The sequence below is a fragment of the Oryza brachyantha genome, chromosome 2, assembly GCF_000231095.2.
Source record: "Oryza brachyantha chromosome 2, ObraRS2, whole genome shotgun sequence".
Classification (NCBI taxonomy): domain Eukaryota; kingdom Viridiplantae; phylum Streptophyta; class Magnoliopsida; order Poales; family Poaceae; genus Oryza; species Oryza brachyantha.
In genome coordinates this window covers 18,653,831-18,725,919 of record NC_023164.2, presented here as the reverse complement: position 1 = coordinate 18,725,919, position 72,089 = coordinate 18,653,831, and the positions used below count along the sequence as shown (strand labels likewise).

Genomic DNA, 72,089 nt, shown 5'->3' with positions numbered 1-72,089 from the left:
TCAATAACATACTTGCGCTTAGCAAAAGTACCAAAGAAAATCAATACATATTTTAACTACCATAACCTGAATACTGTAGATACAACAAGGGGGGAAAGGAGAAAGCTATAAATGCACTAATCTTGGAATTTGGACACCACCATGATTATTTACTATGGACATGTAAGTTCTAGCATAGGTAAGTGAAAAGGAACTTAACAGCTCTGATAGGATTGCACACAAATAAACTGCAGGCTGCTATACAGAGGGTCAAACTAGATGGTCTTCATAAAGAAGAACGTAAAAGTATAGACTATTTATGCCAGTGAATTGCATAAATTATCAACAATAGGCTTAGCTTTATGCAAGTAGTTATCAGAATTGAGAAAACTACAGGTTGGGATGTTATATGCTTCAAATTAAGTCATAGATTTGACAACAAAACTGATCCCAAACATCTGGGGATCAGGGTGATATTCTCCCTAACAAGGACATATTGTTAAATGCTAATTGTCAGACTGTAACCAACAGAGCTTATATAGAAGTTCATTAAAGCTCCATTCAATATATAACTGCAGAGAGAGACACGACTCACTAAAAAGTAAAATAAGTAAAATCCCACTGAATAAGTTTGAATATGCAGATTAGTCAATATGAACAGAAACGGTGTCATCCAACGGAACAGTGAGTTACTTACGCATCCTTGTAAATTTTACAACTGTTGAATATATCACAGAAGATACGGCAGGCAAGAGAAACATCGGTAGCACTCGGATCGCCCTCATTTGCCATGTTATATCCTCATTTCTTGTAGTCATAATGGCATAAACAATAGCTGCTACCTGAAAACAGGACCAAATTATCAAACAAGTAGAGATTACCTGTTGGGCATATGAATGCAAAAAAAAGATACCTATATTTTTCTATGACAAAAGAAAATGTAAACCACATAATAGATAGTGCACAAACCAAAACAGGAAATGAACATTACAATGGAAGAAACAAGAGACATATATATATTTTAAGCAGTGAATTGTCAACATTTTCAGAATGGATCACTCATGTTCCATGACGTCCTTTTCACATCATAAACATTCAATTCCTGATGCTTTATATAATCATTAAAAAATACCATGACTTATTCATATCATAAGAGGAACATAGTGAAAGGCAGACATTCACCGCAGCTTGACAGAATAAGCAACTCTGTCCATTTTTTTCAGTTAATTCATAATAAATAAATCACTTGAGTATTCCTACGAATATCGAACACATCAAGAGGAGCGAGCCAACCGATTTTTTAATACTCGTGTAATTCTGATCAGTCCATCGAATTATGTAAGCATGTACAAAATTTCACTTTGAATGAGTAACACATGATGGAACCATTTACAGAACCCCCCTATAAACTTAAAATACCATCAAGGGCGACATACACTCACGAGTAATAAGTTGTTAGTTGTTACATAATGAACTCATGAATAGAACTTGCTTCCTCAATATGATGATCTGACTGAATAACAGTAGAAACCCTTTCAACGTGTACAGAGAGAGAAGCATGCACAACAACAGGAATAGCTAATCTTCATCATGGGATGATTCCTGTGCAATCTATTCTTGGTGAGACTATCATATTCCACCAAAGCAGTTAGCTGCCTCGTAAAAGAGTACGCACCACAACAGGAATAGCTAATCTTCAATACTCGTTTTGCTTGTTGTTTGTGAGAACATCCCATCCTGTATTTACTTTGTTTCAATAAAGCTGTCGCCCTTTTGTCCCTTCAGTAGAAAACATTGACACTGTTTTCACTTGTCCTCATCCCAACAGACTCGTCTCAAGCATCACTGATCACGGCAACAAGCCACGAGAATGCTTACCAGAGAGAAAAACTGCGAAAGTTTGATCAGCTAAACACGCGCAGGTAACGCAACCTCCGCATCGGATCGCCACCAATCCAGATAGCCGGGAAAAAAAAAAGAACCCGCGCCAGCACGAACCATCCGAATCACGCTAACGGCAGAGATTTTTGCTAGGAAAACAAATAAAGTAGGAAGAGAAATTCGCAGACCTCGGTGAGGACGGAGAGGACGATGAGGTTGCGGACGGCGCGGCGAGAGAACTGCGTCCGGCGGCGCATCCGCGCGTGCACGGCGGCCTCCTCCTTGGACAGGTACTGCAGCCGCTTCTCGTAGTCCTCGCGCCCCCCGAACAGCGCGCGCCACATCCTCCCCAGCACCCCGCCGCCGCCCCTCCTCCCCTCCTCCTTCTTCCCCTTCCCCTTCTCCTCCTCTTCCACCGCCGCCGCCGCGGCTGCCTCCGTTTCCGGTGACGACGCCATTCGCCTGGCCCAACCGGATCTGCGCCCCCTCTAGATCCGAGTCGGGACGCCCCCGCTACGGTTGCCTCCCTTCCCCGCTCCCCCTCCTCCTCGGGCAGCTCTCTCTCTCTCTCTCTCTCTCTCGGGAGGCTGGACGCGTCGACGCGAGGAGAAGAGGAGGGGGGGTTTGGTCGATGTAACCTCGGGGATGGGTGACGCGGCGTGTCCAAGTGGGCGGAAATGAATAGAGGCCGGGGGGCAGAATGGGCACGCGTGCAACCACCGGAAAGGACGGGGCCCGTACCTTAACTCCGGGAACCAACGGCTCCGATCTCGCGCTGCCGAGATCGAACGGCCCATCCTGCTCGGAAGTAACTTCCCCATCGTCCCCGACATCCGCAGTAATGTATACTTCTGTAGTACTCGGCTCTTGCACGGCTGATAGCGAAGCTCTCCATTACAGCAACGGAGCGAACGTTTCGGCGGAAAGGCAAGTCAGTCGACACAACACGAAGCGGTAGTCGGTCGGTAGATCGCCTGAAACCCGGCTGCTCCATCCGATCGAAACGGCCCGTGCCGGCACCGTCGATGCGTGCCCCAGCTGCGCGCCCATGTTTTTCGCCCGTCGATGACGCCGCGACGGATTAGAAGAAAGAGGCGGAGAGAAACAGCGACGCACCGGGGGGCGGGGGGGGGGGGGGGGGGGGGGGGGGGGGGGTGGCGTACGTGTACGGTGCGTGCCTGTAGCAAGCCGGAAGAATATTGCATGAGAAGCAGTGGCTGTGTTTCGCTTTCGATTCGCACTCTCCAGCGTGGAAAGTGTTTATAGGTGCTTTTCTTTCGCGCGAAACGGAAGGATACTTTTCTTTCTATTGAGGCGTGTAGTAGTCTCGTCTCTCTCTCTCTTTTTACAGGCACTATATAAAACTTACCGATTACCCCCAGCAGTCCCACCATTTTTTTTCCCTTGTGTCTATACTTATAAGTTAAATTTAAAATTTAAAATTAAAATTTAGAGGTTTTCTCATTCTAATTTATTTTTAGTTTTTGCCTTTAAAAATTTGAAAACATGTATAAAAAATTTGACCCATAAATTATTTTCTAGTCGTTAATAAGTTATTTGTCATGGTCCTTCATCCCGATGGTAGGTGATCTCTAAACCAGAGGTCATCTATAGGGCCAACTCAAATACGGGACGTCCTCGACACTTGATCTTACCAAGTAGAGGGGAATGCGTCTAAGTGGTCAAACCAAGGATAGTATGTCTCTAGTGACCATAAGGGACAAGCACTGTTTTTGGTCTACCAAAACATCAATGTCAGGCTAACCCTTGACAGTGTGCGTCAATCCCTAACTAGACATTTAACAAGTGTGCGTGTTTGATGACCAAGAACAATCCAGAGCAAACACACACGTATTTAATGGTTCTCCAACCCATCATAAGGGCATTAGTGGTCTCATTATAGCTATCACATCCATTAGCACTTTGCTTGTTGCTTTGTAAATACCTTCATCCTGAGAATTTTGGTAACCCATAAGAGTATAAAAGGAGTACCAAGCCCAGAAAAAAGTAGATAGACAAGACAAACATTTAGTCATTCACATAACAAGAGTAAGATATTATGCTCCCTAGCAGTCCAAACTTATATACTTGCTCTGTTAACTCTGCCCACTCTAAGATGTTGCTCACTTTTCATTGATATCCGCTCACGCTCTCCCATGACTGACTCCTTTAGGCCAAACCCTAAGAAGGCTATGTCATAACACCTTGCTCGAGGAGTAACCCTCCAACACACCTGTGCTTTATTTCAGTGAAACAATAACACACCGTACATAATAGCACGGCACGAAGAGTGGTAGGCAAGCTTTTTTTTTAAAAACAATAGACCCGTATATTTGAATCAGCTGTAGATTTTTATTTTACCCATGTGAGAACTCAACACTAGCCTAGCAAGTGATAATCCTCCACTTGCTGCTCAACCACAACTCGTGAGAATTAAATCAGCTGCCGTACGTTTGAAAAGAAGTGAATGAGCATGGGCCGAGCCCAATACACTACATGGGTCTAACCTGGAGGAATTAATAGTGGGCTCTCAGGTAAGCCCAGGAAAAAAAATACGGTCTGGAAGCTGTTCACAGCGTTACAGGCCGGGAGCCACCCGGCCACAGGCCCAATATGACGCCTAGAATCAGTCGAATGCTCAGCCCCAACTGTACAAAGCTGTTGCTCGGTTATTAGACATGTTACAATGCAAGATTTTTTTTATTTTTAATTTTATTGAATAAATAATTTATAAAACTATATTTTTATTTTAAAAATTTATAAATCTAACCTCCTCTCGCGCTTTCTAGAGGGCAAACTATATAAAACGTCCTCTAGAAGGACGTGGGAGCTGACGTGGCACACAACACAGAGGTCATGGGGAGACTGTCGTTATCAGCGCGCGGTGCCAGTTTTATAGTTTAGCCCTTATCGTAAAAATATAGTTTTGTAAATTATTTATTAAATAAATTAAAAATAAAAAAATCTGCAGCATGAGCACATCGACCGATGTATACATGCTAACGGACTCACCAATTACGTCTTGCACACGTGCTTATATAGAAAAGAAAAACGAAAAAGAAAAGTTAAGTCCGTGTGCCCACGTAATTTTGTCGTCTATAATGTGTGGTTGCGGGGTTTTATACGATGAAAGTCCGCCAATACCCCGATCCATATCGCAGAGCAAACCAAAACAATAACGATTTCATACTATCCAGATCTTACTATTTATTTCCACATGATCCTACCAAGTTTTATATAAGGATCCTGTTTCTATAATATGGATTCTTTGAAAATACTGTATAAGATAAGGCAGACTAAAAATACAGTAAATAAGTTAACCCAAGCTTTTTTTTAAAAAATAATTTTATCAAAATGTATATTATAGGCTTTAATGTATACGGCGCATTGCATAATTTATATAGAAATATGTACTTTGTAAAATCCTACAGAGTCATTCTTCGGTTTCTTTAAAGAAAAAACGAAACAACATATTTATAAAAGAAAAATAATTTATAAATAAAATATTTGTATATATGTTCTTATATACTACCTCGGCAAGGGCTAAAATAAATCCTAAAAACAAACTTTAAATTTAACGTTAAAATTTAAATTTTAGGGGGTGTTTGTTTCTAGGGGAGCCCCTAGTCACATCAGATGTTTAGACACTTATTATAAATAGAAAACGTAGACTATTAATAAAACACATCCATAATCTTGGATTAATTCGTGAGACGAATCTAATGAGCCTAATTAATCCATAATTAGCCTATGTGATGCTACAGTAAATAATTGCTAAATATGGATGAATTAGGCTCAAAAAATCCGTCTGGTGGCTTAGCTCTCATTTATGAAATTAATTTTTTATTAATTTATGTTTAATACTTTAAATTAGTGTCAAATATCCGATGTGACATGAGGCTAAACCCTAGTATAAGCATAATAAGCAGCTAGAAGACAAAAATAAAATGAGTTCCCTAATATGTTGTATAAGACGACAACACAACGCTACACGACAGTCACGCAAAATGTTTCTTCGTCGGAGATATCATATCAGTCGATATTATGCCCTTTGGCACAGCGATGAGCCAGCGTATTTCACGGTAAGATGCACGACCACATCCATATATTCTCGATCTCATCATTGATCGGAAGATATATTTATATTCCTTCCGTCGGGCGGGCAGGATCGGAGGAATTCATATCGAAAAGTTTTGAAACCGAATAAATCTCACGGACCGATCGACGTGTGATTTGAATAGGCCATGCATATATATATATGCTCCCTGCATTGAGCTTTTGCATTATGTGAGAACTTGATTTGGAAGAAATGTCAAGGGAACACGCGCGCGTGACGGAGAACGATCGATCTTGCATGCCCGGCCTGCCTATGACTGATCAGTTTACTGCAGCCAAGTGCCAACGGAGGATATTATGTCACGTGTGCACATATTCCAGACTTATATTGTATAAGCTAGCGGTTTAAATCAGGGACTTTTTTTAAGTCTCTTGTTACATTGGATGTTTGAACGTTAATTAGGAGTATTAAATATAGACCGATAACAAAACTAATTGTATAAATAAATGCTATTTCATTAGAAATTTTTTTAAGCCTAATTAAACTACGATTAGCAAATATTTACTGTAGTATCATATTCGCTAATCATGGACTAATTAGGCTCAATAGATTCGTCTCGCGAAATAGTTTAGAGTATAAGATGACTTTTATTAATAATCTATATTTAATATTTCTAATTAGCGTCCAAACATTCAATATGACAGGGATTAAAAAAGCCGGGAGGAAGCACACATCCCCTAAATCATATGCATCCTGTTAGCTAGCTACGCCCAATTTTTTCGCGTTTGCTTACTGCTTATAAACCAAAATTTAAATTTTTAACCTTAAATTTAAAGTTGATTTTATGGTTTTTTTCTACCGAAGTTTATTTTCTGGCATTAGCTTTTAAATGACTAAGAATACATATATAGAACATTATTCATATTTTTTTTACAAACATACTATTTAGCTTTTACAAATTTAGATCAGATCGATGCTTCTCTAGCTGCTACCTTAACGTCAAAGAGTAAAGAGAGGTGTAGAAGCTAATGCTCAAGTAGGGTTTTTTGTTCGCAGAGCGGACAAATGAGCAGCTAGCTCAGTATTTTCCCGTACGAAAAATGTTCCAGGAATCCAGGGCACGTGGATCGATATTACAAAAAGGAGCAGTATATATACCTGCATGCATCTGATGCGTGGTTGGTTGAATTGGCACCTGATTTTGGAGAAGTTGGGAAAAAATACTCATCCGTTTCTTATTATAAGATTTTTTAAATTTATCTACATTTATTCATGTATAAATGTATATATTTTGTATACATATCTAGATTCATTAGTATATAAATTAATTTTGGCAAAATCAGAAAATCTTATAATATAGAACATGTCGAAGATATAGGCACAGGATATCTCCTATATATGTGAGGCATGTGGTGACCGTGGACCCACGGATCAAAATAATTGGAAATGGAGGCTGGCCCTTGGAAAGCCACGTGCCCCAGGGGACAAAAGCCTGAAAAAGTTGCCACGCAGCCCAGCACCAGAGCGGTTAGGCCGCCCTTGGTCCCCTCGGTCGAGGGGCTGCGCGTCGTGGGACCCACTCTATGCCTGTGTCGGCCACAGTGCCCAACCACCGCATTCATGGCGATGGGATGACGCTTGACGCGTCGCGGCGTCCTCATGATGGGTTCAAGCATACGCCTGGCTGCATTAAATGCGGCCGCATGCGCACGTCTTCGTCTACGCTCCCTTCCGAGAAAAAGCGGCGGAGTCGAGACATCCCTGACAACACAACACAGTGACATCGCTGGTACCGTAGGGATAACCTGTCCCCCTCGCGTTGCTATCGCATAAAATGCGACGGACGATCGTGTGAGAGGGGTGGCGGTTCTTCGTTCGGACCGCTGAGTCGAGCGAGGAGTGCTGCCTACTCCCTGCTCGCTGACCTATGGGACCGGACGAAAGGGGCATGGCTGCCCCCTCCGCCAACCTTCTGACCGATAGGACCGAACAAAAGCAGCGTGACGCCAGCAGGCCTCCGCAGCGATTCTAGGATGATGACCTACGCGTCATAGCTGGATGATGACCTATGCATCAGTAGTTGGTAAAATCATGGCTGTGGTGGTGTTCGCTTGTCAATATAAAAGAAGGTCATGGCCAACAGATAAAAAAAAAGGGGAACATTTCCACATAAACTTGTAACACATTTACTCTCATAGTGCTTCACAATAGAAGTAGGGCATTACGTCTCACGGCGGTCTACACCTGTATAACTCCTCCGTGTTTACCGAGGGAGCCAACCCTCCGGGGAGATCCTCACTGCATTTACTTTTTACCTTCGCTAAGGCTTCCAGGCCCCAACTTTGCACCCCTAGGCCAAACTCACAAACGGGGTCTCACAGACTTCTGCTTTGAGGAGCTCACGCTACGACATAACATAATGAATATTTAAATTTAAAAAATAAATTCCAAGTCAGAGTTCAAATTTTATCTCTCCTACGACCCTGTTCTTTAGTTGGTTAAGTAACCGACGTGAAAACCTTTAAAAGCGGATTAATATGATTTTTCAAATCAACTTTACAATATAATTTTTTTTATAAAATGTTTGTCGTTTAGCAATTTAGAAAATATTCACATGAAAAATAAGAAAATATGTTTAAGCTAACCGACAGCTGTGTAGGCGCTACCGACCGACCGATCACACGAATCTAGAGGCAGCTGCACCATCAAAAAAAAAAAAAAAAAAAGGCAGAGCCGTGATTTCTGCTTCGTCCACGGGTGTTTGTCCGGCTGTTTGATAAAAAAAATCAAACATATATTTATAAATTAAAATAACTTGTGAATAAAATATTTATATATATATTAATTCTTAGTAATCTAAAAATAAATCTAAAAAATAAATTTTGGTGAAAAAATCCTAAAATTAATTTCAATTTTAAGATAGAAAATTAAAGTTTTGTCTTGTAAGCACGAGTATAAGAAAAAGATAGCAAAGCGCCGGCAATGTGCACGAGAGCATTCATATTCATAGTGCTCCATGGTAACAAGTGACCTCTGTTGCTCCACGTAGGACGCAAGCTAAGGTATGTTATGTAGAAGAGAGATGCATGCCAGCGTACGTCATCCAAAAGGACTAGTCATGGATTATCCATGAGCTGAACCATCTCAATTCAGAAGAGAGAAAACTACATCTAAGGTTTTCACCATGCATATGTCAAACCACACACCACCTTGGGTTGCTCCGGCCCTAGCTTCGGTTGCGCCGCTGTCATGGCCTTCTCGCTCACATCTTGGGCTCGCCGACCCGAGCGGCTATTGACCCATGCATGCAGTCATGGAGCTATGTGGCAACTGGAGACGAGAGTCGAGGACAGAGGGGACGACAACCATAAATGGGGGATAAAAGATTTGCGACGGTTTGAGACGGGGGAGGTAAGGGTAGAGGCATCGATCGACAACGTTGGACTGGATGGCAGTGGCAATGACGAATGGGGTGTAGATGGAGAGAAGTAAGGGACTGAAAATAGTTGCCGATCGAGAAAGGAAAAGTGATTTAGGGTATTTTGTAATTTTCTTTGAGGGTGCTAGGACATAATTTTAGATAAAGGTGTAACAGAATAAATTTAAGATAGGAAAAAGTACGAATTACCCCTTAAGTATCGCGGTCGACCGTACCCCCTAAACCCGAAAATCAAACATCGTTTACCCTGAACTTTTAAAATTGGGCAAATTACCCCCCTCGATACAATTCAAAGCGGTTGTCATACGTGGCGTGCACGTGGCAGTCCGATCAGCATTTTCTTTTTTTATGGTGGGGCCCACATGTCAAAATCCGCTGCCGCCGCCGCCCCAATGACCACGATACATCCATTTTGATTATTTTTGCCGTGTCACCTGATAATACAGACTTCTAACTCTATTTTGATTGGAATTTTTATTAAAATAAATAAATGATAAATATTTTCTTATATTAAACTACTATTATAACTTATCTATACACGTTCCCGTGTTTCAAAACTAAATTTGTGTTATAAAGTCAAAGTTTTAAACATTTTAGCATATCTTATACAAAATGATAAAAATTACAGCAAGTTTAGGAAAAACCCAATTATTAATACCTTATATGCTGCATTTCAACTTGCAGCTTTGATGGCTGCCACCCTAGCAGGCTTATCGTATAACTTTTAAAAAATAACATATTTAAAACAAAAAATAGTTTATAAATAAATATTTATATACATGCTCTTGGTGATACAAATAAAGGATCAAAAATAAATCATGATAATAAAATCATAAAGCCAACGTTAAGTATTTAAATTTTAGCTTATAAATATTTTAAAAACAGGAAGATAAGACCCTAAGCTTTCTTTCGCAATTCCGGTTGTTGAATGTGGGTGCATGCCACCGCGTTATCCCGGGAGCGGACAACTTGTTAGTTTTAAAATTAAAGCTTACAACTTGTCAGCGCCTCACTCGTAATGGGATAACAACACAAATCTTTAACGAGCCATAAGGCAACTAACAAAAAGATGATATTTCCAAGTCGGGAAAGGTAGGAGTGCCTGAAAAAAGAAATCACGTAGCGCCAAACGTTAAGTACACCATTAAAAGACTTCTAAATTTTTCGCACGTACCACTCGACTGTACAGATGGGATACATCAACAACCGTCAGCAAAATGTTTATTCTTCCGTAGAGTGTCATATTAAGACTATTAGATACATCTATTTTTATTATACTCGTATTAGAAACTCATCACCATTTAGAAACATAAACTGATGTGATATTTTTACATACGGAGAGCAACGAAGGATCACGTGGCTACCCTAAAAGCAACACGTGGCAGAAACTAAGTTGGCAGCGAGAGGCTACACCAAGACTAGTATAGCAATCTTTTTATTTTAAAATATAAGTATTTTGTATGATGTAAAACTTATTTTAAAATATAAGTATCTTGTATGATGTAAAACTTATTTTAAAATATAAGTATTTATAATATTATTTATAGTTATACTTATTATCAATCATTTTTCATTTAAAATTCTCCCTATTTCATCTTCACCTATACTCACACACCCATCCATTCTTCATTTATTAAAGGGCACCTGGTTTTGTTTCCTCTATCTTAATCCTTGCTAAATAAACTAAAATTACTTATATTTAGAATAGAACTAGTAGTTAACTATTAACTATGTTTCATATTATAAGATGTTTTAGTTCTTTTTATATTTATATGGATACTATAAATCTAGACATGCATATAAAATGTGGTCATGATTCAGTGATGAATCTAGATATAACAAGACATCTTATAACATGAAATGAGTTGAGTAATTAGTATTAGTAGTATGTGTAAACAATCAACAGATGAAGTAGTTAATTACTTTTGAAATGTATAATAGCTTAATTTTCAATGGCAGTCACCTTAAGAGCCATATATTGAAATTTACTACCTTTGTTCCCAAATTTAACAACCTAGTATTAAATTAGACATAACCTATTATTACAAATCTAGATAGGGATATATAGCTTGTATCTAATCTAGGATGCTATATTTTGGAATGCATGGAGTACTTTATTAAACTATCGGTGGTGGCATGTAGCTCCTTACTCCCTCTTTGCTCTCTGTACTCACGGTTTTTTTTCTCACTCTATCACCCTTTAGTAATGGCCTCATGGCGGTGACTACATTTAACCACAACTAGGCCTGCTAATGGTTTAGATGAAAATAGATTAAATAGGTTAGATTTTAATTTGGATTGTCTTTGGTTGGATGCAAATAGATTGTTACTTCAAATGGATTCGATTGGGTTGGGTTATAGAGACAGATGTATTGGTATCGACTGGGTTTGGTTAGGTGATTTTAGGTTTTAAATGGATTTAACCCGTTGAAGATAAATGGATCCTTTAATTGGGTAGCTAATAGATAAGATAATAGACATACATGGGACCCATATGTAGAAATTGATCAAAATTTGCACAAAGTTGCTCTTACACATAATAAATCATCCCACCAAATGTCAGTCAAATTTGATAAATTTTTATAGTGTGAACGCAAGTTTTAAAATTTTAGGTTCGAGTTTATACATACCAAATGGACGTATCCATTCTAGTTGAGTGGGTTGGATCCATTTTAATGGTTTGGTGCGGGTTGGACTAAAATTGAAGTTGAATTGATTTGGATTAGATCTTAATGAAAAAGGAATAAGTCCACTAGAGGTCCCTAAACTTGAATGCAAGTTTGTTTTTTATCTCTTAACCGCAATACCAGAAATGTGTACCCCTAAACTTTGAGAATCCGTTCAAAAAAGGTACCTTGGCAGGATTGACCTATTTTTTGACCGGTTTTGCTGACGTGGCGGCCGATGGGTCCCACATGTCAGAATTTTTTATTTTTACTCCTTCCTTCTCTCCTTTCCTCTCCTCTCAATTCCTCTCCTCTCTTCTTCCTCCAGAGCGCGTTGGCAGGGGTGGAGGCGGTCAGGTTGGCGATGACGGCGGGCAGCGGCCAGCGCGGGTGGGCAGGGCAGTGACGGCCGGGCTGGCAGCGCAGGAAGGCGGCGGCCGATACGCGCGTCGTCCTCTCTGCGGTGGCGAGCGTCGGCCGACGCGGGAGGACGGAGGCGGTGGCAGCCGGGCGGCGGCCGACACGGGAGGGTGGGGGCGGTGGCGGCCGGGCTGGCCACGAGCGCAACCCTGTACCGCGGCATGACGAGCAGGCTCCCCGCCGCGACCTTCCCGTCCAGCTACGTCGACGCGCCGCCGGCACCGACGATCTGGATGCGCCCACTTCCCCGGGCGACGTACACCGCCTGCGCCGCGGCGACGTACATGTCACCGGGCTGACGGCGCCCGCCGTGTCACCCTCGAACACGATGGTGACATCCTCACCACCGTCATCCGCGTCGTTGTACCACCACATGACATCCCCGACGCGCACGGCGATGACATCGCTGGCCTCGAGCCGCACCACCCTCTCCCTGGCGTCTACCCCCACGGGAGAACCCCGACCACCGTGCTGCAGCCAAGAACGTAGCCGAACTTGCCGGAGTCAGCGTAGTGTGGCAGCGCGAAGCCGAGGGGTTTCAAGACAAGCAGCATGCACCCGAGCTTCTCCCCGACGACGGTCAGCTGGTCCTTGCCAGACCAGGCGAGGTACGACCTGGCCTCATTCTCGACGAGCGGCTTGCTGGCCTTGACGAACACATCAGTCACCGCCATATCTCGAATCAAACTTCAAAAGCAATCATAGCAAGAAAAATCTTAACTCGTTCTTGGCTGATCAGCGCTACATACGTCCGCTATGACCAACGCGAGGAGGAGAGGTAGCGATTTTTTATTTTATTATTAGGCTGACAGGTGGGCCCCATATTTTATTGGGTATTTTTTATGACTTGGCAACTGACAAGTAGGTCCCATAAATTTTTTAATATATTTTTTTGCTGACTGGGATGCCACGTCAGCAAAACCACCCTCCAATACTGCTAAGGGACCTGATTTGAACGGTTTTATAACTTCGAGGGCCCAACATTTCTGGTATTGCGGTTGAGGGACGATTTTTTGATACTTCGTGACAACTTGAGGAACCTAATGTGAACTTATTCCAATAAAAAATAATTAGGATGGGTTGGTTTGGTTTGATAGAGTAGCTAGTAAAGAGATGGATTGGAGTGGATTTGAATTGGATCCAAATCCATTGGCAGGCCTAGCCACAACATGGCCAAACCCGGTAGTGGGGAGGAAATTGGTCGCTTGTGCGCCACCATGGGGCTAGATCATGGCGTGTGGAGGGAGATAGGTGAAATAGCGATGGCGGCCAGAACACATGTAGAGAGTGGGAGTTAAGCCATGGAGAACGAAGCGAGAGACAAGTACAAGAGCGACAAAGCTTGCGTGAATTATTCTGGCTCTGTATTTCGGAATGTGTTTTGTATGTGAGTAAATATGGACTATATATGCAAAATACTGAGTACTTTACGCAATTCTTGTTGTCATATTTTGTATTATGTATGTGAATAATTATGTATTGTTAATTCTGAATGGAAATGTATATTTTTCGTGAACAACTTATTTCCGCATATGGTCCTTTTATGGATCCGTCTACACACTCCGCACGAGCGGCCTAGCGTTGCCTGTGAAAATCTTTTTGCACATGCAAGCCTCTTAATACGCCCGCCTATGAAAATAATATTTCAAATAAGGTTGGGAGTCCGCATATGGAAAGGCAACACTTTTACAGGCGTTTTGTTATAGGCAATTTGGCTAAACCACACGTGGAAATTGATTTTTTAATCCCTTACCTTTTAATTGTCCAAACAAACCTTCAAACTTTATCACGTAGCCATACATACTCGTGCACCGAAAATTCTTGAGAAAGTACCGGATGAAACATATCTTACTTTAGTATCTCTGATACATTTGTATCTCGAGGTACTAAAATTTTGTAAATTTTAATAATTATAGTTAATTTTTTAATGATGGTTAAATTGTCCAATCAGCTATATATGACCTATCTATGTCATATATCCCAGGCTCATTCACGCAGCTATAGATCGACATGAATTGAATAGTTGATGCGTCGTAATATCTTTGGAAACTTATGGATATAGGTTTCATGCAAGAACATCGGTGAGAAAGACCGGCCGACATGGAGCGATGCAACCAAGTCGGCACAAGGATAGCTTATTAATTCCTCTATCACGTCTGATCTGACATACATACTCGATCCCTTCCTCGATCACAGAGACTTGATCTCATATATGTACGGTCATATATTTATCTATTTATCGCATTGAAGAAAATGGTCAAACAATTCATTCGTAACATCAAGAACGTTATATTATTAGAGAGATACTTTATTAAATAAATCTAATAGCCAGCTAGAACATACAGAAGAGAAGGCTTTGATTAGCGTAAGTTGTTCATATATGTTTATCGGTATCGGTTTGCGCCGTAAATTGTTCGTCATCACAATATGCGTGATAGTATAGGTTTGTCATGTAAATCTGTCGGATTCACCCACAAGATTTGGTTTTATCGCCAAATCAATCTAAATCGGCATAGGCAGGGGCGGGGGGCTGGCGGGGCTTCAGCCCCCCTACATACCGGATCTCCCGTGTAAAATAGAGGAGAGAGGAGGTGGAAGAAGAGGTGTGAGGACGTCCCAAAGCCTAAGTGGTGCAATGCTCTGAGACATGTCAGCGCGAAATATCTGGATGGATGGGGCCTCAAATTAAACCCAAATAATTACGGTAACCATCCAACCTCATCGCAGACCCCGACATGTCTTGAAGAGGGCACTACAAAGGCTCTAAGCCATCGGATATGAAATAGAAGACATAACCATTGGAATAGCCACGCCAGTCATCTACGTCATACGCCCGTCAATCACTCGATGGTCGCAACCAAAAGCGTACCCCAGAGACTCGATCTCAACAAAGGCATATTCTCCGGTTATCTCAACCATTTCAAACCCATCCTCATGTGGGACTAGTTGCCCAGGAATGCAACATAGTCTCACATAACTCATCTCAAGCACGATATTCGAATTATAAGTGGTTCTAAGCATAAAGCATAATAGTCTTAATAAGTTCTAAGTAGTACTTGGCGACAAGCCATACATATTGGTTCATGTGGTAAGCGTGCTACCCAAAAGCCTATAGGCAAACCGGCTAGGGTAAATCCCTAGTTAGAACCATCCTAGAAATCACAAGCTGTATCAAACTACTCATCCAAATAGTCATTGCCTGCAGCAGGGTCTGAGCCAAAAACAAGTAAAAGAAAGCAAGAAATCAGTACATTAATCAAATTAATGTACTGGCAAGTCGGTGACAACCCTAGCATGCTACATGTTGGCCATATTCAAGGATAAGCTGTGTATAGGTTAATTTGCATAAATGCCAGTTTTAGTTCACAACATTTTCTTAATGGAATTTTTTTAACAATAGTATAGAGCAAGTAAAACTTGTAATGTAAATAAATAAATAACACACGTCTACCATTCAGGGTAGATCATCACCACTTACCATCATATCATCACCATTCACCGAACTTTACCCAAGTTCACCAACAAAACATTCCAACCATTTTCCAAGTTCACAAGAGTTTATCAAAATCACAAACTATACTCATGACACTTCACCATGCCGCTCATGACCGTGAGCACGGCTAATCGATTAGTTTTAGACTCTGCAGAGTTTGTACAACTTTTAAGCCCACATGATATGGATCGCTCTAGTTTATCCGATACCCGTCGGTATCACCACACTCTACACATTGAGTGTAACCTAGAGGTCATAACGAAACCGTTACATTGTTTATTGTCTAGCTTTGCACCAGCACGATGTGTGTTTTACCCACGCTACTAGCAAAGTAGCGCCACTAGGTAGCGGGCCCACGCTTTAACCTAGCGCCGTAAGGAACCCTACCCGGAATCCCTCACGAGGCACGGCACCGTTGTATTAGACAGACTGCCCGCTCAAATCATCACATACCACATGTCATTAATCAATTTCAACAAATCACAAACCATAGGAAGTTCCGATAAGTTACCAAAACCCGGTAACTCGTACTCTTCGGCCTACCAAGATGCAAGGCTAAATTCTAAACAACTTAATAGGTTAAGGCCAGCCCATACTTAGCACATGTGGTTTGTACTGTTTTTATTAGTTGGTGACATAGAGTGAGATCCTTAATTGACCCGGCGAACGCTCCCCCTATCGGTGCACATCTACCACCATATGTACACCACTCGCCGCCCAAGTCTAAAAAAAGTTTTCTCCATTTTCTATTCACAATACTCACACATTTAAAATTCTGTCCAGCAGCATCAAAATAACCTTTTTCACATATAACATTTATCAAATTGAGTAATTTGTAAGGCGGTAACCGAATATATAAGCATATAGCGGCAATATAAGCATAGCATAATCCCAAATAACACAATAATTGTATCCAAGAGAACCCTATGGTTACAACCAGCAAGGATTCAATATTTCAAGGTGGGTTATGCAGCAATTAGGTCATATCTACCATTCCCATATTTATATAATTTCTTTTACTAAAATTAATACTAGCTAACGTATGCATGTTTGCAATAGAATCATTTAGCCCAATAAAACATAGGATCAAAATGGTCAAAGGAGGGGCTGACTTGCCTTCGTCCGCAAACACCTGAACCTGGTCTTCAACAAACTCACCCTCTTCTTCTTCGACGTATTCTTCCTCTATTCAAAATACGCGTATACGATAAATACAAAAATGCATAAAAACCAAAAATGCATGAAAATGCATGAGACTTATGCAGTAAGTGTGTGCTGGTCTCAGGTGGCCTCTAGTGAAGGAATTTTTATTTTATCACTTTGTTTTACAGAGATATGCATTTAATAATTAAAAAGGTTTAAAAAGGGCTAAGTTTTATTAAGCAACATTTTTGTACAGAAGTGAAGAAAATTACTTTTACAAAGTTACAGAGCATGATTTTAGAAAATTAACAGAAGTGGTTTCACAATTTTTAGAGCTATTTTCAATTTGTTATGGATTTAACAAGCTCTAGGAGATATTTAGGGAAAAACAAAAATAAAGGAAAAGTTTGTACAAAAAGTACCAAGTTTTATATTTTTATAAAATAGTTCACAGTTCCACGGATCTAACAAAACTGGTTTCACAATTTCTGGAGTTAAAATGAATTTTGTACACAATTTTGAAGTTCTGCTCATTCTCAGGTAAAAAAATAGAAATCAGTTTTCAAAATTTAATTTCAGCCGGGCCCACATGTCAGTGAATGGCGTTTTCTGAAGTGGGGGCGTTTTCCAGAAAGGCTCTCGGAAGATAGGAAATCAACCCGTACTCCCTTGCTACAGTAATATGTGTCTAGATAGTTTTCGGATAGAACCCTGGCTTTAGTCGAATTCTCCGAAGGAGGTCCCTGGTCGGGCTCACAGGAGGGGCAGCCATGCCTGGCTTGATCTAGGGGTCGCCGGCGGCGAACCGAAGCTCGGATGGGGTCGTGATCAACAGAGAAAATGGAGAGGAGGTCAAGGCGAATCTAATAGTGGTCGTGGCGACGACGACGGTGGCCTGTGCAGCTCCGACGACGATGGCGAGCGGCGGCCTTCGGTTGGGCGACGGTGCATGTTGCTATTCTTGATTGATCTAGCTAGAATGAGGCATGAAATGAGTACCTAGAGGTTCCAGGGAGCTTACAACACGGCCGGCCGGGGAGGAAAAGCGTCGACAATGGTGAGGGCAGCGGCGACGGTGTTGTGCTCGACGCGAAGGATGTCGGAGAGGCGGCGTTGCTCGGTGGTGTTTCGTCTGAGCACAAGGGTAAAATGGGTTCACTGAGGGATGCTAAGAAGGATGACGCGGACGGTTTCTCGTGAGACTCACCAGGGAGAGATTAATGGCGACGTGGGCTCGCCGGCGCCGACATGTGCGCTCGCGTTCCGGCCATCCCAAGGGGTTTCCTTCCCGGAGTTCACTTGGAACGTGAAGAGGCGAGGTAGGAGAGCCTGCTGGCGCGAGGGCTGGTTTAAAGGTGGAGTTTGGACGCGGTGCCCGTGAGCTCGGTCCATGGCCTAAGCTCTGTCCCTGCGTTCTCGAGCCGTGCGACGATGGAACAGGGCGGCTAGGCGCGTCAGGACGTGTGCAGCGTGCCGTGGAAGAGTAGTGGAGGAGGAGATTTGGTCTGGGCGCGATGATTTGGTCTGGGCGCGATGATTTGGTCGGAACGGCCTCGTCTACCTTCAATGGAGTCGTACCCGGGTGGTGATTGGGGAGAATGGCGCGAGGTGGACGATGGGTATGGAGACACGGTGTCTAGACCCACCAGCAGCATCGGCTAACATCTTAGCTTCGTGGAGAAGGCCCGACATGGCATGGTGGGAAGCTAGGGGTGCTGTTTTCTCCACTCCAAGGAAGACGTCCGCCAGGTGTTCGACGAAATGCTTACAAAGACTGAGAGAGGGAGAGAAGGTGGCTGGTGCTATGATGGGGTTTCTTGGGCTTCCATTGGCCATGGGGGGTGGTGGAGGCTGTGAGGAGAGAGTGGGAGGCTGCCATGTGGGTCCTAGGGGTGTGGAGCCCACTTGTCATTGAAAGAAATTTAAAATCTGGCTTGGAGGCTAAGTCAAGTAGAGTTGGCTGTAAAGGATTTTTGGAGGGTGAGAAGAAATGGTTAGATAGCGATCCAGCGTGTGCCACTCCTCTTGGTGTTAGAAGAAAGTTAGTAGAAGACTTTGGCTGAAACAAAAATTTTAAAAGAGGTTTTTAAATAAATGTTTTGAAGGGAGCAAGTTTGAATCTACTAACAGTTTTTCAGGATTTTGGAGAGATTAAAATAGATCAAAGAGATAGCAAACCTTAAAGAAAAATTTTGAAAATTTAAGGGTTGATTTCTGACATATCAAGGTATTTTTTCAGAATTTTTATAGAATTTTTGGATGCATACAAGTACCATATTAATTGTTTTTTGACTCTAGGTCTATTATTGCATGTGATGATGAGATGATTAAGATCAAAAAACAATTAAAATCACTTCCAACCACATGATGCATTTAAGTTAAATTTAGTTCTCGGGTTTATAGGCTTGGGTATGTTACAAGAGGGGACGAAGAAGAATAGGGGGCTGAAGCAGGAAGAAGTTAACTAGTCCCCAATCTTCGAATCCTGGATCCGCCACTGGGCATAGGAGCTGGATTTTGGTCTCTCTATCAGCTTCGCTAGCCGGTTTTGATATTCTTCTCATCATCTTGGTCGAGAGCTTATCAAAATTAAAGTGGTGTGTGAATTCACACCTATATAACATAAACAGTGGTGGGGTCTAGCTAAAAGTATTAAATGCCTCTGAGCAAATTATACTAAGCGGATTTTTAACATAAAATTTCAGGAGGATTTCAGTGATGATTTTTATGGTTTTAATGGAGTCGGTGAGGCTCGAGTCCTCACCACCCATGCTAAATCTGCTCCTGAAAAGTCGTTGACACTTATATGTGAATATTAGTTTAGTATATATCCAATCTAAATGAGACATATATGTACATGAAACTCAAAGATTTTAGTGAATGTATATGCTTAAGTCGCTTATATATGAACACATGCAGGGAAATGTATGTTGCCGCTCGATGCACCAACAGGGCTTTTAAGAGTTCCTAGGCTAGTTAATGCTGTGGCTTGAACCTTCGAAAAGATGTCAGCTTCAATGAGAGAGACAGCTCGTGATCGACACATCAATTTTTAGCCCCAGATTTAATATCGTGGAAGGCTAGAGCTTACTGATGAATATATGTATCGGAAAAGCTAAGCAGATCTAGCATGAGTCACGGTCGGAGTTGTGGTTATCATGTGGGTATCTTGCCCCAACTAATTTAGAGGTTTGCAGCTGTTGATCAGTTTCGTGGTAACACGGAATCCATGGCGACTCATGCCGACACTCTGAGCAAGTGTTTCGTTACTCCCACGTGTAGGAATTAACGCAACCAAATTAGATCGTAACCAACCTTATATAGACTATATTATACTAGTATATAGCAAATTAGTGGGTTCTTACTAGTATACTAGTTATATAGAAAAACCGAAAGTGGTCACCTTTATGTAATTCAACAAGTTCAATAAATCTTCCACTTAAAAAATGTCAACATGTTTAACTAAAATGGCATATATGCGGTTTCTATGCTGATCCGCTTGCGTCGTCAATTATCATTGGAATATTTCGATATTGGTTTGTTATAAGTTGTGGATTAGCTGGCGCCACACCCAATAACATACTCCCTCTGTTTTATAATCTGTTTTATAATGTAAGATGTTCGACTAAATCCTATCTAAACAACATATATTTTTGACCAAGTGGAGCAATGAAAAAAAAATCAAACAGGGTAACTCCTAATGTGCAGTAGCTAGGGGCAGCAAAAGGGAACGTACATCGGGCTTTTGGCCCTGGTCACTCCTTCCTTAGGGTTGACCCATACGGCGACCAAGCCTTGTCGTCGGTACCCCTTGTGCCTCTTTCCTGCCTTGCCACCGTCAGAGCGAGACAAGCGATAAAGTTAGTTAGCTGCAAGGATGGGAGCAGTGAGGCTCTACCTCTCCTCTCAAAGGTGCCATAGTAGTTGGGGGACATGCATCAACCAAAAGGCGAAAGGCATCGATATTGTTCACATCTAGTCAGAGTTGATGAGGAAGGGTAGGAAACGCCGACGAGGTGGTGGCGGCGGGGGGAGGGGGGAAGAGGTACGGTAGTGGTGAGCTAAATATGCCCTTCACCCCTCCTCCATCTAGCTCTGGCTCGGGGCATATCGAGACCGCCACCAATGCTAGGGCAGAGCCACAACAATGGCAGGTTGATCTCCTCGTCGCGGCGAAGAAGAGGTGAATGGCATCAAGTGAGGAGGAGGTGACTGCAGTGACGTATGTGCTTCACTGGGTGCGCCGTGACAAGGTGGGCAATGAGGAGGCGGGTGATGGGAATCTCATGTTTGGGACTAGAAGGTCGCAACTGCGTGTTGTGGTAGAGTTGCTTGCATGCTCGGTGTGAGCGTCGCCCTAATGAGGATGTGGAGGTGGCCTACGTGGCAGCGGGACAGAGGTGGCCTGAGTTAGCATGCACGGGTGTGCTGATGACGTGATGATGCTAGCGACAAGGTGCTCCGCCATCCTTGATGTCAACCATGCATGCACCCTCTTCTTTGTGGAGCCCTCGCCCTTTTTCGAGGAGGAGCAATACATGGTGGAGGCAGCTCGGGATCTTTAGGGGAAGGCTTGGGTGGCTTAAGCAACACTGTCAACTTTGAGATTTCCTTTGTCGGATTCTGCAAGTAGCTTGGCGGGCGGCAGGGCGGAGGAGGCCAACACTATCGTGTGAGGTGGTGATGGGGTAGGCGCTATCGACTTGGTGCAATGATGGTCTTGTTGTTGGCAGGACTGTTCAGTGAAGGTGCCGATTCGGAGTGGTGCAGGTCAGGTATTGCCAATGTTTAGACAGCGGTATCTAAGCTGGGCGACGAACCGTGGACATGCTATAAGGAGTTCCAGTTGCATTTTGCTAAGCCGACAACGGCTATGCCTTCCGGCGTTGTAACCATCTTGGATGTAACCTTCTCCCTCTCTTAACGAGTTTCTCCGGGTAAAAACCACATTCTTTTTTGGATGGGCAGCGGTGGCGTCCTTACATGGTTACCTTCTTGGATGTGTCGTTTTAGGTGTCCTTGCTATGGTGTTGTTTTTAACCGACGACAATTGATCACACATAGAGACGGTCAGTTTGACGCTAAGCTCCACTCTAACTCTCTAAATAGCTTGTGTTAGTGTGGTTGGTACGTAGGTCATGTTTGTACACTTCGGTGCACAACCAATCAAGATAGACTTCTGTCCTATTTTTATAATATTTTATTATATAATCTTAATACTGGATGGCCTCCATCGGCCATCCGAAAGAAAGGGTACGTACCGGCCGGCAGCCGTGTTGAGAACGGAACCAAAAATCCACACGGCCTCGCCAGTGCGTACGGCATCGGATGATTAGATAAGTCACACCCTGGGACACCTTATCGCCCCCCTTACTTTATAAAGCATACATATGCGTGGTTGACGCTAAGACCGTCCACAGTGACATGTCGAGCTCCGAGCTGAGGGCACGCTAGCCAAGATCAGTGGTCCAGCCGCAAGCATGCAAAGAATGCTAAGAAAACACGCACGCACGTCTCCGTCGCTTATCATCCAAGAATCCTGCATCTATGGCCTCCTGCGACAACCCCCTTGCCCCCACTGGCCTCTGGCTCTCCCTATTATTGGAACCAACAGGCCGGGACGGACGTCGGTCGATCGCGAGGCGAGCGAGCAGGGGATCTCGAAGAAAAAGCAGAGAGATTGTTAAGACGCCGCGGTTTGCCGCAACCATGCACATGCATCCGCGGCCGGCCCGCCCGCCGGCTTGCGGCGGAATGCTCCGCTGGATCGCGAAAGGGGAGCGGAAAAGGAGCTTTGGGAAAGAAGAAGCATCCATCATATCGTCCATCGTTCCTTAATTCCTCCCTGGATCCATATCTATCTGTCTTGTCGTGCATGCGGCCATGTTGTGCCAACCCAAGAGCATCACAATGTAATGTTGATCGGCAGGGCTTGCCGACCTAGCTAGCTCGATCGACAAGGCACTAACACCCCCCCGGCCCCTGGCTAGCTGCCGGTATCATCGATCGCGCGCGTTGCCTTTTGGTCCCAGGGCCTCTCCGAGTGACAGGAGGAAATAGCAAATCGCGGCGGCGTGAACATGGCGGCAGCTAGCGTGCGATCAACAGCGTCATTATATTGCTGATTAATGTGTTTGAGCTAATGTGTTAACTATCTCTAATGAGATTTCTCGACATTGATTAAGTTTTATAATAGAAATAGATGCCCCGTATAATTTATCCATGTAAGCAATTTATTAATTAAAAAGACGACGTATACAACATATCACCTCTGGACTAACTCCAGTGTACTAATTTAAGTGCAACATTACGGTACTTTACACTATTGGAGGTAGCAGTGCAGTGTATTTTTACTAAGTATATTAAATTTTTTATTTAAAACATTGATAATATATATTTACCACTTCATCTATTTTAACATGATATATGACACACAAATTCATCTATAGGTGTAGTAGAAATTTTATAGAGGTAAAATTAAAGCTAAAATATATAACATTGGGATAAATTTGTGTGTCATATATCATGTTAAAATAGATGAATTAGTAAATTGATTTCAATGTGTAACTAAATCTGTGCCGTTGATCGTTGTCTACTTCCAGTATAGATTATACTGGAAACGTTATTACATATTATTTGTATAAGAACTACAGCGGTATTTTCAATCGTAACTACTATATATAGCCCTTTAAATATCAATTGCTAGTACAGTATTACAAATTTGTTTCTGAAGCAAGACTGTGCATTGGAGAGTACGTAGCATGATTGTCCAATTGCACTGAAAATCCAGACACGAATACTTACTTTATTTTCTCTGAGAAGATCAGTGCACAGGAACGTAACATGGCATGTTTGTAACTGGCAAACTAGATTGGAATACTCCTCCAGCTCCTTCTAGCTCCATCTTCTGCGCATGTTTGTTTAAGGAGCTTAAAAAATGAAACTGTGGCAGTAATAACAGTTAGAAAGCAGCTGGCCAGCTGACCAAAGGACCAGAATATGCGTCGCACAGGCGTGATAATATATGCGAACATGTGAAACCGTCAGCAGCTAATTTCAAATATTCTTGTACCCCGTTGTTTACAAATATTTTAAAAAAAACAGCAATAGACAGATTTAGATAGTTAAGAAAAAAAGAATAAGTACCATCTCCAACCAATTCAAAATATAATTAAGTATTCTAGGATTTAAATGTATACTATAATATAAATAATTATATACTGATTTACATTATTCTCATCACGTCAATCATGCCATGGCCAACTAGGTGCTTAGAAAGAGAAGCTAAACAATTCAAGATTCAATCTTTGATAACTAAAGTGACTAAAATAGATTCTTTTGACTAAACCTAAGTATATTTGCTTAATAGCCAAAAAAATTATATTTTAAAATGGAGGTGAACACAATGTTTCTCGTTATTAGTACTATATTCATACATTGCCATAGTCTCATACGAACATATTTATAGATGATTTTAACTAACCATTAATTTATTTTAGTCGGTGATTGCGAGCAAGGGGATGGGAGGCGGTTGCGTAGTGTAATGGTGGATAAGAGCAAAGTTAGGGAAAAAATAAATAAAAGATAATCGATCCCGCAAGTAGTACTTTAAAGTATTTATATTTGTGGATAAAATGTCAGGTCAAAATCACTTATATTGCCGATAAATTAAATAATCTATATATGGCAGTGTGACTGTCATCCGACCAACTCCCATAATAAATTTTACAAATTACTCATTGTACCTCTTATATTTAAAATCAATCAAATTAAAATGAATAGCTAGTATAACATCAGGTGTTTGTAACCTCTTAATATTAAAAATCAACCAAATTTAAATGTACAAATACTAAAATATAATCATTTTTAGATTCAAAATTTATACAGCTTATAAGCATTTTCTGGGACAATTTTGGATGATTCTCATCATGTCATAGGCTCATAGCAAATCAGGTTCTTTGAAAAGAGAATCTAATTAATTTAAAACTAAAACTTTGATCACTAAAAAGACTAAAACTTTGATCACTAAAAAGACTAAGAGAGAATCTTTCGTACAATCTTAATATTTACTAAACAACCTAGTATACGGTGAGAGTACAATGTTTCTCATTATTAGTAAAATGCTCATACATTGCAGCACCATATATTTAAGGACAAATTCATAAGGGATTTTACCCAATAGCTTATTTCTTGATTTTGAAGTCAGTGGTTGTGCTCGAGAGGATGTGAAGCAGTTGGAGGGTGGAATGATGGTTAATATCAAAGTAAGGGGATAATTAAATAAAAGATAATTGGTGATATGGGTAGTACTTTGAATCTTATATATTTTTGGATAAAATGTAAGTTCAAAACCACTTACATTTGTGGATAAAGATAGTATATACATGGAAACAATCCAATTCCTTTTAGAAAAGGTTACGGTGGTGGCAGCGCATTGTCACCCACGTACTCCTATAATAAACTTTTTGAATTATCCTTTGAACCTATTAATATTAAGAATTAAATTTCAATGGATAGCTATCTATAAAATCCAATCAAGGTGAATATTACATAGAGAAGAAATGTGTAACAAATTTCATAGAAAATATTCTTTGTATTTTTTGGAAAAACATATTTCTTTTGTCCATTTGTAAATTACTTTTTCTCCGTTTTATAATGTAATGTATTTTAGATATATCAAGATTTATAATGTATATTATATATATATATATATTAGCATCTATATAAATTTTTTAAGCAGTATCAATTAATCTTACATGTGTATAACGGAGGTAAAGCAACAGGCTTGTTTAGAACAGTATATTATAGGTGGATTCTTGTACTAGTTTGACATCCATGTCGATCGGCTGCATAAACAATACTAGTATTGGAGTACTTCGACATGCATAAAAAATGCATTGCCTATTAGTACTACTACTAGTAATCGTAAAGTAGAGAATTAAAAGTTTGTCTGGTCTTGCAGAGGAGGAACAAACTGCCGCCCTTGCCTGTTCGTTTATTCTTGAGCGTCGAAAAGGCCCGCTACGTACAATGCACCTTAATTATCAAACTTATTTAGGCCAGCAACGGCAGGCTTGTGTGATTGCACTGCCTGCTCAATTTAATTGTCCGGTTATCAATGTTTAAAGTTTATGGCATATTTAGTTAAACTTTAAATTTTAACCACCCTGCGCCTTTTCTATCACATGTTGGAGATCACAAGTCAAGAAGAACCAACCAGGGAGGCCCTACAGGCTGCCAACGGTATTTACCATGTGGGTTGATGGTGTGGCTTATTTAAATAAAAAGCCAAATAATATATTTAGAAATAAGAAATATTTTATAAATAAAAAATTTATACGTGTTCTTAGAGATATAAAAGACAATACTGAAAACTAAACTATAATAAAAAACATATCCAAATTTAAGATTGAAAATTTAAATTTTACTTCATTTGTAGTAGCTTATGTAAACATAAGTAGAAGCGAAAAATATAGTTGTAATACACTAATAATGATCTTTAAATTCTGCACATTATAAAGAAATTGTTATTATATTACCCATCAATACAAATACTATTAATTAAGATTTGAATTCAATTTTATCCCTCTCTCGTTAGGTCTTCGAAGTGTACAGAAATGATGTGTACGTCATAGTGTAAATGTATACCAAAATCTAGCCAGGCCAGCTAAGCTCGAACCGTGTCTCGGTCACGGCCACCGCCTTGGCTCCACAAAGGAAGCGCCGGAGCAGCAAAGCATGGATGTAGAACGAAACGATTTTCCCAACATTAGGACTTCTTTAAAGAGTACTGCAAACGGTATCCCGATGACCAACACGATACTTCATGTGTTGATATCTGATTCGGGATGATTGATCGGATGTTTTATGAAAAAAAATCTAAACGATATATTTGATAAAAAAAATTAAAAATAAAAAAATATATATATGTATTCTTAGCGACCTAAAGGTCAAGGCTAGAAAATAAACTTCGGTGAAAAAACCCTAAAACCAACTTCAAATTTAAGATTAAAAATTTAAATTTTACCTTATACTTATAAAAAAACAAAAGATGAGAGTGTTTGCACCTATAATACCACAGGTATTAGACTCAATACTAGATATAACAGATATGGTATCCACATGTATTAGTTTCTGTTATCTAGGTACCATGCTAACATTATCAACGCAACTTATTCTGTGTTTTAATGAAATCATGTTTTATAGTATTTATTTTGAAACGGAAAAATGCTGTATTGATATTTTTTAAGATGGTTTCAGACATTAAAACAACAGTTATACTGACAAAAAAATATTTGAATATTTTCTTGAATATCATGATTCTTGCTTGTTGTAGTAACTAATATTATGTTAGCATGATTGTACTAAGAGTACGGTGTATATCTTGCACTAATAGACGGATACTTCAAATCTATTGAGAAGTATGCATTAGGTTTACTTTCAAATATGAGAAAATATCACAGGTAATATACTTCGATGAACAAAACCAAAAAATCAACTTCAAATTTAAAGTTGAAAATTCAAATTTTGACTTTTACAAGTATATGCATGAGAAAAGGATGGGTGAAAGACTTAGGGTTAGGGGGTGATTGTTTGATATGAAAAGCCAAACAACATATTTGCAAACAAAAAATAATTTATAAATAAAACTTTGATATACATATTCTTAGCAATTTAAAAGCCAAGGTTAGAAAATAAATTTCAGTGAAAAACGCTAAAATCAACTCTAAATTTAAGGTAAAAATTTAAATTTTGACTGATATGAACATAAGGAGAATCAAAAAGATAGATTGTTCTTCTATGCTTGGTTTTAATGCTAGGTTTTTTCATATCTATACAGTTAACTTCGATGCTAGGGGTAGGGTCCTGGACATTGGCATGTTTTTTAAAACTAATATTGTTGAACATCCATTTAAAATTAAAATAGGTTTAAAAATTCAAATGATAAACAATATGGCCGTTTTGCTGCGCTAAACATTGATCAAATTTAGTTCAATTCCAGCGAGCTAGTGATCAAACAAACTACATCATGTATGCCATGAGATTGACATATATATTATAGGCCCAGTTCGGATGGGGTGGCATAAGTTAACTTATGTCTGGCACGGAAAACGTAGTAATAGATTAGTACATGATTAATTAATTATTAATTATTAAAAAAATATAAAATATATTAATATGATTTTTTTAAAAAATAATTTTCCCATAGAAATTTTTTGCAAAAAGTACCCCGTTTAGTAATTCGGAAAACGTGCGCGCAGAAAACGAGGGTGACTTAGTTAACTTACAAGCATATCCGAACACGGCCTTAATTACTAGCTAGCTACAAAGGTATAAGTAAGACTTAAAAACAAAAAGGACTAAGTACACATATTGATATCAAGGATGCAATTAACTAAATTTATATATATTTTTTTAGAATATATATATAGTTCGGTAGTAAAAATATATACACTCAAAGATCAAGACAAAAAATTAAAAGTAAGGAATTTGGTCTCCGTATGTGCTATATGGAGAATAAGCTTAATTTGTCAGCGACAAGCATCATGCGTATGCTAAATCCGGATCCTATGCCTCGGCCTCCAAAGATAGAGATACACAGTCCAATCTGCGTATGCTAACTATGTGACTTTAGGCTATTTTTAACCGTCCAATCTGAGATGTACAGAAGGGCAAACAGAAATTAAGTTTTGCACTATTGCTACAATAAATAAATAACTGCCGAGTACTGTTCTCCACAGTAACTGTACACAGATTTTACTGTACTTCTCTGCATTATGAACATCCCCAACAGCACATCTATTTTATTCTCTATCCTAAAAATAGAGGACGAAGACTATAAATTGAGCTTTAACAGAACAGTTATCCTATCATCTATTTTTAGATGTCATCTATATTAGAAGAGAACTTTTATATTTGGATGATCTCTCCATCCTCCAAAGAGATATAGATGATGTCATATATGGATAATCTAGTGGAGTACATAGAGATACGAATGATGAAACTAGTTTAAATAATCATCCAAATGAAGATATGGATGACCAAATTTAGATGAGTTGTTGGGATGCTTAAGGCAGCGTTTGAAGTTGACTATGTCACCATGGCTAATGAGCGCACGTAAAACGAAGAAAGTCATTAACACGTGATTAATTGAGTATTAGCTTTTGTAAACTTGAAAAATAGATTAATCTGATTTTTAAACAACTTTCATATAAAACTTTTTTAAAAAAATACACCGTTTAACAACTTGGGAAGCGTGCGCACAGAAAAAGAGAGAAAAGTGTCGCTCGTTGGTCGGTTTCGAACGAGGCCTAAACACTCTTCGAAGGCAATCCGGATCCGCATAAGGCCCTGGTTAGTTTAATTTTTTTTTCAAAAAATCCTATCGAATCTTTGGACATCAAAATGAAACATTAAATATATATGAATATTAAACTAATTATATAGTTATGGGAAAAATCGTAAGATGAATCTTTTGAGCCTAATTAAGATATGATTAGTCATAAGTGCTACAGTAACTAATATGTGCTAATGACGGACTAATTAGACTTAAAAGATTATCTCACGATTTTTAGTCGGAATCTAAAAACCTCTTCTGACGTCCGGTCAAACGTTCGACGTAACCCTTTTGCGGAAAGTTTTTGGCAACTAATCAATGCCTAATCCAGGGTTCCCCGATGGATCTACACGATCTGCGAGTGTCCGGGCCGGCTCTGACCCCGTGGGGGCGATCGAGTAAACAACGATAGATATACACACTTCGAGAAACCTCACTGTTGCATTCGCGCGCCCCGGCACTGTATACTCTGTACGCGCACTGCTCAACTCAACGGATCGCAGATTCACAGCACAAAGAAAAAACTATAAGGTCCTCGTGGTACTCCAGTAAACAAAGAGAGAATTTGAGTGGCTGCATCGCCGCGCGCGGCCGGTGGTGACAGCGCCATGGCGCCGCTCGTGCTATCTCGCGCGCCGGCCCCGGTCAAAAATCAGGGACCACCTCCGCACTGTGCTCACGCGGTCTCCCCGGCCGCCTCCAAGTGTCGCCTTTTGCCGGCCCGCACCGCGCGCTAACCGGGCCCGTACTACGTACATCATGTAACCTCGCTCGCTCGAGCTCGAGCTCCGCTCGCCACAGGACACGCACGGGTGAGCGCGCGCGCGTCATCAAACACCGCGCGCGTTCTATATAAGCCTAGCCTCCGGCGCCCAGCTCAAGCAAACACACAGTTGCTATAGCTCGCCGAGGCCTAGCTATCCGTACTAGCTTGAACACAGCTTAGATAGCTCGGTAGTAACGTCCCAGCCAGCTAGCCATGCCGGCCATGGCGGATTGCGCGGCCGAGCCGCCGTTGGCAGACAGCTACCACGCGCTGCTCCGCCTCGGCGTGGACGGCGACGTCGTCGTAGGCCAGCGCGAGGAGGCGTGCGCAAAAGTGACGACGACGCCGTGCGATGAGGGGCTAACGACGGCGCAGCCCGTGGCGGAGTGCGAGCTCCCGATGATCGACGTCGGCTGCCTGACCGGCGCCGGGGGCAAGCAAGTGAACGCCGAGGAGGAGAGGGCGGCCTGCGCGGCGGCCATCGCGGCGGCGGCGGCGGAGTGGGGGTTCTTCCAGGTGGTCAACCACGGCGTCGGGCAGGAGCTCCTGGAGGCGATGCGCCGGGAGCAGGCGCGGCTGTTCCGCCTCCCGTTCGAGGCCAAGGCCAAGGCCGGCCTGCTCAACGACTCCTACCGCTGGGGCACCCCCACCGCCACGTCGCTCCGCCAGCTCTCCTGGTCGGAGGCCTTCCACGTCCCGCTCGCCGGCATCTCCGGCAAAGGCTGCAACTACGGCGAGCTCACCACCCTCAGGTACGTACGTACGTAAGTACATCTACGTGCTCTCACAGTCACTTCAACCTTATGAGGTAGAGTTTAGCTATAGGGTGCTCGACACTTGGACTTGTTCGCCCACGATTCAGATTCTTCTGTACAGGGAGCTGACTGGTATTTGCAAAGTACAAAGAATAATAATGAAAAGTGTTTCCGGTCTCAAATGGACTAGTAATAACTAAATGAATTTATTCGATCGATCGGGACATCGGGTTATACGATTGCGACATGGTGGATTAGTGCGGCCGATCAATAAGAACCGGTCGAAAAGGAAAAATGGCTTAATTACGGTGTGTTAATTAGCTTGCCTAGCAAAATAATCTTTGGAATAATAATGCATCTTGATCAAGAAGTAGTTCCAAAGCTGCTGGACTCTCAAATTCGCATCTGATGTGAAAAAAAAATGATATATATAGTAGATAGCAAATCCAAAAAAGAAAAGGGTGTACTTCTGCTTAGTTAATTTGGGGGTAAAAAGTGGGGAATGCAAAATAGTCATCCAAGTACCATGAATCTTTTTTTTTTTAAAAAAAAAGCGATGGACAATTGAGGAAGAATTCGGTGTCGAGAATGAAAACGATGACTTTGGTGTTGAATATAATACTTAACCTTTTATACCTTTTGAGAGGTACTATAAGTTACACTTATTTGTTTTCGATTATAAAAAGATGCACAAACACACACGTAACACCGGACGCATGTCACACTTGCACATCTATGAGGTGACTGTATCTATTTAGGCCATCTATTTATGACATGCCTAAATAGACAAAGGCACTAAATAAATGATGAAAAAAACTCGCTTATATGTAATATTGTTTGACATTATGACTTAATATTTGATAGATAGAATCATACATCCACGATTTTGCCACCACACCAGTCATATTTCCTTTGAATTTAAACTTATTTTACACCAATGATTTGTAAATTAAACTCACACTATCTCGATGGTAGAAAGCTATTGTTGATTTTTTTTTAAATCATGTTACCCTCGGCGGTGGAACTAGGCCTGAACCAGTTAGGGCAGTTAGGGCCTGAGGTTTAGGTCTAGGTTTAAAATCTCACTGAATTATTTGAAATTATCATATATTTTAGGAATAATTAAGACAACGTTAGCTCAGCCTTACGCTTAAGTGTTTTCTAGTTCTGCCCTGGTTACACTGGTACCTTAGGCCATGTATAGTTTCCAAAAAGTTAGCCTAAAAACATCACATCGAACCTTTAGACATCTAAATGAGGCATTAAATATATGTGAACCAAAAAACTAATTACACAATTATAGGAGAAATTGTGAGACAAATTTTTGAGACTAATTAGTCCATAATTAGGTATAAGTGTTACAATAACCAATATATGCTAATGATGGCTTAATTAGGCTCAAAAGATTTATCTCGCGGTTTCCAGGTGAGCTGTGAAATTCGTTTTTTCATTCGTACTGAAAACCCCTTTTGACATCCGGTCAAACATTCGATGTGACATTTCTATCAAAAAATTTTGCCATCTAAACAGGACCTTTTTCAGGAGCTAAAAGTTCACCTCAAATATAGATAAACTATTTCGACTGTATGTGATCGTGGAGGACATATATACATATATTCAACCCCTTACAAAATAAAATCATTTGTATAGTCTAACTTTTATCTTACCTTGGTCCAGAAAAAATAATATCGAGGACCTAACATTAGAATGGATAGAAAATAGGTGCTCAGGTCGGCAAAAACAAACAGTACACTGATTTTGCAACATTTGTTGCCGTGTGGGGGCGCCGCAGGGACGTGACGCGGGAGGTGGCGGACGCGATGTCGACGCTGGCCGGGACGCTGGCGCGCGTGCTGGCCGAGAGCCTTCTAGGCCACCCCGCCGGCGAGCGCTTCCCGGAGGGGTGCGACGACGCGACGTGCTTCCTCCGGCTGAACCGCTACCCGCCGTGCCCCTTCTTCCCCGACGACGCCTTCGGCCTGGTCCCGCACACCGACAGCGACTTCCTCACCGTGCTCTGCCAGGACCACGTCGGCGGCCTGCAGCTCATGAAGGGCTCTTGCTGGGTCGCCGTCAAGCCCATCCCCGGCGCCCTCATCGTCAACATCGGCGACCTCTTCCAGGTACTTTTTTATCACGTGCCGCACGTTACGTTACACCCCCATTATGATTAATCCCCAACGTTGTTATGCCTTCTCATGCATACGAGACGTGCTATAATGCTACTGTATATTCTACTCCATACTCTACCTAAGCCTTTGCACGGGAGAGGAGGGGAAAAGAAGTTATCTATCCATCAATTTTTTGGGCGAGTCCAGTAGTACAGTAGTACACTACAGGCTCGTGGCCTGCTGAGGCCGGCATAGAATGCTTTCCAACCTGTAGAGTCAAAGCCTGCATCTGCGTGTGTACTCGGCCCTATGGTAGGTGGTTTGTCTGCCTGCGTGAAAAGTACAGATTCCGTGAACATATTCCGGGGTCCGGGCTCCAGCCTCCAGCTCTCCAAAAGGCGGGGGTTGCAGCGTCACACCCGCGTACGTTAACCTGCGCGCACGTTGTGCCTAGCTATCTATCAGCCTTGCGTGTACCGCTGTACTGCCTCGCTAGCGAGAAAAGGGGTTTAGTCGAGGGAAATAAAATTTTTTCGATGTCATACTATACGTTCGGTTGGATGTCGGAAGGGATTTTTGGACATGAATGAAAAACCGAATTTCATAGCTCGCCTAAAAACCGCAAGACGAATTTTTGAGCCTAATTAATCCATCAGTAGCACATGTAGGTTACTGTAGCATTTATGTCTAATCCTAGACTAATTATACTTAAAGATTCGTCTCACTATTTCTCATATAACTGTGTAATTAGTTTTTCGCTTTATCTATATTTAATGCTTTATTTAGGTGTCCAAAGATTTGATGTGATTTTTTAAGGGGAAATTTTTGATAACTAAACAGGGCGTAAAAGAAAAAAAAAAGCCTTAAGGATTCCTCTATTGTTCAAGGGACAGAAAGACGCCGAGCAAAAGGCTGGTATAGAATGCTAGGATTGACCTGTCAGGCTTATACTCACATGGTACGTTGCGACTTTTGCTAGGGAACTGATCGGTCACGATTACATAGTACTACTACTATTGTACTACTATGCAGTGCTATAACTAGACTCTATAAACACATTCTTTAGAAAAGCTGATTCACATGTTAACTTCCGTTTTCCTTTTGCCCACCCCCCCACAAATCCTACCGTTTCTGAAGGCGTGGAGCAACAACAGATACAGGAGCGTGGAGCACAGGGTGATGACGAACGCGACGACGGAGAGGTACTCCGTCGCCTACTTCCTCTGCCCGTCGTACGACTCGCCCATCGGCACGTGCAGCGACCCTTCCCCGTACAGGGCCTTCACCTTCGGGGAGTACAGGAGAAGGGTGCAGGAGGACGTCAAGAAGACGGGGAAGAAGACCGGCCTCCGCAATTTCCTCGTTTGATAGATTACTTGTGCTTCTGGCCGGTTCATGTTCGTTCTGTGCTCTGTGTACATCAGCAAATGTACGATCGTTAATGATTATTAAGGGGTGTAGTAAATTAGTTAATTATTAGTTTATTTTAGCTTAGTTTGACAGTGTACTAGTACGTAGGAATAGGATAGGGGATCAAATGTACAGTTTGTGTACGTTTGATCCCGTGTCCTTTGGTTGTTTATTTATTTTTGACGTTTTTAAACGTGTTGTATGTATGTTGATGAATAACCTGTATTTCCTGGATGTATGAGAAGTTTTATATATCTTGCATTTTGTGCATGGAGACTTGCTGAAATTTCGATGCCGTCAGGCGGCCACAGGCACTAGAGAAAGCGTTCCAAGTGTAAATCTCAAGTTTGCGGGCTTGCGGCCCAGTTTGCTACGGAGCTCATCGCGCTGGCTCAGCCCGGCTGCGTTCAATCACAACATGGGCCCAAGACTAATGCTTGCTTGAAATACTGAATTCACGTAGGACACCAGGTGAGTATGGATTTTTATTGGCCTTAACGTTTTTCAGCAAATGTGGCAGTGGGCCCAGCTAAAGCTTTTCTCCGTGAGATAACATATATTTTGCCTCCCTCACTAGTTGCCTCGTTTGATTCACAACCCTCCTTGAAACTAGATACAGAGTTTTTCTCTACTATGAAAACCAACTTATTTTGTTTCCTTAATTAGTTTGGAAAGCACTTTCATCCCACATGGGACATTAAACTAGTCTTCATGCGACGTGATAGGGATACGTGACGCTTGTGTGTAATTATAATCAGTAAAATAAACATAAAACTCTCAACGGGCCTATATGTCCAAAACCGTTGTAATTTAAAAAGTGTGGGGCCACGTAAGCTGTCACCTAAAAAAACTACAGTGATACCTACTTGCTCTCTCCCATCCTTCTATTGTTAGTGGCGGCCTCCAAATGGACAGAGCCCCGATCTCGAGTTACACCGTGGCACTGGTACTCCTCATTCCGTGGCTTCTCCTCCTTACTCTTGACACGACTCGACGGCTTATGTGCCTACTATAACTGTGGTCACAAATGAAGCTAGCGCCTAGAATTAAGGTGGTCGATTTGACGTGGCACCCAAGCTCGGCATGCCCTGTGCCTTGGGGAGAGAGGAGTAGAGGAGGAGAAAGGAGTGATGTCACTATATGTGGGTTTCACAAAATCTCTTAAGCATAAAATATATGTCACATAATTAATGAGCTATGTAGGCGTCATGTGGGATCAAACTATGTTCAAACCGTTTAAGGAGGCAAAATGAGTCAGTTTTCATAATCTGGTTTTTCCGGTTCGGAATGTGAATCGGAGTAGAGGGAGGCATATTTGACTTTTTCCTTTGTGTGTCATCACCCACCGTACTTTTTTTTTGCTAATGCTATCGTGCTATGCATTGAACTTGATTTGAGTCCATTTTTCCTATATGATGATTGTTACATTTTTTTCTTATAGGTATGCTCTTATCTCTCCTATCTTCTAAGGAAAATTTTACTAGTACCTCGAGAGGTACCTTCCTAAGAAGTATAAAATTGTCTCTTCTAATATTTTAACCTTTGGCCAGAAAAAAATTTTGGTCGACGAAGAATGCTCACGAAATAATACTTTGGCTATGTTGTTTTGCCAAGTTTGTTTCAGTATGACTCCAATCGTGAAATGTTTTGCTGCCTATACCAACACCGGTGATTGATGTGTGTTTCATAAAAAAAATGATGATGTTTTGTAATCAGAACAAAGTATTTGCCAACGAATAGCGTCGACTTGATTTTGTACCTACGGATTTCAAACACACCTTGAATAAGGCCCATGGTGAATTTTGCAGTAGGCACCAATAAATTCAGCAGGCCGTCTCAAACAGCCCAACATACTAAAGATAGAAATAGAAAAAAAAAAGTTCTCTTATAAGGAATTCTCTAAAAAAAATAGCAATGAAAATTTCACGTGGCAGTTATCCTTAGTTTTGCTGCAGAATATTCTCAAACAGTCAACACGAGGCAACCTAACTAAACCACGCCACAAGCATGGAGATCATGGATGGATTAGTCAGTTTTAGGAGCCTGAAGGCAGAAGCATTCACTAATTTTGATGCAACAAGCAACGAATGGTCGCTTCCCTCTTGGACAACTCATGGGAAGAAGGCAAGCACCGATACCTACCCTTTCTTAGAAGATTGATTCCAGCATTCGATCGCTTGGCTCCATCTCGCTCTTTAAAACCATTTCAAATAGACAGGCTTAGATTGTCCATTTCCCATCACCTCGAATTCTCAGCTTTAGTAGTGATTTGGTTCATACATATGCCATGCGACGCTAGATTAACGTAAGAGAGTCTAGTAAGGGGAGATGTTGCGTGTGCAACGCCCTGATCTGGGCTTGCTACGGCTGCGCAGCTCTGCATTGGCCTGTTGCCTCGGCGGCGACGGTGGCGCAAGGCAGAACCACCGGGTCAACTCATCACTGTCGGCGAGGACATGGAGGAAGCCGGAGACAGGGTGGATGAAGCTCAACTTCGACGGGTCGTGCAAGCACCTGGCCAGGGCCGCGAGCATTGGCGGCGTGTACCGCGACCACGAGGGCGCGTTCGTGCTGGGCTACGCCGAGCGGATCGGCACGGCGACGAGCTCCGCCGCGGAGCTCGCCGCCCTCAGGCGCGGGCTGGAGCTGGCGGCGAGGAACGGGTGGTGGCGCGTCTGGGTGGAAGGCGACTCCAAGGCGGTGATCGACGCGGTGTGCAACCGCGCCAAGGTGCGGCCGAGCGAGGACCTGAGGCAGTACAGGGAGATCGCCGCGCTGCTCCCGCTGTTCGATGGCGTGGCTGCGTCGCACGTGTTCCGCGGCGGGAACAAGGTGGCGCACGGCTTTGCCAAGCTCGGCCACAAGGCGGCGCGCCCGCGGGTGTGGCACGCCACGCCGCCCGAGGAGGTACTCCGGTTCCTGCGACAAGACGCCGATCAACAATGGTAGAAATTTTAATACACTGACCAAATTCCGCCCCGCGAGTTGTTGATAATGGTTCGTTTTGATTTGTGAGATCAATCGTGTAGAGACTAACCACGTGTAACTCGTCATTGATTTGTACATGATTTGTATATGTATATATAATAACGGGTGAAAGTATTTTAAATCAACTCACATGGATTATGGACGGTTAAAAAACATATCTTGATATCATATAAAAATATATGTACTTCCCCCGTTTTACGATATAATTTACGATATAAGATTTTTCATTGCTGCCTCAATTCGTCACCACGCGACCCCTACAGCCGAAGCAAGTTTGGGGCGTAGGTATAAAAGTTGAACCACGTGCAAGACAGGAAGCGACTCGTCGATGTCGCCGGCGTGTCCTCCCAGACCACCGAGACCGCCCGGCTCTCGGCGTCGTAGCACACGATCTTCCCTGGCACGCTGAAGTACAGCACGCCGTACCGTCCCGTCTCCCCGGGCCCCCTCACGACGTGCAGCGGCGCGCCTCCCCACGAGAAGTGCTCCAGCGTCACCCTCGGCACGCGCACGTCGTCGGGGTGGAGCTCCTTCACCCGCGTCAGGTCGACGCGGTACAGCACCGTCCACTCCTCGTCGTCGTCTCGCATCTCCAGCACGTCGAAGCAGGCGGCCCGCCTCTCCTCGTCGGTGTACCCGATCACCTGTAGCCGGCCACCGGACTCGCCGAGGTAGCCGTACACCCAGCCAGCGTGGAACCAGCCCTCCGACCGCAGCCTCGGCGGCAGAGGCATCTGGCACCGCTCCCCGCTGTGAATGTCGAAGCGGAGGAGGCGAGGCGACAGCATCGCCCACACCAGCGAGCCGTTCCAGAAGACGCCCCGCGGGTGACGGAGCCCCGCGAACGGGCTGTGGCGGTGGTCATACCGTACTGCCGTGCGCCATGAACGTGTCCGGGAGGAGTAGACGCGGATGCCGTCGTGCCCGCGCGCGACGATCCTGTAGTGGTGCCGGGACTTCGACGGGTCGTAGCGAGGTTCAGGTACTGGCCGTCGCCGCCGTCGCCGGCCGGAACGTCGACCTCAGCGAAGTCCATGGTTGCCGGGTTGCAGACGTAGTGACGTGCTCTGTACACGCCCAGCTCGCCATCGATCTGTCGACGGCGCCGGCGCCGGCAGAGGAGGAGCCCGTGGCAGGAGCTGGTGACGTAGGTCTTGGAGTCGGCCGTGTCGGCGGTGGTCGGGATAAACGAGAGGTCGGGGCTGGCACAACCTCGGAGGATGGGGTTGTAGCTGAACTTCTCGTGGATCTCGTCGTCGAGGAAGAATCCGGCGACGACGGGGTTGCCGGCGTTGTTGCGCAGGAGGTTTGTGCGCATCAAGAGGCTCTCCGAGGTCAAGGCGTGCCATTGCTTGCACACGACTCGCGCGCGAACGAGCTCCTTGGGAGGCAGCCGTGTCAGGATGTTGGCTATGATCTCATCGGGGAATATTGTCATCGTATCGGTGAAAACGGGAGGAGATCGAACAAAGAATGCTACGATCGAGCTAGTGGGATATGCACTTGAAGCTAGCTACATGCATATAATCCGTATGTGCCCGAGGTACTGTCAACGTGTCAATCCAAAAAAAAGTTTAAACAAGTGCGCATCTGAAGGAGCTGCGGACTAGAATAAATTGAGATGGTCGATCGGGGCTGTCATTGGCGACGTACGTGCGTTCGTCCGTACCTAACGATCACAACGTGTGTTTGAAGTTTTCACCGTTACTATGTGAATTCTTGGCGGTCACGCCGTCGGATAGAGTTAAGTACGGCAAACAGGTTGAGCCATGTTGGCCTATACTGCGATTGGTGGACAAGTTTTACTGACCGATGCTAAATTTTGCCGGTATGTGCTAATTTTGGTGAAACCATATATGTTATATTATTTTTGTTGTGTGGCGACTAAACTAACCTACGGGAGTGGATTTTAAACCCTCGAGGGGATATACCCTCGTTTATTGGATATTATCCAAATAGCCATCAAAAAATTGGAAAAAAATTATGAAGATAGATTAATATATATCACTACGTAAACATGCAAGTTCAAATATGACTTCTACAATCCACAACAAACATAACAAATTGAACTCTGAATAGTATACGTATACTCACAATCATATTTATTATTTTTGTTATGGATCGTAGAAGTCATATTTGAACTTGCATGTTTGTGCAGTGGTTATCTTATATTAATCTATCTTTACATTTTTTTTTAATTTTTTTATGATTATTTGGATAGCATATGCAATAGACGAGAGAATATTCTCTCGAGAGTTTAGAATACTTTCCTACTCACGTATCAGGTTAGTCTTGTGGACTTGTTTGGCCTTACAAATAATAAAATAAGTATCATGATGTGAGTTATATGAAGGAAAATTTTACCCTATGTTTGGTTAGATAGGGAAATGAAGCTTATATACTAATGATCAACGCGGCAAGATAGCCGTTTATTGTAATGGTCGCTCGCGAGTTGGCTATTGACGACCAGATGGTTTTTAGTTCTAAACTAGTCAATTCGTGAGGCCACCAGTAGACTTGCCGCTTACAACACGAAAAGACCAATATGAGATCCTTGTGCTTTTTAATTGAGCTCAACCACACCGAGCTTGTTGCACTAGAGCCCATCAATACAGTGGCAGATCTAGCTTGTGGGCATGTCTGGTAGCCGTCCAGGGTCCACCCCTTCTGCCTTCACTATAAACCGCCGCCGACATCCTATAATACTAGTAGATCACTGAAAAACACTATTAGTCGTCCATGCTCGATAATGTTTTCAACTTTGTCACTACATCAATGGCAATGGAGGGGCCCATACTGTACAATGGAGAAGTTCAAGTTGCGCCGTGTCCAGTGGTGGATCCAGAAAAAATATTATGAGGGATTAGATAAAAGAGAGTAAAGATCCATGAACGTTGATATATACTTTCAGCCCTTATTCTACGTAGTAATACCTAAAATTATGTTAGAATGACTAGAGGGCTTTAATGGCGCCGATCAGGTAAGACCGTAGGAGAGACTGAAGCTCCCTTAACACCGGTAGTAAATCCGCTCCTGGCTGTGTCGATGCCAGCGGAGCTCCGGACCTCCGGTGACCCTCCTTCCACCACCTCCGGCTAAGATCTATACAACAGAATGTACGCAAGAGTTCTTGACACTAATACATGATTAGCAGTTTAGCACCAGTAAGTATCTGCAATATATCCATCAAACTATGTCCAACAACGTTTAGTAACACATTTCCCGTCGTCTTGTCAAATCAGTGGAACTTGTTACACGTCAAACAAGCCTGCGCTGTACGGATAAAAATTGAACCAAGCGTAATGGAAGAACCGAGGCGGTGGTGGTGGCGCTTCCCAGACCACCGAAATCTCCTGGTCCTCCAAGCCGTACGACAAGATCTTGCCCGGAATTCCGAATAGCAGCAAGCCGCGCTGCCCGCTCTCCGACGTCGTCGTCCCTCCGGTGAAGTGCAGGTGCAGCGGCCAGAGAGCCAGCCAGTCAACAAGCCTAGCCCGGCGCGGCCAGATCAGGTGCCTCCGCGTTTTCTGTTGGATGCCCGGGTACAGCTCCTTCACCCGCTTGAGGTCGACGCGGTACAGCACGCGCCACTCGCGGCAGTCTCCCGCCATCTGCAGCACGTCGAAGCAGGCGGCGAGCTTCTCCTCCTCCGTGTGGCCGATCATCCGGAGGTGATGGCCGGAATCGGACACCCCGAGGTAACCGCAGATCCAGCGCTTCTCCGGTTCCCTCGGCAGCGGCATCGGCAGGCTGCTCAGCTCTTCTTCTCCGTCGTCGATGGCGAAGCGGAGTAGGGAGCGCGACCGCGACAGCACCCACACCGGCTAGCGAGCCGTTCCAGAGGACGCACCGGGAGTGGAGGAGCCCCGCGAACGGGCTGCTGCGGCGCACGTAACGGAGCGCCGCGCGCCATGACCGTGTTTGGGAGGAGTACACGTGGACGCCGCCTGCCCCAGCGCGACGATCTTGTACACCGGCGACTTGGACGGGTCGTACGCGAGGTTCAGGTAGTACCTGCGGCCGTCCGGCGGAGTGGGTATCTCGACGAACCTCTTGGTGGCCGGGTTGCAGACGTACGTAGCAGCGCGCCTTCTAGGCAACGCTGCTCTCGGTCGGCCGGCGCGGCAGAGGAGTGGCCCGTTGCAGGAGCTGGTGACGTAGATGTTGCCCGGGTCGAAGGTGTCGCCTCTCGCCGGGATGAACGAGAGGTCAGGAGCAGTGGGGTGCGTGGTGCTGTCACGTAGAGGACTGTAGCTGAGCTTCTTGTGGAGCTCGTTGCTGAGGAAGAAGCCGGCAATGGAGTGGCCTGCTCTGTTTTTGGTGTAGTTCGTGTGCATGAAGTGGTGCTCCGATGTCACAGCAAACCATTGCTTGCACACGAGCCTCATACGAGCGGCTTGCTTTGGAGGAAGCCAGGCGAGGATGTTGGCCACGATATCATCGGAGAATAGTATCGCACCCCCTGCCATTTGAGACGGAGCTGCAAGAACACAAGTGACAGGAAAAGATGAATGGTGCAGCCGTTGGAAATGCATTCTAATAATTCGAGTGAGATGCTCACTCTTTTATTACTACCACCTAAATAGTTAAAAAATAAGATCACTATATAAACATATGAGATTTAAATTGAACCCCTACATGTTGTAGCAAACAAGATGAATTAAAGCAATACTGGAAAAGTATTTTTATTAATCGGTTGGATACTCACTTGTGTCTTGCATTTCCCTTCCCCTAAATAGTTATTAAAAATTAAAAAAAATTGAGAAGATAAATTTATATGAGATATATCTTTTCACAAATATACAAGTCCAAATTTGACTCCATTAGATTATAACAAAAATAACAAATTTAACTGTGTATACTAGTTGTAGGTCAATTTGTTATTTTTGTTAGAGCTTATAGAAGTCACATTTAAATTTACATATTTATCAAGTGATATATCTCATGTCAATTCATCTTATTAGTTTTTTTTTTTAAAAAAATTACAACTATTTTGATAAAAAAGGGGCGGATATCCAACCAATCTGTAAATCCATCTCCACTAAAACTAGTATATGTATTAATGTATATTCAGTCATATTGTCACTTTTTTACTCTATCTGTTACCAGATATAAGAACTTATATTATTCTAATATTAGTTGTAGGATCACAATATAAACTTTTCTAGTGTTATTCACACTATTGCTCTCCCATCAATGATCGTTCAAATTTATTTTCATTGTCTATACTTATTTTCTCACGCTTATCCATTACTTATTTATTGGAGGTGGTAACGTCTTCTCTACTCAATCTCAATATTTATAAAATACTTTAGAGATACTTATGTTTTATAGTGGAGGAGTATAATTTATTAAAAAATAAGAAACTTACGTACTTATATCACATACAGGGGCAGAGCTTACATCCATTAGGGTCAGCCGATACCGACGACTTTTGATGAAATCTATTGTTATAGCTAAGATGATAAGATGATAGTAAAAATTAAGTAAGATTAGTCTATTTTGACCCGATAAATTAATTTTTTTAGCTCCGGCCCCTGATCACATATTAAGATATGTTTTAAAGAAAACATGATTTATTTAAATGATATTTAATAGACAAGTGAATATTCGGTCGAGTGATTAAAAAGTTCCTGCGGCTGTTTTATTGGAAGCAGTTTGTATATATGATTAAGTTAACACTGAGGACGGCAATGCAAAGGCAAGTACAGAACATTTTTATTAGAGGATGTTCTCATCCGGCCGACCGGCTTGCAGAATTCCTTGTTGATATCGGTAACAGATCAGAGCTCGCTCGCACGTGGAATAACCTGACAACGTCTTTGTTTTATTTGTGGCGAATCCAAGACACAAAGTATCGAACTTATGTGAATAACGCTAAATCCTTAAAAAATGGTGAAGATCTCGGTGTTGTCGGAGACGTCTCCGCTGACAGTGGATATACTACTATTCAACTGATGTTTGGTAACTCATTTCATAATTCAGATCAATATTTTAGGGTGCTTGTACAGTTGTTTGGTAGGAAAAGTAGTATATTTATAAAAAAAATAATTTATAAATAAAAATCTATATACGTATCTTTAGCGATCTTAAAGCCAAGGATAAAAAATAAAATTTGATAAAAAAACTCCAAAATTAACTTTAAAATTAAAATTAAAAATTAAAAAAATGGCTTATAAGTTTAAACATAAGCGAAAAGACGTGAATAACGCTAAATCCTTCAAAAATGCTATTTTTTACCAATATTAAGAAGTACCTTAAGATAAAAAAAATTAGTGTAAAATTTTAATATCTAAGGTAAGGTATTAAACTTTACGGCCCTGAAAATACGTTACCTCGAGTATGAAAAAGCTGTTAGAAAATGGTGAAGATCCCCGTGTTGTCGGGGACGTCTCCGCTGACAGTGGCTATACTACTCTTCAACTGATGTCTGGTAAACTCGTTTCAGAATTCAGATCAACATTTTAACACTAAGCAACCCCAAGCGCACAGATTCATTACACATACCAATTATTAATGTTGAAACGCGGACCATACATAACACCATCTTGCACAGTCGCAACGAGAAATTAAACCACCACAAACTCTGACACGCGCTAATTAATCTAGCTAGTAGCTAACTAGCTGGAGAATGTGTGCTAGCGCCAGCACGTACCCAGTTTATTGCTTTATTCTAAAAGCATGGAGGATCGAAACAACTAAACAGAAGCCAAGAACAAAGGCTCGCCATGAACGAAGAACCGATGAAGGAGAGGAACTAACGCGCGCTGGTCACACAGCTAGACACAGCCGACGACGACTAGCTAGCTAGTAAGTAACGTGACCCGCGGAGACCGCGCCGCCGTGGCTAGCAGAGCTTCTTGCAGAAGCACTTGCGCTCGAGGCCGTGCGACTTGCACTCGCCGTCGGGGAAGTTCTCCGTCTTGCACACGTTGGCGCAGTTGTTGCTGCTCACACACATGCCCTTGAACCTGTGGCTCTGCGACAGGCAGTGCCTCGCCTCCGCCACCTGGGTCGTCCCCATCTCTGCACGTACACAAACCACAACCATCAACATTGCATCAGTATTAAGTTATTAGCATTGTTTAACGCAGCCAATGCAATGCTCGGTGAGAAAGCACCTGTGGCGACGAGGATGGCCAGGAGGAGGAAGACGGACGCGACCATACGACGAGAGGGAGCCATCTGCACTGCGACGAGAGACGGACGGTCACCGATGAGTGATGAGGATGCTACTAGCCTACTACTTGCTACTGCCACCGGCGCTGTGCTAGCTTGTGTTGATGGGCACAGGAGTGAGCGATGGATGGGAGAGGGTTTATATAGGGCAGGCCCCGAGCTAATAACCAAGACCAGACAATGTTTAAACTGCTATGTAAAACTAAATAAGGCCTATAACAACTACTGGATTGATTCACATGTTGCTAAGCTGGTAGCTCACCGTCACCGACCCTAATCCGAGATTCTACTGGAGCAACAGTACAAGACGCCACCGGCCCAATGGGCAGCGGCCGGCCACCCAGGCTCTGCCAATCTGACGTGTGACGACCGGATCGAAGTGGGGGTAGCACAGTGCCTACTCGTCATCTCATCTTTTCACGGGCCATGTCTTTCCACTGATGGCAAACCGTGGACGTTAGCGGGTGGTTGCGGGATCAAGAGCAGTGCACGCACGCGCAACATGGTCGCTGAAATGCTGAGCTAGCTAGCAGTTCAGGCCGGGGCCCCTCTAGCTAGCGGGCGAGCATTCAGGGTACGGCGGATTCCAAACTGGTGGCTGGCAAGCAGCGGATCGGAGGAGATAGAAGAGAGCAGCGAGCTAGCGGTGCATAGGTGACAAGATGTAGCCGCTCGTGACGAGGGGGGCACATGACATGAGCGGCCTCACCGATCGACAAGCAGGTGTGCGTGGACCGTCATCTTGGCCACGTTTGGGTGGCAGGTCGATCGATCGCACTTCACGCCTAGTCGCCTGCCCACCCGCTGGGCGGGCTGTTTCTGTGCGCTGTGAGGGGGAAGAGAAGGATCGATCGAGGCGGTAAAAAAAAGGGGGTAAACTGGCTGTAAAACGGAAAAAAAGTGGTGAACTCGGTGTGGCCGTGTACTCGTGTAGTCGTGTTCCATGCAGGCATGCGCACGGTTCGCTTCTCTTATGCCACGCTGCCACCACACTCTCTGCTCATTACGGATGAAATCGAGTTGTATAGTTTGCCGTCCGATCTAATATGACCCGTTCCGAATTTGATAAAACTAAGGATAAGGTATAGGGTTGCTAAAATCCAACGGGCATGGAATAAGGATAGAGAGCGACTATAGTACGAGATACGGGATACTTTGTATGGTTAACACCTCTTTTCTTTGGAATTGCGAGTCAACGTCTTTCCTGCCATGTGCTCATGTAGTATCAGGCAGCAAGACAATTAACTTTAAAAATAGTAGGGGGGAGTTTTAAAGCTAAGGAATACAACATCCATAAAAATAGTAGGGATGTGTTTTTAAGCCGACGAGGAGATAGGGATAAGTGGAGATGAGGCATTGTTGGCAACGGCTTTGTTGGCTAGCCAACTAAGCGGAGACGATACACATCTTCTTCCTCATGCCTTATATTGTTGGCACAAAATTCACACCGATATATCGAAGGCCTAAGATAATTACTTAACTCTACTTCAAGTCCTAGAGTCTTCGGGGTTCGAGGCGTACTAGTCAATTTGTTTTTTAAAGATGGATCAAACATTCTCGTAGATCAAATTAAATCAACCAACAATATAATGAGTCGATGGTCATTGGATACGCTCAAATAATAGCAAGCATCCACCAAACTGATCAATCTAGCTTATTATGAATAATCTTGATAGACCATACCTAACCGAGATAACGTAAGATTATACTTAAAAGGGGATAGATTAAACAGTTAGCAGATTCACCAACTATCAATCTAATAATCCAATGGCTTAAATTTGTATATAATAGCAAGATAACTCATTGGTTAGAGCTTTGGGCAAGGTATGCTGACTTAATATAAATTATTTGATAACTACAATCTAATATATCAGACCTAACCAAGAAAGTACGAGATTAAAAATAGCAAACAGTAAAGTATTAAGCCGATGTAAATTGCTCAAGTTAATTAATCAGGACAAGTCAATAGACAAAAGTATCTTATATTGAACCAATAAGATAATTAGCAGCCATACAAGATTGATGGGAATATTGATTTAACTTCAAAAAAAGGTTCCAATCTAGCCAATACGGTTATCCAGTGACAAGAACTCACTCGTGTGCCTCAAAGCTAATGCAACCAAGCCAAGAGATTGCTTTGTTGAAAACTAATACTTAATGTGGTGATGTGCCGAAGATTGTGTGTGTTAAATTGTTGCTAAGAGACCCATAGGAAAATATATTATACCCTTGGGATTTACTAGAGTTTGATTCAGTTCCTAAAAGAAAAAAAAATAGGGGAAATAAAACGTATAGAAAGAAACTGAAATAGATATGTTTGTAATTTGGCTGGTCTTGCCTTAATCCTTTAGGGCACGTACAAAGGTGTTTATTAGCTGACTCTCTTAATCGCCACGTAAGCAAATTTGGTGACGTGGAGGAAAGAGATGGGAGGAGAGATAAAAGCTGTTGTCATGCATGGCAACGGCTTAGAGTCGACTCTTATCATTTATTAAAGGAAACTTTTTTGCATGAGGGTGTATAAAAAGGAAACTAGTGTAATAAAAAATATTTTATTGCATTAATGAAGAAACCACACCTGACTCTAGCTTTATACGTATCATTTTAAAATAGACTCTTATTGCTGACGTGGCTTAAGATAGAGCCCACAATGGGCTCTACCATTGAACATGCCCTTATAGAAACCTCTTCGAGTTTGGATAGTCTTCCATCGATTTCACCAATTAATCTTTCCATAAGGCCAGTTTCAATGCATGTTTTATGGGGGTGTCATGCATATTAAATAGGGTAACACATCAGCAAAATTGTTAACTTGGCAGGGTCATTAAATAAGGGAGTTTCATGAGGTGAGAGAGGAGTTTCATCCCCATAAAACCCATCTGGCTCGGTTACCTAGTTTAAAATCTTGATAACTATGCCATAAAACCATGCATTGAGACTGGTCTAATGCTTTGTTCTGCCTTAACCACATTGGTTTCGAGCATAACGATCTGTTAATGGTGTGTTAAATATTGTCATTAACACAGAGAGAGAGAGTCTAGCTATAGTGAGAGTCAAAAACAGATCAAATCACCTCTAAATTTTGATTTATATAGCTCAATAAATTCTTTATATCAAAATCGTATATAACACGTAAAAGATTCCATTATTAGAGATTTTTAAGTATTTGGTTTAGATTTTGAAAGTGATCCACAGTTCGGAGATCTCAACCATCACCAAATCAACATACTCCTTTCATCACCGCCGACTTGTTTTGCCTTTCTCGCCGCCCGCCTCCACCTCGGTGTGTTGTGGCTCCCTTCTGCTATACTCTGGGTGGACGCAAGGGAGATGAAAGATTGGAGAGGTTGTCACCAGGAGCCCTTCCGCCAAATCTAGTGCGCTCGTGCCTCCATTGTCCTGAATTGGGTGAACAAAGTCGTTACCACCGATAGATTCATCTCCTTGAGGTCAGGGCAAATGCAATTCTTGATCTTGCCGTGGAGATGGAAAAGGCAACAATGACGACCCTAGTGGATAGCTACAAAGTTGAACCAAATTTTTGTTGGAGGAGCTCTAGCTCTACCCTTATTGCCTACATACTTACTGATAGGTGGCTCCCATCAAACATAAATAAAGAGATGACAAAGAGTCTTGCCAGAATGTGGAATACCCATACATTTCGAGGATGCATAAAGGTTAACCTCCTTATTAGACTCTATGTTTAAGTGTTTCGTATTTAAGCATAGAGTCGGGGGCTACACCTATTAGGTGTATCTCCGATGCACCTAAATTTTCATACCGTCTTTGTTATACTCTATGTTTAAATTTCCAATTTAAGCATAGAGTCGGGGGGCTACACCTAATAGGTGCATCTTTGATGCATCTATCTTCTTTCTTTCTTCGAAGCCCTCGCAACCTCTAAAATTATCATGGAGTACTTGGGATCACTCGAGAAACACTCGAAAAACGTGAAGCATATGTATGAAGCTATATCTGATGATCAACCATCTGCATGGATGATTTGCGTGGCTATGTACAACTCCGAGGACTGCTGGAAAATACCCGTACTAGGGGTATCCATAACCTATATGTATCCATATAGAAAACGGATACTGTATGAAGAAGACAACATTTTCGTGCACTTGTCGGTTAAAGTTTGGCTATATTTAGGAATGTATGCCGATATTGCTGGACTCTACTATATCTAGGCTAGATAGGCTTTGGCCTTATTAGATTAGGTCTCTATCTGTAATCTTGTCCCTCACTATATGAGGGGGGCAGGGGCACCCCCAAGAGTCATATCATATTCAGATTAGCTATTCCCTAGTTTATCTGTACACACACATATTCAATCGAATACAATTGCCAAAAACAGGAGTAGGGTATTATCTCGTCTATCAAGAGCCTAAACTTGGGTAATCCCTTGTCTTCATCTAACTATCGTTTCTCTGCGGTTTGTTAGCCATGCCATATATTATTGTTGATCCAGATCATCGATACAAAATTTTTATTATTTGTGCTAACAAGACAACCACCGTAATACACGGTGCCATGCAAGCATCACGTAGGATAAAGACCAATTCAACGTACATAGGCGCAATGTAGGATGAAACCATTGCCCAAATCGCTAGTGAAGACAAAATAAGTCAATTTTAATAGTTGAGGGAGCCTTCATATTTGGTTTATGGTTGAGAGATGCTAATCAAATTGACGCTATACTCCCTCCGGTTCTAGAATTCTACTCGTCCTGGCCAAACTGTGAATTTCAAAATTCAACACGTTCTAGTATTTTTAGTTCATTTTGGACTTGTATAGCCTTGCATGTGCACGCTGGACGCATTGGCTTCTGGCTTGAGCGCTTGCTCCCGAAGCATGCATGCAGCTGGACGCATGCAAGTTCTAGGCGCTCCCTTCCTATGCATGCATGCAGCTCCCGTGGCACTGCGCTTCCCGTCTCCTACGCTGCTCTTTAAATTGCGTCGCGGCCGTGCTGCCACCCCATCTCTCCTCGCTGCTCCGCCAATGTTGCTTGTTGTGCGCCGTTGCAAGCTGCATGAACATGGCTATCGTACCTGACTCGAAGGAGGAAGACGCGCCGGACAAGTGCAATGGTGACGCACTGGAGGACGGGGTGCCTGAGATGGAGGAGGAGGACAGGGCGCCCGAGATGAAGGAAGACGACGGCGTGCCTGCGTGCGAGCGCTACGGAAGTGTACACGCCATCGACGACTGGAAAGCTTGCTGCAATGCTCACCGCCTTACTCACCGAAAGCCATGTTCACAATGTGGTTTGTTTCACGACGTCTATGCGCTCTCGGCGTAGATTATCTATGGCCTTGATGACTTCGACTGCGAGCTTCTGATTCCTGATGTTAGTGTGCTTCGCATGGACGGCGAGACCATTCTACTACCTGAGCACGTTCTCAAAGTGCTCGACGATATGTATGCAAAGAAACAAGCTGCAAAGGAAGGCGTCAAAAAAAACATCTAGAGCATCAGTAAGTAAAAAGTTGGTTCTAGTTTCAGCAGTTCATACATTTGCTAGTTCTAATCATGATACAATTAGAATTGCCTAGTTCTAATCTTCATCTAATTGTTTGCTGCAGCAAGAATTCCCTTTGCCTCGTCAACTATTGATCTCTCACAAGCAATTTGCAGTGGAAGCTGACCTAGTGTCTCTAGTCTTTTTTTTGTTCATGTGAGGAATTTTGTACTTGTTCGATCCAGCAACCTTCATGGATTCCTTCATGACTAGATGCATAGTGAGCCAAATTCTATTAGCCTTCTCTGGAAAGTACTCATTGAAAGCATGTTTCAGTTATGAAAAAAATGTTAGAATGAGTATGCAACATAATTAACTTACATGAATGTACGAGAAAGTTTACCTCTTGCACAATTGGAACAAGATCCTGAACCGTTCTCGCTGATTTCCTGTATTGAATGGCTTGAATTGCTCGAAAGAATCCCAAATCCAATATATTGAAATCTGGAGAATTTGGAGGTTGATAAACTAGCCTAATATCGAATCCTCCTTGTTTACCAGCTTGGCAAAACAAAGGGTCATTAACGTCCAAATGTGATGGTGCATTGTCTTGAACAATGTAGATAGGATTGTGAATATCCTCTCATGGCCATTTTTCTCTAATAGCCGGCAACACCCTTTCAACCATGAACACCCTAATCACATCTCTTGTGATGTGAGTAATTGGCTTAACTTCCCATGTTCCGGCTTGCCTGTTCACGCTACTCCTCTTAGCACGTTCATAAGTCACAAGAGGGAAGCATCCAATTTTTCCATCAAAAATACAAACTCCATTATGAAACCTTGGCCGAGCTGAGGCAACCAAAAACATTAGACGTGGAATGTAGTTCTTACTTTTACTACAACGATGTGGATCATCTTCCTCGGGCAACAAGTAATATTTTGCATAATTTTGTGTAAGAAAAAACCACTTCTCATCGATGAATACATGATCAAATAAAGCTTTGAACCTTTGATCATTAGGTATGCTATCTGGATCGAGCATATCAACACACCACCGCAACCTAGTGTTCTTGTTTGCCGGTTAGGTAAGGTTTGATGTTGTTTGAATGACGTCTAAGTAGCCCTTTATGCATGTACCGAATCAACTTTGCCTTGCTAACATGGAGGCGCCTGCTCACAGCTTCTAATGTCATTCTTTCATTGAGAGGAATTCATAAAGGTTCTAAATCAATAGGAATTTCCTTATGGCCCGAACGACCTCTCTTTCTACTTGTTACATTGACCACAACACCCTGGGCTAGTGACTCTTTTCCTCTCTTCCAAATATCCTGAACAGTACGAATATGCAAACTAAATTGAGATACAACTTCATGTGTAACCCTCTTCCCTAACCTCCCATTGTTACTTCTAGCCAATAAAGTTTGGTAAGTTAGTTTTCTAACTTCATCAGTGGCATCTTTCCTTCTACTAGGACCTAGAAGTTAAAAGTAAAAATGTGTCGGCATGAAATTCAACACAGGTACAAGTGGACACAAACACAGATAGAACTTCAAGAATCAAAACCTTGCGCAGGTGCCTCCATCTCTAACCCATCACTACCACCACCACCACTTGTTTCCTCAGTAAACCCATCACATCACTGTCATCATCACCTAAGCACAGAAAAAAACATGCCAATCAAACACAAGTAAAAAAAATACAAATCAAAAGCAGAATGGGCAAGTTCAAAATAGAAACCTTGATCCGTTGCCTCAATTTCTAATTCATCAGTCAAGTCCATAGTATCATGTTCAAAGTAAAGGTTAAATCCACCTGCAAGACTGAATATTAGCCGGTTCTACTACCAAAAGTATGATTAAAAAAATTTTAAATAACAAACTGACCATATTGAGGTGCTTCAAAATTGATGGCACCATCATCTAGTGGCAAGTTCAAATCGATGAAATCATCATCTTGTGCCTCCATGTTTAAATCAAATCCTATTAAAGAAAACTAAGAACTGATGACATGCTGAAATGATGGTTGCACCGGAACTAAAGAAAGAAGAAGAAGAAGTAAAGTATTACCGTTGTCTTGTTCCACCTCCAGAGGTTCCAGGTTGAGATCAAAAGCTGGAAAAAACTGCGCCATTTCCAGTCCCTGGAAGATGCACCGGAGGATGCACTGCTGGCCGCCTGCTTTCTGCTTTCACGGCGGGAACGAATAACCAAAAAATATGCAAAGCATGATTCGAACCTACAACCTCAAGAAACCAGACTCACTAGGCTAGCCAATCCGGTGGAGGGCAGTTGTTGAATGAAAACAACCCCGAGATGTATTTAATAAGGGCAAACATGGAAGACTAGACCTAAATTAATCACATCTTGGTATACTAAACTATGTCCTAAACGAGTAGAATTCTAGAACCGGAGGGAGTACTTGAGAAATGTAAAGTAGACTTTTTCCTCAGCGGAACTTCTGGTGCGGCCCATGTGTACTCTATTGGGCTGGATGCTGCTTCAGCCTTAGCGACCACCATCAAGAGCCCATAGCACTGAAAATGGGTCATGCGACATCGTGTTATAAAACAAAAGATGAAAAGATTAAGAAAGGGACAGCTTATCTTGGATAAGTTTTTAAAACATTTGCAGAAATGCAAAGCAGCACCTAGATATATTGTGATGATGCATATTTCATATAGAGTATAAAGGCATCGAGCCTATACGACTCTTTCGCTGTCCGTGTCACCGGGCACTTCAAAGGCTCAAAGTTTGCACTGAAAGTGAATACTGTAAATAGTTTACCATGTATTTACCGGCAAAGTGCCGAACCCAATCTAAGAATGCAAGTAACATGTGAATAGTCTATTGAGTTATTGCTCTGATTGTTTGAAAGGGGCTACTTCAAAAAATGCATCAAGAGAAAAAAAAAATCAAGCGACATTTGATTATGCAAGCCGACCAACCGATAGAAGTAGCTGCTATTTACTGACCGTACGTGTCCAGTGTCCACTAACCCTTTATCGAACTTTTTCCTTCTTTTGGGGTTTTCACGCGTTCGAATATGCGCTCTTTATACTCCTTGACGAGTTAAACACCACCAAAGTCCTAGTTCTTTTCTAGTGTTGCTGGCCACTTTTACCACCACTGATGAAATCTGTAGTGCAAGTATAACTCAACTATGCAAATAGAGGGCCTTTTTTAAGCTAGAATTTCTGCAAGTTGCCATGTTGATCTGCGCTTTTAATTTGTATGTTTATTTCCTCATATGCTTGAGAATTGAAATCATCCAGAAGGCTGGCTAATACCCTTTTCTTTTTCATGGAAGACTTGGTAGTACCTCTACTTTACAGTCATGTCTGTATACTACGGCCACTTAAAATTCATAATCTAAAGGTCGTCAATGAAGGCCGCCTTGCTATATCTAACCGTTCAGTACTAATATGTTAGTATTATTACCAAACCACTCATAATATAAATATAGAACGATCCAGGCGGCACCATGTTATTCTATACGCACACCGGCACACGATTAATTAACCAAAGATTCGATGCACACATGCGGAGGAAGGCCACCGGAGAGATCGATCAATCAGCAAACCGCCCCTGCACTGCAGCCGCTAGCGTTCCACCAAAGGAAGCATGAACCGAAGTCCACTGAAAGCTGGAGTCACGCAACGGCAAATCAGTCTTGAGCCGATGAGTTGCTTTGGTGGATAGTTTCGTTCCGCTATCTATATTAGGCTTCGTCGAGAGCTTCTTTTTTTTTATCTTTTTCTATATTTGGATTTTTACTCCTACTTATTTTAAATCAAATTGACAGTTCTTCTGTCGTTTTTTTTAAAAAAAAAGTCAGAGTGACCCATAATACATAGCAGGGCTAGCAGCGAGCGATAAGGCAGTGGCAATTCCCGTTTGCACCCTGCAGCGCCGCTTTCTTTCAGCGCTGCCTTGGATTGGATGTGCTGGTGCTGCTGCTGCTGCTGCTGCTGCTGCTGCGCCTCTAACGATCCGCGACCGCGACGCGTACCGCCCCCCGCCCGCCTCGGTTGGTTAGGTGTAGTGACGGAGAGATAAAAGCGGTCGCAGCAGGCGATCGACGCCGAGCTGGCGGGTCCGCGCGCGTGGTGGCCGTCGCTCGCGGGTCGTGGCGTGGCACACGTCGCGGTCGCGCGCGCGCGCTGACGCTAAAAGCGCCCGAGCGCGCCCGGCCGTGGATCGATCGATCGGGGAGTTCAGGGCGCACGCACGCACGGGCGCGAGTGGCGGCGGCGGCTGCGTGGCACTGGCACGGCGGGTGATGTCACCGGGGGCAGCGAGCGAGCGGAACGAACACGCGGGGGGAACCGAAGGTTTTGGTGGCCACTCACTACGGGGGTGAGAGGAGAGAAAAACTAGCATTATCTCCGGTCGGGAGGATCGAATCCATCGATCGGGTGGTACACACCACGGGGTTCGTTAGTGGCCAGTGGGCTTGCGTTTACAAGCGAGATAAGGAGCGCCATTAGCCACGGGAATCTGGTTCCGCGTGCAACTTCGATTAAATTTCGCTGGGCAGGCTAGGCTAACCTTGCGCTATGATTGTTAGTCCATCGATCGCGCGGATATGTTCTTAGGTAAAGCGTTTTTGTAAAAGGGATCGAAGGGATACGCACTAAAAACATGAATCATTGATGCAGGTTATACAGGACTGTCCCCTAAAACCATCGGTCAGGCATTTTGTTCCGTAAGGGGGAGATAAGGGTGTGGAGGTTGCGTTTTAAGATGACCGATATTGATTGTACTCAAGTATATGATTTATTTATAATTATTTTAAAATAAAAATAAATAATTAACTACTGCAAAATTAAAATTTTACTCTATAAAGATCAAATGATTAGCTTTTATGAAAAAAAAATTATACAAAACACATCGTTTAGAAACTTAAAAAGTATGACCACGAAAGTCCCTAATAGGAAATGAACGGATCTATACTGCACGGGATGAGCGTCGGATATGGATGGTATGTGAGCACTGGTTAACCACATCCTAAATTACTTATTTTAGTTGGACAATTGTGTGGAAAATATTGAATTAAGAGAGAAGTCATATGATCCGTTATGTATTACACTGACCCTCGTGGGTATATTTATAGCGTACATATGAGATATAAACTTAGAGTATAAGATAAATATTCTATTGTATCTCTTTAGAATTTTATCTTTATCTATAAAGTTTCTATTGAACACTGTTATCTCTAACCGTATATATTTATATCTCTAACAAATCGTAGAAAAGATGTTACATGAACTTATTACTAACTATAGAGATGCACCTCATATTATATCATGTCAAAGCATCTAGCAAAAAAACATAAGGTAGGAAACTCGTTCATTTTTTTCCTTGAATAATTATCCCAAATCATTTCTCTATGTATTTATTCAGTCATTCGGTATAAAAGACACATACTACAACCTCACTTCACTTGTGCAAGAGATGGTTTCCCTCGATCAATCAGACGCTTAATCAAATGAAACAACTGTAGTTGACAATAATCCATACAATTAATGATGGTTATTACTTTATAATGGTGTGAATTAATTGTACCTTGCGTATGGTTGTGCAATGTTAAAATTGCAGAAGTTCCTCGCAAGGTGCACGTGGTTATAAATTGATGGCACTCAGCAAAGACGAGATTTTTCTCCCAAAGGACGGTCAATGGAAAATGGCCGGCATACATGATGTGATTGTTCATTAAAATTAACTCGGATATCGTAGTCCAACAATGGGCACATTGCCCGGCGAAAAAGCAGTGGGGGAAATTTGATGGTTTCATTGCATGCACGCCAGAAACCCTTTTGCAAAATCACGGTATGGAGCGTGCAATGTAGTTCCTTTACTACGAGACCATTTATTTACACACATCGTTACTCTGTACAATTCTTTTTTTTCATTTTAATTTAATTCAGGTGGGAATCTCTCCCCGGTAAAAAGAAAAACATGCACACACATACTACAGCCCTTTTTACGTTGATCCATAAAGTCGTGCGCCATAGTTTTACTGCACCACTAAGGAGTTTCTCCACCAACCTTATTTTGTTTTTAGTGGAACACGACCGTGCAAAATTCTACTCAGTGTGAGAGTCCACCCTTCCGTCTCATGAGCAACACCGGCAATTTGTGGAGAAAAAGGAGGTAAAGGAAAAGTATGAAAGTTACCTTGGATACATAGTTGGATGGTAAGCGGTGGCGTAGCATTTCGGTAACTGACAACGCCTGCCTGAGCGGCCGTAAAAACGAAATGCACGGCGTCAGTAAAGTTGCATCGTATCTGTCCAGTTTTTACTTTGATAGGCCCATCCATGTTTTGTGCAAAGTCTACATACTTTTTAACTGCGCAAATTACTGAAGCCCGCCCGCTGGTAAGTAATTGCGCAAGAAAGCGATCTGTAATCTGTCAGGAGGCGGCGAAATCTGCAATCTAATTGCAGCAACAAGTTAAAGTTCCACAATCTTTTAAAAGAATCACATGCTTGTCGACTTGCTAATGTACCTATCAACCAGTATCACGTCCAATTTCGTCTCTTTTATTTTCCTCAGCATAATCGAAATTTAGGTGGTGGTACATGTAAGGATTTATCCAGAGAAGACCTTTAGCCCGATCAAATTAATGGCCATTGAGACTTTTAAAACGCGATAATTCAAAAGAAGAAAAAAAACTCTTGATTTTATCTAAAATTCCTTTGTTCTAAACTTCGACCTGGACCGCACAAGTACTGCCAAAGGATTGCTTATCTTGCTGGCGTCGTCAACCACAAATCTTGCCGAGTAGTTTCGCCGGTACTTGGCATCGTACAAGTGTTTGGAGCCGTGCACGCCCGTGCACATACTTTTAGCTAACCAACGACAAATATTTCATATAGAGCATAATAATATTTTTTTTCTCCCTGGCGGTCGGGACGAGGCGTTGGCGCTGGCACGGCCGAAAGCGGCTGCACACGTGTCTCTTGGCGCTGGCGGTTGACTTTTCCTGCCAGCCTGCTATACATAATCCGTAACCATGTCGCCTTCGTCCACCAGATTTCCTGCAGAATGTCCAGTGTTTCTTTGCAGGTAAAATTCAGTCTTATGAGCCTGGCGGGTTATGGGTAACTGCTAGGTATCCCCTGGTACTCTTGTAGGCGTTATTCCATGATTTCCATTTTGACATTGTTGTCCATCGCTAGCGTCAACTAAGTGCAGATGTAATGATGTTCGCAGCAATGTGGTTAGCGTTTCTTTTTTTCTTTTCTGATGCCCTCTGTGCAATTTGTTGGGTTATTATCTTCAACGGCCACGCTTTCACGGTTTGTGAGAAGTACTCCTTCCGTCCCAAAATAAACCAATTTTTCACTTTTTATATATAATTTTTGGCTCTTCGTCTTATTAAATTTTTTTTTATTAATATTTTTGTTTTTATTAGATGATAAATTATGAATAGTACTTTACGTGTGACTAATTTTTTCTAATTTTCTGAAAATTTTTCAAATAAGACGGATAGTCAAACGTTGGACATGAAAACAGAAGAATTCATTTTTTTTTGGACAGCGGGAGTATTTTTTGGACAGAGAGAGTAGGACACCAAAGAGAGTAGGACACCAAAGGGACTGCTAACAGTGTAGTTATCTGATTCTATTATATCTATTAATATACTCTGCTATGCAGGTTCTATCCTTAGAATGGCTTGCTATCGTGCTAGTTATAATAATCATTTCAATAAAAACTGCCAAAGGGAAGGAAAGGGAGAAAGAAAAGGATGGTTAGGCCAAATTTGAAAAGAAGTCAAAAGATTTCCGACCATGGATTGTTCGAGCAAGTTGACAGAGACAATCAATTCCCCCGAAGAAAAATCGGGTCTCCCCTCGGCTGAGTGCATACACAATCACAGGTCAAAACCGGAGCACGCCACGCCGCCCCCCTGACCTCCCTACTACTGTCGTATCGTCTCCCACCTCGCCTCTCCTTCCCTTTTCCATCGCTTCACCATTGTTGCTTGGGGTGCAAGCGCCCATCAGAGGCCAGTTTTATGCACCAAAATGGATTACATATCACACATCTCCTGAAAAAGACCAAACGCGGAGGCTTCTTCGTTGCCCAGCACCATCATCAGCATAGCTCTTCTTTCTTCTATGGGGTGTTCTTTGATGCAACTCACCACCACATGCCCATGGCGTTTCTTCTTCTACTTGTCTGTCCAACTGCTGCTCCTCTCTCCAAGCAACTCCTTGAATCAAAGCTACTGCGACCCAGGTGATGCTAGTGCACTGCAGGGCTTCCTGCAAGGTCTCGGGGGGAGTGGCATCAGTGGCTGGATGGTCTCAAATGCCACTTCTGAAACAGCCAATTGTTGTGTTTGGCCTGGAGTCAAGTGCAACGATGGTGGCCGGGTCATTGGGCTGGACCTCCAAAAAATGAAGCTAAGGGGCGAGCTGGCAATCTCGCTCGCGCAGCTGGACCAGCTCCAGTGGCTCAACCTCTCCAACAACAACCTCCATGGTGCCGTCCCGGCAACCCTGGTCCAGCTCCAGAGGCTACAACGTCTCGATCTTAGTGACAATGAGTTCTCTGGTGAATTCCCGACCAACGTGTCTCTCCCAGTGATTGAGGTCTTCAATATATCCTTCAACTCGTTCAACAAACAACATCCCACGCTCCATGGTTCATCACACCTGGCTATGTTTGATGTGGGATTCAACATGTTCACGGGGCACATTGATACCAGCATCTGTGATCCAAATGGAGTGATCAGGGTGCTTCGCTTCACATCGAATCTCTTCTATGGGGACTTCCCAGCAGGGTTTGGGAACTGCACAAAGCTCGAGGAGCTATATGTTGATCTAAATGGAATTACCGGGAGGTTGCCAGATGATCTTTTCAAGCTGTCTTCCCTGAGGAACCTGTCGCTGCAGGAGAATCAGCTGTCTGGTAGGATGACATCAAGGTTTGCTAATCTGTCCAGCCTTTCTAAGCTAGACATATCTTTCAATTCATTCGCAGGGTACCTTCCAAATGTTTTTGGTAGCCTTGCCAAGCTTGAGTATTTCTCTGCACAATCTAACTTATTCAGTGGTCCATTGCCTTTCTCACTGTCTCATTCACCGTCACTGAAGATGTTGTACCTGAGAAACAATACACTCCATGGACAGATCGATCTCAAATGCTCGGCAATGTCAAGTTTGAATTCACTTGACCTTGGCACAAATAAGTTCATCGGCACGATAGATGCTCTGTCAGATTGCCAACATCTGAGAAGCCTGAATCTTGCCACAAACAACCTCACTGGTGAAATTCCCGATGGTTTCAGGAACCTTCGGTCTCTAACTTATATCTCACTTTCCAACAATAGCTTCACCAATGTGTCCTCAGCATTATCTGTCCTTCAAGGTTGTCCAAGCCTAACAAGCCTCGTGCTGACAAAGAATTTCCATGATGGGAAGGCCTTGCCGATGACTGGAATAGATGGTTTTCATAACATCCAAGTGTTTGTCATTGCTAATAGCCATCTTTCAGGATCAGTACCTTCATGGATAGCAAACTTCAAGCAATTGAAGGTGTTGGATTTGTCATGGAATCAATTGACTGGGAATATTCCTGCATGGATTGGCAACCTTGAGCATTTATTTTATTTGGATCTTTCTAATAATACACTATCTGGAGGAATTCCAGACAGTCTAACAAGCATGAAGGGTCTTCTTGCCTGCAACAGCTCACAGCAATCCACAGAAACCGATTATTTTCCTTTCTTCATTAAAAAGAACAGGACCGGCAAAGGACTGCGGTACAATCAGGTTAGCAGCTTCCCGCCCTCACTAATTCTCAGCCACAACAAGCTCATAGGTCCAATATTACCAGGCTTTGGGAGCCTCAAGAACCTGCATGTCTTGGACCTCAGTAACAACCATATTTCTGGTATGATTCCTGATGAGCTATCAGGCATGTCGAGTTTGGAATCCTTGGATTTGTCACATAACAATCTTACTGGGAGCATTCCTTCTTCATTAACCAAGCTGAATTTTCTATCAAGCTTCAGTGTGGCATTCAATAATCTAACTGGTGCAGTTCCATCAGGAGGGCAATTCTCAACATTCACAAGTTCTGCTTATGAGGGGAACTCAAAACTCTGTGGAATCCGCTCTAGCTTGGCACAATGTCAGCCGTCTCACATTCCTACCATGTCTGTAAAGAAGAATGGAAGAAATAAAGGTGTCATATTAGGAATAGCTATTGGCATTGCACTTGGAGCAGCATTTGTGTTGTCTGTTGCTGTTATACTTGTATTGAAGAGTAGCTCCAGAAGACAGGACTATATAGTTAAGGCGGTTGCAGATACAACTGAAGCTCTTGAATTAGCACCAGCCTCACTGGTTCTTTTGTTTCAGAACAAGGATGATAGCAAGGCCATGACTATCGGTGACATATTGAAATCGACAAACAACTTTGATCAGGCAAACATAATTGGTTGTGGTGGCTTTGGGCTAGTGTACAAAGCAACATTGCCAGATGGAGCAACGATTGCCATTAAAAGGCTGTCAGGTGATTTTGGCCAGATGGAGCGTGAGTTCAAAGCCGAGGTGGAGACTTTATCAAAAGCTCAACATCCTAATCTTGTGCTTCTGCAGGGTTATTGCAGGATTGGCAATGATAGACTACTGATCTACTCTTACATGGAGAATGGTAGCCTAGACCATTGGCTTCATGAAAAGCCTGATGGTCCATCTAGATTAAGTTGGCAAACGAGGCTTCAGATAGCAAAAGGAGCGGCAAGAGGTTTAGCATACCTACACTTGTCATGCCAACCCCATATACTCCACCGTGATATCAAGTCAAGCAACATACTTTTAGATGAGGAGTTTGAAGCTCATTTGGCTGATTTTGGGCTTGCTCGGCTTATTTGTCCCTATGACACACATGTGACAACTGATCTAGTTGGCACACTAGGCTACATCCCCCCTGAGTATGGCCAGACTTCAGTAGCCAATTTCAAAGGTGATGTTTATAGTTTCGGCATTGTTCTTTTGGAGTTATTAACTGGAAAGAGGCCTGTAGATATGTGCAAGCCGAAGGGAGCTCGAGAGTTGGTCTCGTGGGTTTTGCGTATGAAAGAAGAAAACCGTGAAGCTGAAGTATTGGACCGTGCAATGTATGACAATAAGTTTGAGATGCAAATGATGCAGATGATCGACATTGCCTGTTTGTGCATAAGTGAGTCACCTAAACTAAGGCCCCTAACCCATGAACTAGTACTATGGCTTGACAACATTGGTGGTAGCACCGAAGAGACAAAGTGAGGCAAATTACATAATAGCAACCATTGTGGAAATCCATGTGATCAAATTCACCCCCACCGCATTTTTCTCTGTGTTGAATTTTCTTCCACAGTGATGTGAGATAATGTGTGATGATTGTATACAAAATAAGAGTTCCAGGGGGTCTAACCTGCTAATTCAATAACAGCAGAAACTTTGTGTACATCATGTGTAGAAATTGCAATTTTCTGATAGATAATGAAATTTGTCTGCTTCTTTTTGCTCTTTGCTCTGAACTTTTGATCTGAGATGCTGTAAGTAAGGACATAATTGAATGGTTATTAGTTCTTCAAATATGTTTGGACACACTGCACAAATCTGTATGTTCCTTACATTTCCCACCATATCGTACTACCTTACATAATTTATAATTGACCGTTACGGTATTTTGGAACTTAAGAAATTAACATAACTGTGAGGACATGTACAAATTATTCCTGTTTGCTGCAAGCTTCAGCATCGTTTACTGGTGTTTCAGATAATAATGTTTTGAGATCAAAACTAGTTGTCCTTGAATACTCCCTTAAGTCCTAGCTTGCCAACCACGCAGTAACGGAAAATTTAGTTCAATATTCCCCATCCCCAGAGAATCTTCTCATGGTTGTGCGACTTGTTTCTGTTACCTATAATCCTATATTACTGCTGAATAAACACCCCCAACAATTTCTAGTTGATATACGTGAAACCTCAGCTATGGAGAAGAACAACAGAGCAAACATGGCTTTCTAAGCATACCTGGCGCTCGGTGGTAGCCCCTTGGCTCAGGCATTCCGTCGAGCAGGTGGCATGCGCCCGAGGCCATGAGTCCCAGCCACCACCCGACCAGCGCACGTCCCCTTCCACTGCGAGTCTGCGACGCCACGCCCAATGGCAGAACTCAGCCACCAGCGGGCCTCGCCGTTCGTCGCCCACCGCGCTCGATGTATCACGGCCGCGCCACGCACGCGACGCGTACTAGAGTGGTGGGGCTCCAGCCTCCAGGAGGAGAGATCAGCAACCCTCAGGACGACATTGCGGGCCCGACGGGACTTGGCGGTCTTCCTCTTCAGTGCATCGCATGGAGAGAGCATGTGGCGAGGGGCATCCGCGCACGTCGCCGATCGATCGCCGGCGGTGCGAACCGGACGAAGGCCGAGGCAGCGGCAGTTCGCCATCGCGCAGCGGCCAAGCCTTCGTCTCGGTGACGGTGAAGCCCCAGCCAGCCTCGCCGGTGCGCAAGACCCAGCAAAAGCGCTTTGCCCTGCCCGGGCCGAGGCTTCCAGATACAAGCCCAAAATCTTGCACTACACGACAAAGCAGCGGTAAGGCCCATGCTAGGCCAGAGAAATTGGCCCATGTACCAACCACCGGCCCGTATAAAATATGGCTCTCTCTTCCCCTTGGAATTCCTTTTGGTCTTCGCATTTTACAAGCAGGTTTCATCGTGAATTCATAGACCTCACTCTCTCACGCAGCCGAGGATTTGGATACATCCCCACGGAAATGCATGCAAGCAAGCACCGGTACATGCACAATAAAATCGAACATAGTAATATAACTATATAAATTTTGAAATCCTCCAGATGCATACATACATACATGAAGAATGTGAAGGAAAACTAGGCAAGCTTGGAAGGACCAGAGGCAAGCAAACAAACATTAGCGTCCGGCCTTCCGCGAACACATGGATATATATCAAAGGAACGGAGACCATATACATGCAACATGAGATAGTTACGTAAAGTAAAACGCAGTAGATAGAACCATCGTATCCACGAGGCGATCGATCGAAATATGCACGATGCGAAGACTGAACCGAAGAACTGGCGATCCGTTTTGTGATCTAGCGCTGGACCGATCGAGGCGGCCGTTTCTTGTACGCGTATCTACACTTCAACGCCACCTCGCGCGCGCGCGCGCCGCCGCCGCACTCAGGCGTTGCTCCGGTAGGACCCGAGCTTGGCGGCGCTGGCCCTCAGCACGTACTGGTGGTAGGCGGCGGCGATGGCGGCGCCGATCAGGGGCCCCACCCAGAAGATCCACTGAACGAACAAGCACAAACGTCATTACCGTCAGAGTTAATTAATTGTAGATAATGCAAGTTATCATTAGCTTTTTTTTAGAGAATAGTCCCTCGGACTCGAAAAGTAATAACGAAAATGGCTAATCCAATAGATATCCACTCAGATATATGCAGCTATTTTTATTTTGAGAACTTAGCCTAAGTAAAGGACTTAGCCTCTCAAATACCTAAATCTGAAATTCATGCTCCTATAGAGATTTGAACCAAAACCTTAGGTGCTACTCAGGTCACTGCAACCATTAGGCTACATGCCCTTTCACTATCATTAGCTAATTAATTGTTAATTAATGCTCACTGATTATCTTCTAATGATTTGGTTAGGCATGGTTTCCAAGAAGCTTATGCAGTTAAATGATCGATCAACAGCCAAGGTCTACAGCAAATGGGTCGTTGTAGGTGTTGGCATCTTCTAGGTGGCTGAAGTTAGTGGGGATGAGGTTGTATATTGTGTTCATGAATGCATATGTCATGCATAAGCTAGACAAATCACACTTAAACAAATCGATCAAATGTCACAAGCCATCTGTTTATACTTTACAGACTTATCCTGAGCCATTCGTTTATATATATTGGGGATTGTTCATGCATTTGTCAGCTAGCTAATACGCATGAGCAAATTAGTCAACACAGTTCCTGTGTGTGTATGCGTATCACTGTCTACTTAGCTTGAATTTGTTGACACGTACTAACAGATGGTTACTTGTGACCAAAGTTTGTGCATCAGTGGACAATCTAGTTCTTGACCATTGGTACTTGATTAAGGTAAATACTTAGTCAGGGGGTACGCACTTGGTCATCCCAGGCTTTGTCATTGTTGTAGATAACTGCGGCGCCCAAGCTCCTCGCCGGGTTAATGCCGGTGCCGGTGATGGGGATGGTGGCGAGGTGGACCATGAACACCGCGAATCCAATGGGGAGAGGAGCCAGCACCTGAACACATTGACAAAAAAAAACGTTAGAAACCAAAATCATCGAGCAAAACTATGCTCGACAGATATTTGCTCCGATCCAATAAAAAGTAACTCGAGGTATCGGTACCTCGAGGTACTAAATCATTTCTTATCATTGGATCTAGCTGAGTATGATGCGTGATGTTAAATTTAACGATCAGAAATGATTTGGTGCCGCGAGGTATCGGTACTTCAAGATACTTTTTGTTGAACCGTAAAATTGCTCTTTTATATATATATATATATATATATATATATATATATATATATATATATATATATATATATATATATATATATATATATATATATATATACACACACACACACACACACACACACACACAATATACTAGCGTCTGGCGATACCAAACAGCAAATGACAAACACAGGGTACAGTTTTTAACTTCGTTCCAAAACCATCTCCAACCCAATAGTGACCAGAAATGGATCATGTTTTTTTTTTGTTAAATACAAAATGTTTTTCGTGGTCCTGGGAATGGATGGCTCACCAAAATCTGGAGGAGAAATATATCTGCAGGATGCTGTTCATTTCATATTGTCAGAAATTTCTCTTGGAATTTTGTTATTTGTTCCTATCCAAAGATCAATATATCTTCATTAAGTACCGACAATTTGCGATTTGCCACCTCACATTTGCTCCGGACGACAGCAGGACAGGGACTACTGACAAAGGCGCCGCCTACGCAATGGAATCGTCCTATCTGTTTATTTGAACATACGCAATGCATATATCCGGCAAGAACAGGTGTCTGATGTTGAGTGGAGTGTAATACAGTTAGGGCCACTGGTATTGCGTGATTAAGTTTGTTCCTTCGTTGTCATTAAAATGCTTAGTTTGTCAGGATTCTTGAACTTGCATGGCTTGTTAACTACTGCACTCTGTATGAACAGGTAATGCTGGCATGCATTAGAAAAATAATACTCGTGCTATCTTCTACTAGTAGAAATTCAGAGTTTTTTTTAATGTAGTTGAATAAAAGATGATCTTCAAATTACTTGTGCGTGTTAAAGCTCACAAGGTCGGGCACACGGTAGCGTCTTTGTGCTAACAAAGATGTTAGCTAGGATTAATTAAGATCAGGAGTTTGTGATCAAAGCCCTGCTACGGTGCTACCATGGTTAATGTGATATTTGTGCAAAATATATTATCAAGAGGTCACCTGTCGTATTCGGGTGAAGGCGTGGGGTGGGATGGTTTAGCGTTGCTATCACAAATGATATGGAGTATTATGTATGTTTAGTCCAGAATAAATCATACCAGACTTTTTGATAACGTAAAAGAATATGTTGACATAAGTTTTGTCAATGATTCATCAAATTTTAGTGTAGTTTTAAGAGCGAGAAATTCTACGGTTATGAAATTTGGTACTCCCTATTGCTTACTAGTAATAATGGTTAGATTATGTTTGAATGCACATGCTCTTCCACCAAGCTATCACAACGATTATTTTGCCGGAAAAAAAACTAAAATTTATTGAAATGTTATTCTTCTTCCACCAAGCTATTTATTTATTCTCTTTATATTTTTTTTCACGAAGCTAAGTTCGGCAAGCTCCGATGATGTGATGAGTACTTTTCATTTGGACTGCTGTTTTAATCTGACACCCTGCAAAGACAGACTAAAATTCAAAGGATGTACTGTGCATATATATTCATCTATTAGTAAGGTTGTGTACTTTTATTAGATAAAGATGAAAGATTATCTGATATTTATTATAGCTATTTTATAGCATAAATAATTGAATTTACTTTAGAAATAAGATATATGATCACTTCTATATAGAAAATTATTGTAAAAAAATGTCATTTAGCAGATGAAAATTGTGTGTGTAAAAGCTCAGAAATAATCCACCCTAAAAAATGCAGCCTAAGTGCTGCTCCAAACGTTTTGTCCATAAATAATTACATTTTCATGATTACATAATCTAGTTTTTCTGCAATTTACTAATTAAAGTAGCTAGGACTAAGTAAGTTCTTCCAATGCAAAGCCTAATGTATTCAACGGCTTTTTCAAAACACCTCTGTTAGACTGTTACCCCTGCACCAATCAATATCAACTTATCAAGCTCTGCCACTGGTCACTAGAATCAACTCTGAAGTAGCTATCGATCGACTCTGATGAAGTGTGCAGTAGTAGACTGACTAGTAGGCGTACCAGTTAAGGCCGTCTTCCGTTACGCTGCTGGACTGGAGTATACTAAACGCAGTGCATGTATGTACGTACGATACGTGTGTCAGTGATCAGTGTGTGTATGCAACTGTGTGTCACACTCACCGGGACGTGGGAGTCGCGGGCGCTGCGCTTGGGGTCGGTGGCGGAGAAGACGGTGTAGACGAGCACGAAGGTGCCGATGATCTCGGCGCCGAGGCCGGTGCCCTTGGAGTAGCCGGAGCTGAGCTCGTTGGCGCCGCCGCCGTACCGCACGTAGTACGAGCTCTGGAACCCCTTGACGAGCCCCACGCCGCAGATGGCGCCCAGGCACTGCGCGACGATGTACAGCACCGCCCGGATCAGCGACACCTTCCTCGCCAGGAACAGCCCGAACGTCACCGCCGGGTTGATGTGCCCACCTGCACCGCACACGTACACACCGTTGAGTTCCTTGCGTTTGATTCAGTTTCGCGCGTCGTCGGTATGCATGATTATCGATCGGTCGATCTGGTAGCTAGCTAGGGACCTGAGATGCCGGCGGTGCAGTAGACGAGGATGAAGATCATGCCGCCGAAGGCCCAGGCGATGCCGAGGATGCCGACGCCGCTGCAGGCGGCGTCGGTGGTGTTCACGGTGGCGTCCGACTGGTGCTTGTACCCGATGACGGTGGCCACGGTGATGTACAGGAAGAGGAGCGTCGCGATGAACTCGGCGATCACCGCGCGGTACAGCGACCACTTGGTCAGCTCCTCCACGTCGATCAGCGGCGCCGGCGGCGGGTCCGTGTAGTCCTTGGCCGAGAACTCGCCGCCCTCGGGCGCCGATGCCTCAATGTCCTTCGCCATTGAGCACTGCAGCTAGCAAGAGCACTAAGAACCAACAAGCTAAGCTGACGCTAGCTAGCTCTGTGCTTTGCTGCGATTGTGTGTGCAGTGGTGTCAAAGAGGTAGGAGAGGTATATATGGGGGACGAGAGGACGGCTCGTGCCACAGACAGGTCGAGCTCATCTGCTCAATGATGGATGGGTTATAGATTGATTAGTGACAGATTAGTCAAGGATAAGGGATTAATGGTTTTCTGGTTAGGGTTTTCTGTGTTAGAATTTGCCGCCCACAACCGACTCTGCCTCATCATCATGTCACTCCAAAGCCGAACTGGTGGCTAGTGATTAATCGGAGGGATTATTCTAAGTGATGTGCTTACATACTGTTTTGCCCCAAAAAAAGAAAACAAATTGGTCTGAACTTCAGCTCTCAGCCTCCTACTGATTAGTGGTCCAGTTTTAGTGATGCACTGTATATATGACTTCAGCTAGCTTAGGGGGATTGAAGAGCTAAATGGGCGGCTAAAGCCAGGCACAATAAACTAGTTTTAGTACTATGTATCTACTCAGCTCTTCGCTAGCTGTTCACTGCTCAATTTTTATTGCATGCCAAATGCATGGTTGATTTCTTCTCCTGTACAGTGACGCTGGAAAACTATCTGCGCACTCTGGCATGCAAACGAAATTCAAATTCAGCCTTACTTCAAAAATTCAAATTCAGCGGCACATCTTTGTGTCGATTAGCCTAAGGAATCAATTAATTCGATACTCTAAGAGGAAAAACAGTACAAGTAGCCTAATCTTTTTTAGAAATCTTATCATGTACACCCATTTATATACACTACACACTATACTTACTTATCCACCAATGGAGATGCTCGGAAACTTGATTGCTAATAATAGCAACAAGGACAGCGAATCATTTCGTATATAGACAGCGGGCTACAAATTGAGATTCTTATCACCAGGCTAGATTAGTTGCAACCTACAAAGCTGTATGAGGTGACAGAATTAGCTGTCCTGGCTCGTCTTCTCCCTCGAGGAAATCTCCAGAAATTTCTGGCCAAAATCTCCAGGGTCGCTCTCTGTGCCAGGCCCAGCTGTGGAGAGACACCAAACACCCCCAACCCCTAATACATTCTCTTTGACACACCGATTAACAAAAGCCACTCGATCTGGTCCGTGAACGAAAACGGCATTGCAGAGTGCATTTTCCTTCATGACCAAACTCTCATTACTGGCTATATATGTCTCGATGAGCTGTGTGAAACACTCCTGTTCACTTCTGGTAGCTGTTTCCTCTGCCCTGTCACTCGTGACTCGCCTGCATGTGCTTCTCGTCCTTAGCCTTGGGGGGCCTCTCCCTAACCCTCTTCCGGTGACCAGAGTTCAGGATTCATCCCTCGCCGGAGTCGCTTTCCCTGAAGAAGGACAGCCGCGAAAGCAAGACGGGGAGAGGCGCAGAACGTTCTCCTGTCTGCCGGAGTATTTCCAAAGAGATTTCATCCGTGGACTGTAGCTGCCCTTTTCGTGGCCCATTCTCCGTTTCGTTTTCGTTTCCGCTCCCCGTTTTTTTTTGTTTTTTTCTCTTCCTGAGAGATGCGCGACGTTAAGTGTTAATTCCATGCGTCCATGTCGTGGACGCGTGGGTGAAGGGTGGCCTTCGGGATCGCCGTGGCCGGCCAATCCGGCGCTGCCACCTACTCTCCTCTGTGGCTGGAAAGAGCTGGGCGGCTCAGGTCGCGGTCACGAGCCCGGCCCTCCAATCATTCGGAGGACAATTAGTAGAACCGTATAGAACAGAAGGAAAATATGCGCTGTGTCTGCAATCCACAGGATTCGTCTGCGTCGTGATGTTTGTAGCTGTGACGATTGATTGAAGCGTTAAGCTGCGGCTGTGCGACCGTGTGGGCGTGGAGATTTTAGGCGGTGGCATAAAAAGGGACGGCGAGCCAATGGCATTTAACAGGGTTAATTGCATGGTTTCTCCATAGGACGCTGAGGCCAATTTTCATGGAAGTTTTATAGACAATAAATAGAGTATCATGTAAATATTTTTAATGATATGGTAAAGTATTAATGAAGAGAGAGATGAAATGAGTTTCATGGTGATGAAACCATGCACTGTTACCTAGACAGCTTGTGTCTTACATGTAACCTAGGAAACAACAATAAATGAAACTATGCATTCAAAGAGGGGTATTTTATTCTAGTTTCAAACTTTTTAGATGACATGTCACTATAGGTAATCGTGTCCATAAAACTTACATTGAGGATGGCCTAATGTATTTATAAGCGTCAAGTCAGCGTTGTGATGCAATATTGTATTATTAGCACTATATTTAGTTCGTGTTATATGTTGGAATGATTATTTTGACATGTGAAATGATAGATCCGATGGGTACCCGATACCCGACGGGTACGGGTATAGATATTAGATTTTACCTGCAGACATAAGTGCCGGTAGAAAATTCTACCCGCAGTCTTCGAGTTAGCGGACAGGTAATTGCTCTATCCGCGCCAAACCCGACCCGTTGCCATTCCTAACTAGTATCATGCTAGCAGCTACGGAGTAACATATGAAGGGCCTATTTGGGAAGCTTCTTCCAGTTGCAGCTTTTCTCAAAAACTGCTTCTGCCAGAGGCTGTCATAAACAGTCTACAGCTTCTAAGAATCTGTAGTTACAGATTCTGATAAATGAACTAAGAATTCAGAAGCTGGAAAAACTGGGTTTAGCAGCTACCAAGCAGCAGCTTCTCAGAATCTAAAGCTTCTCAAACAGGCCCAAAGTCCACGTATGTGGCTAGACTTTTCGTTTCATGATGTCTCGAAAACTTCAAACGGGCCCACTAACACAGTGAGGCCGCGTTTCTTGTGTGGGAGAGTATGTTAACTTACCCTGGTATGAAAAACGTAATAATAAATTAGTACATGATTAATTAATTATTAATTATTAAAAAATATAAAATAGATTAATATGATTTTTTTAAAATAATTTTCTTATGGAAATTTTTAAAAAAATATACCGTTTAGCGACCATCCATATTTTTAGAGATATGGTGATCCGAATTTATGTTTGGTTGGATGGATGGGACCCTCCAATGTTTTGTTTGGTTGGATGGATGAGGATGGTTGTGATGACCATATTTAATTACTAATAAATAATATTATTAATTAATCAACATAATATTATCCTAATTAGTATAAATTAACAATAAAATATATACATCATCATTAATTAACACTAATTTAAACTTGTTAATTACTAATTAATAAAAAACACACTAATTATCACTAAATAATCACTAATGAACACGTTAGTGAAGGTGGACGAGCTCATCCAATCAATTTGGCCGGATACACACATTCAGTATCTTCATGAAATATTCTTTTCCTAGACCATCCTATCCAACTCCGCCCGCAAACCAAAAAAAAAATTGGACGATCATCTTCCATATAAATAAGTCAAGTCAACCAAACACACCTTCATCCTCAGAGGGGTTGAAGAACGCGGGCCGAGTCCACTGTCCTCTTTTAACGGGTAAAGGCGTAGCCCCATACAAACATCCGCTCACCAATTAGGTACAGTTTGGGCTGACCGTTGTGCATCAAGCCGTAAACAGATCTAACGGGCCACTTTGGAAAGACCCTGAATGCCATGCCGCCGCGTGCAGTATATAGGCCCGATGCATTTTTGTCTCGTATATTTGTGCTGCAGAAAGTCCAATTTAACATCTCGTATCGCAATGTTAGGACCTGTTGGGCCGCATCAACTATTTTCCAAGCCTAGCCAAACAAGCTCAAGAGGAGAGAGTGCTCAATTGATTCGATACGACGAACAACACCAGTGTACTGGTTTCTGGGTTAGAACCTTGGCGATCTCTTCCCGTACATTTCTTCCTACATCTAGCCTCTTGCCTTATTATCTGATTTGCCTGAGGTGTTCAATTATTTGAGTTACTCGTTGTGAACAAACAACTCCGTCTCACGAGTACAAAGATACAGTAATTTAGACCAGCCGACCAACTGGCTCATCAATCATCAAACAAACATGCCGATCAACTGGCTCATCAGTCATCAAACAAACATGCTAGCTGCTGCTACCACAGGACCACCGGGTGATTCTTTGGCCAACGATATATTTGTAAATAAAAAACTTATTAATAAATTTTTTATCTATATATCTTAGCAATTTAAAAGCTAAAATTAAAAAATAAACTATGGTAAAAAAACACTAAAATTCACTCTATTTAATGCTGAAAATTTTATTTTTAACTTATAAACATAAGTAGAAATCAAAAGATGGGGATGCACATGACGATAGTTTGGTTTTTTAATGAAAAAAGTCAAATGACATATTTACAAATGAAAAATAATTTATGAATCAATCCTTTATATAAGTATTTTTAGTAATATAAAGCAAAAGCTGGAAAATAAATTTCGACGAAAAACGCAAAATGTAACCCAGGCTCACGGTGGAGAGGCTGTGAAGCTATAGTGAGAGATCAACCCCGTATTTGTTCGAGAAATCGTCCAAAATCTGCTTCAAAACTTGCTAGCATTTCAAAATGAAATCACCCTCAACAATTGCAAAGCAATTTATAGGGGGATTTTACTGACACATCGCAACGAAGATAAAAAAAGAAAACCAATAAAATATACGCATGTCCTGGAGTTCGAGAAT

The 72,089-nt window shown here is 42.8% G+C and overlaps 5 protein-coding genes and 2 pseudogenes across 5 annotated transcripts in view; 2 read left to right on the top strand and 5 right to left on the bottom strand.

The window, feature by feature from the left end:
• The window catches only part of LOC102720676 (uncharacterized protein At2g24330-like), a 4,280-nt gene extending 1,773 nt beyond the window's left edge, over positions 1-2,507 (bottom strand). The window contains exons 1-2 of the mRNA XM_006647490.1: positions 2,049-2,507; positions 677-821 (exon numbers count right to left, since the gene is read on the bottom strand). Of these exons, the coding sequence (XP_006647553.1) occupies positions 677-821; positions 2,049-2,318 (415 nt within the window). The 5' untranslated portion in view covers positions 2,319-2,507. The remainder of the gene's footprint in view (positions 1-676; positions 822-2,048) is intronic.
• Positions 2,508-30,380: 27,873 nt separating this feature from the next.
• Positions 30,381-34,572, top strand: LOC102716851 (gibberellin 2-beta-dioxygenase 6-like). The gene is made up of 3 exons (XM_006648794.3): positions 30,381-30,933; positions 32,729-33,059; positions 34,185-34,572. The coding sequence occupies exons 1-3, from the start codon at positions 30,395-30,397 to the stop codon at positions 34,413-34,415; spliced, it is 1,101 nt and encodes a 366-aa protein (XP_006648857.2). The 5' UTR covers positions 30,381-30,394; the 3' UTR covers positions 34,416-34,572.
• Positions 34,573-37,702: 3,130 nt separating this feature from the next.
• Positions 37,703-38,883, bottom strand: LOC121053452 (annotated as a pseudogene).
• Positions 38,884-40,669: 1,786 nt separating this feature from the next.
• LOC102716018 lies at positions 40,670-41,934 on the bottom strand (annotated as a pseudogene).
• A 2,004-nt stretch (positions 41,935-43,938) lies between these two features.
• Positions 43,939-44,764, bottom strand: LOC102720400 (defensin-like protein CAL1). The gene is made up of 2 exons (XM_006647489.2): positions 44,567-44,764; positions 43,939-44,471 (listed from the first exon to the last, which is right to left on the bottom strand). The coding sequence occupies exons 1-2, from the start codon at positions 44,628-44,630 to the stop codon at positions 44,293-44,295; spliced, it is 243 nt and encodes an 80-aa protein (XP_006647552.1). The 5' UTR covers positions 44,631-44,764; the 3' UTR covers positions 43,939-44,292.
• A 13,256-nt stretch (positions 44,765-58,020) lies between these two features.
• On the top strand, positions 58,021-61,698 carry LOC102720115 (phytosulfokine receptor 1-like). Its single transcript, XM_006647488.3, has one exon. It carries the CDS (start codon positions 58,217-58,219, stop codon positions 61,373-61,375), a length of 3,159 nt encoding a protein of 1,052 aa, XP_006647551.1. The 5' UTR covers positions 58,021-58,216; the 3' UTR covers positions 61,376-61,698.
• Positions 61,699-62,896: 1,198 nt separating this feature from the next.
• Positions 62,897-67,504, bottom strand: LOC102715739 (probable aquaporin PIP2-2). The gene is made up of 4 exons (XM_040520590.1): positions 67,108-67,504; positions 66,705-67,000; positions 64,245-64,385; positions 62,897-63,414 (listed from the first exon to the last, which is right to left on the bottom strand). The coding sequence occupies exons 1-4, from the start codon at positions 67,424-67,426 to the stop codon at positions 63,304-63,306; spliced, it is 867 nt and encodes a 288-aa protein (XP_040376524.1). The 5' UTR covers positions 67,427-67,504; the 3' UTR covers positions 62,897-63,303.
• Positions 67,505-72,089: the final 4,585 nt, after the last annotated feature.

Coding starts and splice junctions, on each gene's coding strand:
- LOC102715739 (XM_040520590.1), bottom strand. CDS start 67,426: ATGGCGAAGGACATTGAGGCATCGGCGCCCGAGGGCGGCGAGTTCTCG. Junction 67,001..67,107: donor CTGCACCGCCGGCATCTCAG/GTCCCTAGCTAG, acceptor TGTGCGGTGCAG/GTGGGCACATCAACCCGGCG. Junction 63,415..64,244: donor ACAAAGCCTGGGATGACCAA/GTGCGTACCCCC, acceptor TTGTTCGTTCAG/TGGATCTTCTGGGTGGGGCC.
- LOC102720400 (XM_006647489.2), bottom strand. CDS start 44,630: ATGGCTCCCTCTCGTCGTATGGTCGCGTCCGTCTTCCTCCTCCTGGCC. Junction 44,472..44,566: donor GGCCATCCTCGTCGCCACAG/GTGCTTTCTCAC, acceptor GTGTACGTGCAG/AGATGGGGACGACCCAGGTG.
- LOC102720115 (XM_006647488.3), top strand. CDS start 58,217: ATGGGGTGTTCTTTGATGCAACTCACCACCACATGCCCATGGCGTTTC.
- LOC102716851 (XM_006648794.3), top strand. CDS start 30,395: ATGCCGGCCATGGCGGATTGCGCGGCCGAGCCGCCGTTGGCAGACAGC. Junction 30,934..32,728: donor GGCGAGCTCACCACCCTCAG/GTACGTACGTAC, acceptor GGGGCGCCGCAG/GGACGTGACGCGGGAGGTGG. Junction 33,060..34,184: donor ACATCGGCGACCTCTTCCAG/GTACTTTTTTAT, acceptor CCGTTTCTGAAG/GCGTGGAGCAACAACAGATA.